We start from the raw sequence: 72,089 nt of genomic DNA, 5'->3' as shown, positions 1-72,089 counted from the left end.
TGTGATTTATACCTGTTTTCATGTCCGTCTCAATGCTGTGTGTGTGTGGGTTTGCATAGATCACATTTGAGGACCAAAATGTCCCCTAAGTGCAGTAAAACCTGAAACTTCCTTACTTTTGGGGACACTTCTTCAGGTCCCCATTTGGATAACCTCAATTTTATAAAAATCTGTGAATGCAATCGAAAAAGTAAAAGTGCCAAAAGTCTTGTATTTGGGTTGGTTACTTATGGTTAAGGTTAGGGATGGGTAGGGGTTAAGGGTGTCATGTGGGGATTAGAGTTTTCCCCATAGAAATGAATGGAGAGTCCCCACAAAGATATAATTACAAACCTGTGTGTGTGTGCATGTGTGTGTGTGTGTGTGTGTGTGTGTGACAATCGGCTCATCTCCAGGAAAAGCATTTTCCTGGTTCATACTGCATTCTGTCTGCAATATGTTTTTTTAAGTACCCACAAGCACACTAACAGCAGTGTGTCAAATTCGATATTATAATATATTTTAATAACAGCATAAACGGCACAATTTTTCTACCGGTTGAATCCAATATAGCGAAACTGTGTTAGTGGAAATATTTAAATCTCTTCTGCATAAACGTCTTATTGCATCTTCCTAAGAACTTCCCGATATTCAAATAAGCTGATGCCGATGTGTGACCATCCGTCCATCATCTAGCTGCTCAACCTGATACTGAAATATGGTGATGTCATAGCATGGGCAATTTTACCGGGTGTGCAGAGGATGAAATTGCACCCTTTACTGATTAGATGAAAATGATATTTGAACATATTAAGTTTCATTAACTGTAATTGTATTGTAAAGTGATATTTGAAAATGTGTCTTTTGTTAATCATTATTTTGCAATAATAATTTATTGTAAATACTTTTTTTTTTTTTTATCTGGATGATCTTGCCCACAAGTCGTGGTGCAGGATTGTGATGTGGGAGGAGGTGACAAATGCAGGGATCTGCCTCTGTGATCAGCTCTCTATGTGCACTTTTAAATAATAACACAAAAACTCTCACGGTCAAGGGCTTAAACTTCTTAAATAAATGTCATGGTACTGCTATGTAAATACACTTCTGGAAGAAATCCCACATGAAATATGGCAAATTGAACATTTTTCAGCTTTAACCAAATTCCATAATAAAGAATAATGGGGGCGAGTTTCAGATTTTGCTCGGTTTTATGGTCTTTAGTTGCCAAGAAGATGTTTTATATAAAAGTGCGATGCCTCCAGAAGGATTTCACCCCTTTTAGTCTGCAGTTGAGCCACCAGCAATCTTTCCTGTGTTTGTATAATCTCTTGAAGACATTGTTAACACCACAGAGGAAGTCGTTTGATGAAGATTCAAGGACAACAACCTTTACTTATTTGTGTTTACAGTGTGGCTATTCATGGGAGATATTAACGGCCATGATATGGTTTAATAAATATTGCTACTCACTGTGGATACATTATGCTGTTTGCACACTTCATGTATCTTAGCTGAATAATCATAGGAGACGAGGTTTAGCTAGAAAAATGTTGCATGATCTCTGCCCTAGAGACAGACAGCGGGCATTAATGCTTTGGATAAGTCGCGGGGATGGAAAAACATCGAAACACGTCAGAACTGTGGCCAGCCTTGTTCTGAACCTGTGACAGGGAGGCAAAAGATTACACTGGCAACTATATCAGCAGCTGACATGTCGGTCAAAGTGTGTACAGTCATAAATCACTGCAGAGCCGTTGCTACAACTATCAGATGAGTAAATTTATATATAACATAATTATGCTATATTCATCCATGCATAAGGAAGCACCAATATTGTGTGTATGCTCATAAGCGGAAACATGATAGTACTGAGGCATTTGTTTGTTCTAGCTGGGAAGACAAACAAGCAAGCAAACAAACAAACAAACAAGCAAGCAAACAAATATATTTCCAGGGCTGTGGCAGATAAACGCTCTGCTTCTGAGAATAGTTCGTATCTAAATTCCTGGTATTTAACTCAGTATTTAAAGTTGTGGGAATGGTTTTTGTGTGAATGCCTTTGAATTGTGTGTGTGTGTGTGTGTGTGTGTGTGTGTGTGTGTGTGTGCCTACACAGGGGGTTAAGGATTCCAGTTTTACCTCAGGAAATTCATAATTATGTAAGTTCCCGCATAAATTAAAACTAATATTATTTTGTTTCAGTTACCATGAGTTGAGGATGTTGCAGTTGCACTGATGCATGACTCATGCAGAGATTTGAGAATATTCTCCGTTTGATCAAAACTGCAAATGCGAAGCATGAAGCTGAATTACACATAATTAGACACAATTCATATTTTTATTAGAGACATACACTGTATATTTTATTCATTTTCACTGAATGCTGCTGAACTAGCTGAAATGTGTGCATATGTGCTGCTACCATTACAAACTGAAGTTGACTCACGTCTGAGGATTTTACCACCGTATGTACAGTAGTATGCATGATGTCTAAATGAAAACTGAACCATTCCTGAAGCCAGATTGTCAGCCATGTGTAAACATGTACTTCTGGATTTAGGAGATGCTGGGGGGGGAGGAGGGGTACCTTATGTCAATGCTCTGCTTGACCATGGACCGATGGAGTTTCAAGTCTTTAGAAATTGTTCCATAACACTTTCCTGTTCTATGAGTTTCAACTCTTCTAGTGCCATATCGCACCTAACCATAATTGTGTGTGTTTTATATAGGGCAGGGAAGTCAAACCACACTGGAACATATGACTCCAGTTACCTGCTATGTCATCATCCTGGGGCTTCACATATCTTCTCTATCAGTTATTTTCATTATCTAAATCAATAAAGGCATGGCTCTGTAAATTGTTGTGTAGGAGGGGCCTCACAGCTATTGCCAGAAACCGTTGTTCCTCAGCATGTCCAGGCGTTAAGGACCATGACGGACATGTTTATCCCGACATGCTCACAGACGGACATTCATAAATTCATCTATTTATTATGTTTTCTTTACTACCTGCGCTGCCATTTCTTCTGCCCATGCTTAGCACGGTGTCCATTCCCGTGTCCGTCATCCTGCCGGCTATGACACGCAAAGCCAGGGGTTCTCTCAGGGACCGGCGCTCCTGTGTGGTCACCATGGCAACGCAGCAAGTCCTCATTGTGCCCGGTGTGAATTGTTGATTGTACGCTCAAAGATGTCAAGGCACTAAATTACCTCCAACGCATGCAAGAGGTTGCTTTCCATTAGGATGGGGGCGATGCCCCAGACAGATTTTTTCTCATGGATGGTACGATAAACACCTTCAAACATGCCCGCACACCCATCTTCGAAATATACTTAAAAATGACTCATTGGCAGATTTTTTCCTAAATTAAATGTGTGAAAATATAGAGCTGTTTTATTCAGACATCTCAGTTTTCTCAGCTCCTTCCTTTCCTGTCAGGCTCAGCTGACGCGACAAGGATAATTATCAGTCAATTTGAAGAAACACTATTTCCAAACCCAAAAACTTTGCTATATAAATCAAATTAAATGCAAACGTGTTTCTTCTTGCAGACAAACTCATTTGAATTAAACTGAGCTAATGTTTACTTTCACATTGCCCCCAGGAATTCCATTTACCTCTGACCACGGGTCATATTTCAAATTTTTCAGCCAGTAAATTTGAAACATCTCTATTCCGAATGACATAATTGGAGGACGAAATTGGTAAATCAATAAAACACAGGGGTAGTTCCACACAAAACCAAAACTAAAGGCTTTAGCACTTAATCCTTGAGCTAGAGGTCTGTGGATTGCAGAATATACATAAAGAATACACACAGAAGGCAATATCGCATTATACTCAAGGTTACACGGTCAAGGCTGCTGTGTTTCTATACAACACCTCAAAATAACAATGTAATGCTTTGAGTGAAAGTGTCTTTAGCTACTGACCAAATAAGGCAGGAAGATCTCTATGGAATCCTCTCATCTCAACAGTTTCTCACTCTGAAAGCCATCACTGCTGCTCACTGATACCTTTTACTGCGAGGCAAGTGCCTATTTCTATAGTCTAACCTTCTGTAGCACTTTTAGCAATTGGGAATTTCTTCTAAATTCAGATGTACTGAAATGAGATCTCGATAAAATAACCCCTTTTGTTTGGCAGAAAAGCCACATAGCTGCAGTTTTATTAGGTTTTACGAAAGACAAGTGATCCGGGTAACCGGGAAGGTTTCAGATGCACCTCATGCTCAGCTGAAAATGCAATCGCATGCATCTCGAGTCTGAAGGCTGCAGATTTCCACACTTTCCTTAATATGCTTCAAATTTTAACAAATGGATCTGTCAGGGATTTTTTTCAGTTCAAAGGCTTGCAAAGAAAAGGGGGTTATGCAGAGGTTAGGGATAAATTCCACCCAGACTGTCTTTAACAGCTAATGGTTTTTTTTTTTTTTTTTAACCATGTGTTATGCTACCTATGAATTTTCTGTACATGAATGGTGAGAGACAGATCGGGGGAATAAAGGGATCTTCATTACGATGTTATTTCTGCACTTTGCATATTCGACTTGGTAAGTGGAGCCAACCATTATCAACTAATCTGGGGGGGGGGCGGACCTGCTGTCAAGAAATGTGATGGTATCTCGTGCGGAGGTACATTAAATTCTCTGCTTAGAAGTAAAAAGGAATAATTGGTTATAAATTATGTGCGAGAACTCTGAGTGTATTTTTTTTTTCCAGAACAATTTTTTCTGCTGTTGTTCTAAAATGGTTTTGGAGGCTTTGGAACGAACCACCACTTGGGTTTTCCTATTACATTCTGGCTTTCGAAGCTCGAGGAAGGTCAACAAAGCTATAAGCCCGGGGATGCTCAGACAGGTACGAGCTGTATCTGCGGGGATTGCAAATCCCCGTGGTCTGCACGTGCAGCAGTACTGTTATAAATCCCCCGTGGTCTGCACGCGCAGCAGCACTGATCTAAATGCCCCACACGTCCTATCCAAAGTAAATGTTAGCTTTGGAGGGGAAACACAATATGTTCCGTCGAACAACCACTCTATTCTTCTTAAAAAACAGAAACGTAACTAGAGCAGATAAGTCTACTAACAAGCGGTAATCAAGCAATTCCCAGAATGAGCTGTGGGTCTCAGGCTGTCATGGACCTGGATTTTAGATGGAAAAGACTCAGATGCAGCTACGATCGGCATAGACGCCCCCCACTCCTGTTATTTTGGGACGTGATGGTGTGACCTAAGGGGCCTAGTTTCACCCAAACCCCTTGACAGACTTCTCTTTCTGTTTCTGAGGGCAAAAGTGCTCATGTTCTGCTGCTCATACGTTTATTTTCTCACAGATTTTTTTTTGTCTCATACAGTATTTGGATGGTCTGTTATTAGTTATTAGTCAGTCTGATAATTAAGGTTCTCTCTAGCTATTTTTTGCAAAGAACATTTTTGTTTACTGGCTCATTTGCCCTCAGGCGTGTCTGTCCTTGGAAGCCAGCAGACCTGCGTTGCTCTGATCTCATCCGTGTTGCGAGTTCCTTGTACTCATTTATTGGCTCGACTTTTGAGTCAGTGCTAGTTTAGGTGACAAAGGCGACAGCCTAGGGCGACATCTTCTGAAGGACCCCAGCACAAGGATCATGTAGAGTGCGGGGCGCACCATTCAAGAATGAATTGAAAGAAATTGAGTGCTGGGTGGGGGGGGGCAGTGACGCATATCTAGCAGGTTTTCTATCCAACCTGATGAATTTCTATCTGCCTGAGATCAGGTGTGATGCATCAGAGACCAGGTAGGATGGAAAACCTGCTGGATACCAGCACTCCAGGAGCAGGGCTGCCTACCCCTGGCCATAGGCGTCACTCATGGGGGGGGGCAGGTGGGACACATCCCACCCAATATTCAAAACAGTGGTGCTTGTCCCACCCAGGATTTTCCAGGATTCTGTTTTCAAAAATGTGAAGTAACGTCAAGCCGAAAGTTTCAGTTGCATAAATGTCTATGGCAGCGTTTATCAGCGTGCACACTGCTACGTTTTTAGACTAAGATGATCTCTATCCACACAGGCGTTTTCACATCGCTTACGAAAGTCTTTCCATCCACACTGAAAGGAGCGGCAATGTGCATGACGTAGCTACTAGCGTACATTAGGTATGCGCACATAGACACAGAGACCGGCAGGGAAGTATTTAGAGATGAATGGATAGGGCTGAGTCACATTTATTTGGGGACATTCGGAAAACCTCAAACGTGCGTAATGAGGACATGGGACAGTGAAGTCTAAAGAAAGTGGTGGAGCCCTTATTTACCGCTAATCTAAACTGCTTTCCACCTCCAGAATCCATTAGATCCTTTAGTAGGATGCAGGACCATAACAGAGCACACAGACATACACTAAAGGCAGTAATGACCTCAATTTGCCCGACTTTGGTTTGAGAATCAGCATCTGCAGATTATGGAGAGAACATGCAGTAACGCTTTATATTAACTACACCTTCATAATGACTTTATAATGCAGCCATAGAACAGGGGAGTAGTTAGAGATGAATGGATAGGGGGGCTGAGTCACATTTTAGGGAGGCTAAAGCCCCCATAAAATAGGTCTGATGATGCCCCTGGTGACCAGTTAATATGCAGCAGTCACACTGTAACATGCTACTTAGCTGCATACATATGGGAGGTATTGTCTGCAAAAAATAAAATGAAAGTGATAAAAAGAAAATACAATCTCCACTTTGCCATTTAGTCTGTGCGGAAAAATCCTGCAAAAATTAAAATGAAATAGCACCACGCCGCTTAAGTTAGCTACTTATCTGCAACTTCCGATTCGTTTATCTTCTTATTTAAGCCGCGTGTGACTTTGCCATTAGTTTGGGCGACACCATGGCCAAGAAACACAGACAACGGAATCGGCGAACGCACTGAAAAAGCGCAGCTGTGGTCCGTAGCCCCGCCCACCGGCCCGCTCCGATTCACATATATTTGCATGTAGTGAACTTGAAGATGAAAAGGCAAATTGGAAAATGAAAAGACAAAAAGGTTTTTAATTTTATTTTTTAATTTTTCACATCTGACTCATACATGAGTGGAAAATTAAAATGCAAATGGTGCTATTTCATTTAAATTTTAATTTTTGCAGGACTTTTGCGCACAGACTTTGGAAACTAAATGGCAAAGTGGAGATTGTATTTTCTTTTTATCATTTTCATTTTCATTTTATTTTTTGCAGAAAATACCTCTGATACATACAGGTCAGCAACAGGGAAAGAGCCATTGAATGCAGCAGGAGCATATCCGTCATGTCGTGTGCTTCTGTGTCAGGTGACCAGGTGACCAATCAGACAATGAGAGGGTGTAACTAGCAGGATCAAATCAGGGAAGGATAATGTGACCAGTATTGACCAATTAGGGTGCTTTAAAGGCTGCCTTTTCAAAAGTCTATGTAAGTATACAGCTGTGAGAGCGTTTACAAAAGTCTCCAAGGCAGTGTGGACAAAAAGCAAAGATGGAGACTAATGTCTCTGTCTTAAATGAAAATATAGCAGTGTGGATGCAGTCACTTAATAGATCAGTCCCTGAACCCCATCCCCAGTTCTGAAAACACAGTGATGCCGATGCCTGGGGTGCCAGATGAGCTTCGATTGGTACTGCTTTGAATGAGGCAGAACCATATTTTAAACTCCAACCTTTCAGTGATGTCATCATACCCAGCATGCACTGAGTGACTCTGAGATGCCGCTGTTACTGGATGACCAACCTGATTTCAGCTTGCCGTGTTCTCCTCATGCTCTGGATGGTGCCCAGCAGCATTGCCTGCTCTCCAGGATGCTCTCCACCGGACCTGCAAGCTGTAAAGCTCAGCTCAAATCCGCTGCCTGCACTGCATCCCATTCCCCACCCTCCCTCCCCTGGCTACTGAAGGCGTCACTTTATTCCCGTGATAACCTAGCCTCTTAAATTATTGTTTGTTTTAATAATATCTTGTTGCCACAAAATAAAAAAAATATTTTTTGGGACTTTGGGATTTTTTGCAGGCTCCGTAGTATCGGTTGTTTTCACAGGTAAACATGTAGACAACACCAGGATCCAAAGCTCAGATGACTTACTGTTTATTTTTTGATAATTTAGACAAATGCCTGTGGGACTTAAGGGATGTACTAGGCAGGATATGTGATGTGATGTGGTTGTGTGATGTGACCTCCGATGCATGTTGCCAGACAATGCTACTGCTGAATGGCGGACAGGTCATGTGACTTTACAATGGCGGCGATTGTGGTTTGCGTGACCCATAGTTGCATTGCACAAATACTGCGCACATACAAAGGTCTGTAACCGGTTTGGCCAGTTCACTCAGTGTGAGGAATTGTCCCCATGTGCAGTTGATGACTGGTCTATGAGCAGCCCGTTTTCCCCTGGATGCCTGAGTTTCTGATCCCCTGGCCGTGACTGCGGTTCCGGGTCTGCCTTTCCCTGCACCCCCTGGACAAACCTTTCTGCTTTGTAACCCTGACTCATCTTACTGCATCACAATTCTTGCTCTTGATTGCTCTGTGCTTGAATCCCTCATCCTTGAGGTTCTCATATGCACTTACATTCTCCTCTGGATGTTCTTGCACAATCAGTTCTCTCCAGCTGAGTCTGGTGCTTCTAAAACAACCTCACATACAGTACAGTACGCCCACATCACTGTCCTCATAATTCGCCTCTGTCGGTCGCCCCAAGTATCTAAGATAATCAGAACAGCTCATACATGTTATAACATGTTAAATGTATGGTGTATGCAGACCATCATCTGCCTGCACATAGACGATGTTCCATGGGAAACCCCATTGCTTCAGACTTCCTGCTTCAAGTCCCACTCATTTCCCATGGAATGATGATGACCCCTCTGGGAATGAGCTCACACAAAGGGAGAGACACATTCGCAAGTTCAATGGTCACTCTTTCCTGTGTTATAGCTCCAGGCATTATATGACACAAGCTATTCTCTTGGCTTCTTTCTTTTGTGAAAAGCTAATTGAGCTGCCATATGGATATTGTACATAATATTATTTCTGAAAACCTCTAGCCTGCGTAATGAGGACATGAAGTCTAAAGAAACTGGACGAGCCCTTATTTTCTGTTCAGCTAAACTGCTTCCCATCTCCATCCCTTAGATTTCTAGACACAAGACTGGGGAACAGGATGCAGGACCATAACAGAGCACACAGACATACATACACTAAAGGCAATGTAATGACCTCAATTTGCCCGACTGTGTGATTTTAGAATCAGCATCTGTAGACTATGGAGAGAACATGCAGTAACGCTTTACAAGCTGCAGTTAATGTGATGTGTCACCCAACATGCAAACTCCACACACACACACACACACACACATACATGTAGGGTAAACATATCCTTATGGGGACCGCTCATTCATTTCAATGGGAAAAATGTTACTCTAACTATGACAACCTTAACCCCCACCCTGCCTTAACCATAACCATAAGTAACCTAACAAAATACAAGAGTTTTTGCATTTTTATTTTTTTCATAGCAGTCACCGATTTTTATAAAATAGAGTTTTCCCTTATGGGGACCAGGGAACCGGTCCCCATAAGGGGAAAAAAACAGATATTTATTACGTTATGGGGACATTATGTCCCCATAAGGATAGGTAAACCCGCTCACACGCATACACACACATACACACACACACAAAATTCAAACCCAAACACTGGAGGAGGATGGCAACAGAGGTTCCTGGTGAGATCCTCTACTGTTTCATCTACCACATTAAACATGAGTAATTCATGTTTGGAGAGTCAATTTGCCATTAGGAGTTGGAAGTTGCCTGAGAACAGTTACACAAAGAAGAAGGGAAAGGCTTTGCTGAGAAGGGGCTGGAAGTGGAATGTAACACTTATCCTGGCAAATGAGTCAGAGTTACAGGTGGGAGTGTTTTGCTTTTAGGGGGGAAGCTGGTGACAGCAGGCTCCTGGGGTTTAGCAGATCTGACACGGACGACAACATGCCTTCCTTCCTGCCCCCACAAGAGTGAGTTTTTCTAAGATTCATATACCGTCCCCCTCCCCACAAAGATCATGGCCAGTACCCAAGGACTCTCCCCAGGGAGCCTCCCGATTGGCTCCTGGAAGGAGTGCTGATGTATGACAGAGATGCTGGATGTGAATGAGATTTATCACTTTTCATTCCCCAATTTATCAAACATGCTGGGAAGAAATGTTGTGGTGTGGGCAGCAGCAGTGATGGATTCCACATCCAGGCTACTCAGCCTTTCTCTTCTGGGGGGTAAATGGGGGGGGGAGGGGGGCATTAACCAGGGAGCAGTCATTTGGCTATGCATGCAGGACTTTCTATTTTCAGATTAAATGATCCTTCAAAACGCATATTCCACAGGGAGTCCGATCTACATTTGTTTGTTTACTTGCTTGTTTGTTTGGGAGCTGCTTTTTTGTCTGGTATCATGTTTCACTGCATCTAAGTACAATAAACATCACATAGAACTGTACCTGCAGCATCTTTTTTATGTGATGAACTTAAACACAGCAGTGCCACACACCAAGGAAGTAAAATAGCATGCTGATCTAACTAAAACATACACTGTACTGAAGATTATATAGCGATTAATGCCCTTAATAGATAATGGTCATTTAAAAAATGTCAGGCACTTTCAAGCAATATGTGTATTTTCTTTGTTTAAATTTAGAAAAAAATAGACGCTCTTCTATTTACAAACCTTCAACTTACGCACTTTCAGAAATATGAACGAAGAGGACTGCAAGTCTAAATTACGTTCGTTAGGCTCCCATTTCCTGTCCGCAACATCAAAGTTTGTTCTGCGTGCCAATTCCGCCTAGTACGAATGTTGGCCACTACTCCAGCTGCGCAGCTGCGTAGTGTGCGTACTCCTAGCATTCCAGTTCTTTGTACTTGCGTATCGGTAAGAAAGTGCTCTCTTGAGATCAAAGTTTACTTCGTTTTCATTGCAAAATATTCTGTGCATCCATTATCCATTTTTGTTTTATGTATCATTAGTAATGTGTTTTAGGATAAGAAAACATGTATTGACTTTATATCATACTCGTCCAAGCTTCCCGTGTGCCACGCCCCCTCATTTACCTCGTGTGGAATCCCTGTGTTACCCGCTGTTTCAAATCATGTTGATTGTTGCTGTGCATTTAAGTCGGCATTAGAGTATGTTTCCCCAGTCCGGTCATTAATGTCTTGACATTGTTTTCATGTTCCTGAGTGTGTTCACCTGATTTCGCCGGCTCCTGTGCTGGTTCCCAGCACCGAATGTGTGACAGAATGATCGGACTTGGGGAAACCTACTCTCACACGGACTTAAATACACAAGTTAACACAACTAGAAAACAGCTGATGACACAGGGAATCCACACGAGGTCACAAGGTAGGGAGGGGGGCATGGCACACAGGAGGATCGGCACGAGCAGGGCATGACCCATACTTACTTATGCATGTAGATTTGAGTACCCTTAAAATGATGTTGAATAACGACTTACGAACATTTCAAGTTACGAACAGCCATTCGGAATGTATCTCGTTTGTAAGTAGAGGAGCGTCTATATATGGAGAGTAAAATAAAAATGGTCCAAAGTTCTGGAAATGTTTACCAAGGTAGGCTTTGTTTATGTGGTGGAATATTATATGACATGTTTGCATCTATCATAAAAAATAGGGAAAAAAGCAAAACATTGTGGTGCAAAAATTGTGTTCTATATCCCTTCAGTGAACTTTCAGGATCTTTCATTTCTGTGTTTCTTTTCTTACGGGGCAGGTGCAAGTGTAACGGGTGCATCTGGCTGAAGCTTTGAAGGCTCCCCCTGCTTTGGAACAAGAAGACAACGCGATAAAAAATTAAAACATCATGAAAAACTTATTCGTAATCTTTTGATCTTTTACCATCTTTGTTACAAAAGAGAAAAGTTATAAAATCCAACTCCATCCCAGGAATGTGAGCGTTTTGATAAATAGTGAGGACTGTCTTATGATTGAGGATGCTGACAAAGTGAAAATTCACTCTCATTTCTCAGGAAGTGCCCAAAATATTATGTCTCGTATAACATTTTACATTTATTCAATTTTGCGTTTCACCCCCAGGTTGAACGTAATATCTTTGCTTTCAGACTTTTCTTCCTAAATAATTACAAACTAATGACTCAGGCTTCTCATCTGTTAGGTTTTGGTTTTAATTCATAGTTATTCTTTTGCTTTTTTTTTTACTTGAATGAGTTGTTTACGGTAGTCTGATGGATGTTTTGCAGGAAGGAGGAGAGTGACCGCTGACAAAGTCAGCATCAGAACTAATCTGCAGCAGCGTGTCCGAAAGAGGCCAGCAGGTACCTCAGGTAACATGAAGCCGGCAGTGGATGGACTCATTTTTTCCACAGCCTTGCTTATCACCACCAAAAAGAGTGCACTCTGTGTAAACAATCAGGGTTATTTGACAGGTCCTGGCAATTCTGGAGGGGACTCGACTACGCATTATTCATGAGGGCCGAGGGCTTAGACAAGGAGGCCGAGGCTACGAGCGTAGCGTGGTTTCACCTTGTCGCTAGTCGAGTGCCATCGGCACTGTGACGTCAGGGATGACACACCAGTGCCGAGGTTCTCTCTGTGTTATGCATATAAATCATTTCTGCCCAGTGCTGGGGGAGGAGGCGCCTTGCAGTGGTGTGTATCAGTTTAAGGTGGACACCAGTGACTTGGGTCATCATCAGCACACACATATAACAGGCTTTCGGAATTTAACAGCAGCTTCTGGATTTTAATGCTCTGCTGTAGGACCCTATGTAGGCAATCTATGCCCTTTCCTCTACTGGCAGCCGGCAGCTAACCAGATGTAAGCATTCTGTAGCCTTTTGTCTGCACTGCTTTTATTTCCCAGTGTGGACCCATGGGTTTATATTGTTAGTGTGTATGTTCTGTTATAAACACAAGCTATCTGAACCATGGGGATCCTCCTAGGAAGGGAATCCTTGGAGACCGAAGCAGAGAGGGAATGGAAACACAGCTGTTCTTAGTGTCAGTGTTACATATAGACTATATAGAGCAAAAAAAAAAAAGTTTCATGTGCAGAGTTAAGAAAATTCAGCCTCAATGAATTTTAATAAAGTGTGAAATGAAAACTGCAGGGTTCCATGATGGCTCAGCGGGCAGGCTTACTGTCACAGCTGTGTGTGTATGTGTGTGTGTGTGTGTATGTGGGTCATGTATATATTACACTGTGACAAAGACCTGTTATTTTGACGTTGTGTGGCCACCTTTTTGGTCCCCATGAGAGGAAACTCAATGCAATCTATGACTGCAATAAAAAAACTCATAATAGCCAGGACTCTTGTATTTTGTTTGGTTCCTTATGGTTAATGTTAGGGCTGGGTAGGGGTTACGGTTGTCATTGTTGGGATTAGGTTTTTTCCCATAGAAATGCATAGATGGTCCCCACAAACTGCATGGGATAAACTCTAGGCTCACCCCACAAGGAGCAGCTCAAAGATGAATGGATGGATGTATGGATGTATTAGAAGACCTGTATGATCTAAAGGCTTGTGTTTCAGTAAAGGTTTCTTCCACATTGCCATTTTTACTTACATGAACATCAAGCTCCAACATGCATAAAACAGTAACTTTAAAGCTGAGAGCATAATTTACTCTTTTCCTCTAGGGCCATGGAGTATTTCAGAAATGCTCTCACACAAGGAACGACCCGGAATAAATTATTCATCCCCATGCTGGCACCTGGACAGCCTTTGCCAGGGATATTTCCATTAATGATAAATCCCAATAATGATGAAAAGGGCTTTTCTGCTCCTGACATGTGACAGGAATAATGCACCCAGCAGACAATGGCACGGAGCGGGTGGGAGTCTGACTGTGCGTTCAGGCAGCAGGTACATTCAGGCAATCCAGGTCCATCCTGCAGGTAGAGCAGTGCTTCAGGCTCTGATGAGCTTCAGGATGTGACAAGCGGACACATTTGTTAATGTAATCCTGACGTATTTGCTGGTTCGCTAGAGTAACCTTCTCACCCGCTAATGGTTGCTGATGGAGAATAATCCTCTGGGCTATGTGGTGATCCTGACGTGTTTATGTGGCACGGGGGAAGGATGATGTGCGGATGAAGTGCATGCAATCCACTTTGGGTGTGAAACAAACACCTGAGCCGTAGCAGCATGACTGCTACTAGTAAAATCTCATGTGCTGATTCTCACAGATATCTGCAAGTTGTGGAGTTGAGGGGAGTGGTGGTTGAAGGAAGAGAGGAGATTTAAATCCACTGGGTGACTGTTAGATCTTAGCTCTGGTGAAAAGGGAATTTCAATTGAAATACAATCAGTGTAGTCAACGCAGCTGACAAGCTGGTGTGAATTATTGATTCACTTCCAAGCAGTTCATTGCAAGTCTACTATAAAGTCTTGATCGATATGTACCAGCAGAGTGGACCTAATACAATCACATAGGGGGCTTTTAAAAGTGGAGTTAATAAAATCACATCTGATGGACTAAAGGTTGAGCGAATTTTGTCATTGCTGGTAGATGGAGAGAATGTTATTGCTAATGGTATCTTCCTTGTAATGTAATTAGATCATTTTTGCATACAAGGTAAAGGAAAGCAAGGCTGTTGTCACGTTCGGAGCAGGCAAAGGGAATCGTGGAGTCGGGTAAACACGGGATTTAGTAAGAGATCACACACACAGCGACGTCAAGACGTTAATGACTGGACTGGGGAAACATACTCTGATGCAGACTTAAATACACAGGACTAATTAGATATAACAAGAATAACAGGGGGATTCAACACGAGGTAGATAAGGGGGCGTGGCACACAAGAGGATCGGCACGATCGGGGCATGACAGCTGTTCAGATATGATAAGGTATTTAAGTTTTTGATATTTGCTTTCAAGAGAAAAAAATGCAGCAATTAATTATGCAATGATTTACTAGTAATATGAGGTTGTGTGCAACCTCATGGTATCTGTAAATGCAAATGTATGTTACTGTCAGTAGTATTAAAGATGTACTGTTTGTGACCTCATCACATACTGTATGTCAACATATGTTTGCATGTGCACATCTGTATGCATGTATTAACTTGTTAGAAATTGTCCATTTCTAAAACATTCAGCGTATTATCAACATTGATGCTCTCTAAGATGCCCCCGCCCGCAGCCGCCCGTAAGGGGGAGTCCCCGCAGAGCCAGTGTGTCTGTGCCTGTCGGTCGCTGAGGGGCAGACCTTCTCAGGCTGGTGCTGCGTGAGGAACGCTGCTGAGGTGGGACCCATATGCGGGAGGCGGAGCGTCCTGAGCAGGGCTGGTTGATGACAGGCCTTAGCAGCGGAGCTAATATTGTTGGAATCCTCTTTCATTTGGCTTCCTACCAGGGCTTCTCATCTCTCACTGAAATAATAAAACCAAAAATCACATGGGCCCAGGTTAACAGATGAGTGGATCTCATACTAAAAAATCTGCAAATGTTTCATTATTGGAATGTATAGTATTTATGAGAAATAGCCCCTTAGCCCACATTCGTATAAAGCACAGATCCCCGTAAAACTTCCCAGCTTATGTTTGAGTATTCTTAGCAAACCAGTAAAGTTTGGAAATGACATACGTAATGCCAGTACATACTCAGTGTTCTGGCTGGGAAATAGATCCACGGAACCAGGCTTCCATCTAGACTGCTCAGTTTGGGGGGGGGGGAAGCAATTAGAAATTTTGGGTGGGCAGCATTTCACACAATGAACTATACTGCTGCTTAAAGAGAAGAAGCATTAAAAGAAAATTACCAAACCATAAACAAGCTGACTTTGCAGACAAAGGTGAAAAGTGTCACATTTCTGCCACATGACGTGAAGGCACTGGTCCCACCACTTGGTTATTCAAGCTTAGAGTCGCTGTAACTGATTTGCTGCACTCTCAGGAAAAATGGTAAAAATTTGTACCTTTGCTTGTCACTGGGGCTTTATCCGTGTAATTGGTACAGAAATGGATTCTGTGGAACATCCCAGAGGTACAAACAGCATTGATGTACCATCAATGGTACAGAAATGTTCCTCAGAGTTCCAGAGTACCTACAGCTAAGGGTAGAATTGGTAGTCCCTCGAGGGTACAGGCCCACAATCAAAGGTACAAATTTTTACTCTTTTTTTCTGAGAGTGTGGTACAAGCTTTGATTTGGGAACCAAAAATTGCATGTTGTTTATGGTTCTGTATGACTAATTTAAGAGAATTATAGCACATAATCTATCTAAGCAGGTAACTGTACAGTATTTATACTGAATGCTGACAGGGCTGGCAACTCACACGTATCTGATGTGAAACTCATGCTTTTAGGTTCTCATGCAAGAAGTCTTATAGCATAATACTCATGCTTTTAGGTTCTCACGCAGGAAGTCTTATAGCATAATACTCATGCTTTTAGGTTCTCACGCAGGAAGTCTTATAGCAAATCTATATTATTCCAATATAAATCTAAAATTAGCTACATCAAAAGCTTTGGGGTAGTTTGCAAACCCTACAGACTGTTATATATTAAGGGAAAAAAAATGTTACATACATGTAAATACTTGTGCATGTGTTTGCAGACAAATTTAAAATCTCACTCCACCTGACCAAAGTTGGTAGCCCTATGCTGATATTAGTGTTAGCAACCTGTCATGTAGTGCACCCATATCCGCGGGGGATATGTACCAAGACCTACTGTGGAGATCCGAAACCTCATACATTATAAATTACATGTACTCACATACCTATGATAAAATTTAATTTATAAATTACACAGAGACTGTGGTTACCAAATCAGCGGATACAGGGGTTCCACTAGTGAGCTTCCATTCCATCTAATATTAGCTAGCTAACTAACTATCTAAGACTACTTAACTAAGTCACTACTACCAAAGATCCTCATTCAAAATAACATTACAACAATCTACAGCAACAAAAGATATATTTTAACAAAAAGGAGCTAATATTAATAAGGTAACATTCCTCCACTTTCACAGGTGACCACAAATACTTTGCAGAAGAATATCTGATGGGGCAAATGCAATAAACATGACTGGCAGATTCTGATGGTGCAGACTAAAGTTGCCAATTGGGTGGGCAGAGCATGAATTGGGTGGGCATTGCCCTGCTCTGCAAACTTCTAGATCTGGCCATGCACGGAACGCAGGGATCTGAGGAAGGAACTCAAACTAAGAAATGCATAGCAGTGAAACCTGGACCACTGCTCCCAGAAAGATGGACACAAATGTGTCAGGACTGATCCTTGTCTTGCCCCATTTTGTATGTCATTTCCCCATTTGGCCAACAGGTGTCACTGGCCATCCTGTTCATTCTATTCCCAGTGTGTTCCTCGGCTTCTTCCTGGGCCACGGTGTGGCTAAATGGGCTAAGCGGGTGGCTCTGACCCAAAGGCCTGCTGTTGCCGGTTTGAGGTTGGCTAGAGGCTAGTCTCACCTTTTTGGATGTTTCTGTTTGTGCCCTTAGATTCTGTTTTCCCTTGAGTTTTGTCCTTGAGTTCATGCATTTCAGTCTCAGTTTTTCTATAAACCTTTTCTGTCTAGTTTAGTTATTATATTCTATTTTACTTATGTTTTACTTATGTTACCAGTATCTCCTAGTGTTTGAATCTATTGTGTTGTTAAATACCCTCACCTGTGTCTTGTTACTCTAGTCTTCAGTGTTTGGTTAATTTGGTTATGGCCCACACTGGTCCCTCATCTCATGTGTAATTAAGTCTCTGCCCTTATCTCATTCCTCAGTTGGCCATCCTGTTTCTTCCTTTGTTTGCTCCCTGCTTGGTTCTTTTATGTCTTACTTGCCTCTATTTCCCCAACTCTGCTTGGTGTTGCTCTTCCCTCATGTTAATTCTTGTTTTCTACCTGTCTGTGTTTACAGCCCTTGTGGTTCTTTTTGTTTTTTGAGTTCCGCTTCAAGTCCCGTGTTTTTTGTAAATTGCTAGGTGGATCGTCACCACCTGCCATAGCACAAATGGGCATGAAATCTGGGGAATGGGGATGGATAGATAGATAGATAGATAAATAGATAGATAGATAGATAGATAGATAGATATAGAGGTCAGTGTCAATGATTGCTCATTCCTCCATGAGATGTGATTTGGTGTGTTTGACTTAATAAAGGACCAGATTATTTGACTTGTACTAAATATTCATCTGATAAACACTTTGAAAATCTTTGAATGCCCTTCACAGGCACGATGTACATAATGCAATGTGTCTGTGCATAGCTATGAGAATTTAGATATATTAAATATGCGATTAAAATCCATTTAAAAACAAATACAGAACAAAGCAGATGGGAAAGTAAAAGAATCAACACACTGTTATTAGTCATTGCAAATATTTAATATGCAAATATTATTATGTCTTATTACGGATACTGTTGTAAGCCAAGGATAGGAAAAATAAAAAAAGATTAATGTTTAGCAAAGAGATAAGCAATAAATATACCAGCTCAGAGTCTTTGGCTGCTCAGCTGGAACGTTCTAATTTCTCTTGAGGCGAGACCTTCCATAAAACAATCTGTCCTGTGCAGGGCAGAGAGCGCAGAGGCTGTCAGGCCGGGTGTGGTGGGAGGGTGTGATCATGGGCATGGTGAAAGGGAGAAAACATGGGCATGGTGGAAGGGAGTAAACATGGGCATGGTGGAAGGGAGAAAACATGGGCATGGTGGAAGGGAGTAAACATGGGCATGGTGGAAGGGAGAAAACATGGGCATGGTAGGAGGGAGTGAACATGGGCATGATGGAAGGGAGTAAACATGGGCATGATGGAAGGGAGAAAACATGGGCATGGTAGGAGGGAGTGAACATGAGCATGGTGGAAGGGAGTGAACATGGGCATGATGGAAGGGAGTAAACATGGGCATGATGGAAGGGAGTAAACATGGGCATGGTGAAAGGGAGTAAACATGGGCATGGTGGCAGGGAGTAAACATGGGCGTGGTGGAAGGGAGTAAACATGGGCGTGGTGGCAGGGAGTAAACATGGGCGTGGTGGGAGGGAGTAAACATGGGCGTGGTGGAAGGGAGTAAACATGGGCGTGGTGGCAGGGAGTAAACACGGGCGTGGTGGGAGGGAGTAAACACGGGCATGGTGGGAGGGAGTAAACATGGGCGTGGTGGGAGGGAGTAAACATGGGCGTGATGGAAGGGAGTAAACATGGGCATGGTGGAAGGGAGTAAACATGGGCATGATGAAAGGGAGAAAACATGGGCGTGGTGGCAGGGAGTAAACATGGGCGTGGTGGGAGGGAGTAAACATGGGCATGATGAAAGGGAGTAAACATGGGCATGATGAAAGGGAGTAAACATGGGCATGGTGGAAGGGAGTAAACATGGGCATGGTGGAAGGGAGTAAACATGGGCGTGATGGAAGGGAGTAAACATGGGCATGGTGGAAGGGAGTAAACATGGGCATGGTGGAAGGGAGTAAACATGGGCGTGATGGAAGGGAGTAAACATGGGCATGGTGGAAGGGAGTAAACATGGGCATGGTGGGAGGGAGTAAACATGGGCATGATGAAAGGGAGTAAACATGGGCGTGGTGGGAGGGAGTAAACATGGGCGTGGTGGCAGGGAGTAAACATGGGCATGATGAAAGGGAGAAAACATGGGCGTGGTGGCAGGGAGTAAACATGGGCATGGTGGGAGGGAGTGAACATGAGCGTGTTGGGAGGACATGTCTGGGTCTGCTGAGATGCTCTGTAGCATCGAGCGACTGATGGAGACTGCTGGCAAGACGTGGGCCACATTGTTCAGAGAGTAGAAAAGCTTTGAATTGAATTGAATTCATGAATTTGCCCCTCTCACCTGTAGGGGGCACCGGAAGTCACTGGGCACATGTGAGAGCTGGCGTTGGTAGATGGGAAGCAGGTCCAGTCTGTCTTCCTCTAGATGATAATTCGCCACACGGTGTCAGAGTGCTGTAATTAACCCGGAGACGCTGCTCTCGTTGTAGTGTCCTCTTCATTACACGCTTGTCACTGCCGCCGGAGTGACGCACCACATCCGACTCACTGAAGAGAGGGCTCGTCTTTATTAAGGTGGATCTACAGGCCTTGCCGCGCCTTCTGCCACTTCTAATTACTGCCCAGTCTTGCGAAGCGTGTGCAAGGGAAACGCTGATGGCAAGACCGTGCACAGCGGCACCTCCTCTTTAACTTACTCCCCCCACTGTCTGACAGATCTGCAGAGCAGCCGAGTGCTGATTTAGTGAGACTGCAAATAGCTTCTGCTTTTCCCCTTTTCCTGCTGCCAATAGCAATTAAACAAATAAATAAGCAATTGAGCAACTCTGTATTTTTATATAGGTGCAGCAGTCAGGTGTCGTTAGAGGTTTTGGGCCCCATGAAAACGTAACACTGGGCCCCCAACCCAGACCAATCCAACCCTGTGCAATTTCCTTAATCACGCACCCCCACCCCAAAACCTATATGACCCAATCAAAGCTTTAACTTTATTTTATTAACTTTATCTTTGTAGGCTGGTCACACTGCTGTATGCTTATCACTTCGGGGAGAAGGCAATATCGGGCTTGCTGAAGCATATGAGCTGACATACCTGGGCAGAACTGACTTTGATAGCGAGCGTGAATTTTGTTAGCTTTAAGCAAAATTTCAAATACAGCAGAAAATTGTATTTTTTTACATGAGGAGCAAATGATAAGTTAACCAGTGCATTTTTTGTATAACTATTTGGTGGACTAGCAAGCTAATTTTACTAGCATTAACATTAGCTACAGAAATAATTTGCATCATATGGAGACGAAGTATGAACAATCACTAAAGTAAATAAACATACCGTCATGCCCTGACCATGCTGATCCTCTTGTGTGCCACGTTCCCCCATTAACCCCGTGTAGAATCCCTGTGTTTTCAGTTGGTTCATTTCTGTTACTGTGATGTATTTAAGTCCGTGTCCGTGTGCATTCGTTAGGCCGGTCATTAACGTCATATGTTTGCAAGTCCTCTGTGTTCCTGATTGTGTTACCCCGAATACACCTGGTGTTCACCCAGTTTCCCTGGCTCCTTTGCTGCATCCCTGCTCCGTGCCCGTTTGCCGAGACACAGACCCTTTGCTGAGAAAACCTGAGCAAGAAATTGTTGCTCTCTGTTTTCTCTTTTAACTTTATGCAGCCTTAATTATCTTTTCTAATAACCAGATTTTACCTTCGACATTTTATGCACGCATCGGGAGTATTTCGAAGGCTATCCTGCCGATATTGGCTAACCAGTGTGTCATGAGAGCAAAGACAGGACTGAATCATTCCAGCTAAAACAGATGGGGAGTATAGAGGATGTTCGATTTGCTTCTTTTTGCCACAATAAAACAAGAAAACATATTAGAATATTTAACAAATATTTATTTTATTTGTACATATTAAACAACATTTCTGCAAATTGCAATTTCAATGACTGTCCTATGGTGGTGCAGTGGTTAGCACTCTCACCTCACAGCAAGAAGGTCCTGGGTTTGATTCCCGGGTCACCCAGGGTGCCTTTTCTGTGTGGAGTTTGCATGTTCTCCCCATGAATGTGTGGGTTTCCTCCCGCAGTTCAAAGACATGCAGATTAGTTAACTGACTACTCTAAATTGCCCATAGGTGTGGCTGTTTGACTGTGTTGGCCTGAGGTGAACTGGCTACCTGCCTTGGGCGTTCCCTCCCTCTTGCCCAAGGATGCTGGGATTGGCTCCACCTTCCCTGTGACCCAGATGGATTAAGTGTTATAGATGATGGATGGATGACTGTCCTATTATAAGTTTTTAGGGCCCCTGTCACTCAAGGGCCATTGGAATTGTCCTAACTTCCCCCTTTTAAGATACCCCTAGCTGCAGCCGTTGGAAGCATGTGATTACAGGAGATACTTCTCAGATAATCTTAAGTACTTTAGAGAGGCACTGAAGAGGCCTTATCTACATAAGCATAGGTGCCTCTGTGGTTTGGTGAGACCTTATTATAGATGTAAATACTATCTTTTTTCTGATGCTAAAAAGCAATAGAGTGTGATGGACTGGCATCCTGTCCAGGGTGAGCCCTGCTTAGTGTCTGGGGTCTCCTGGAACAGGCTTCAGGCTGATTGTCACCCAGTACTGGATACGCCGTTACTAAAGATAGATGGATGCTGGAACTTAAATTCAGCTCTCTAGATGGGCCTGTCAAAGCAATTCTCAAGGAAATGTAGTTCCCTGGTTCGTCTGATACAGACAAATTTAAAATGAACAACACATGATGAGCTTCTTGAAGTCATTAACAAGTGATTAACAATGTCCCAGCGATCTCATATTTGAGTATCTCCAGGCCCTACATACCCTTGGCTTCTCCATTCTGTTGTGTTTATGGCTCCACAGTAGACACCCCTTACTGAAGATTATCTGGTTCCTACTAGAATGGAAGATGTTTTGTATAATAACAGCTAAGTATGGGGACACATTGTGCTGACAGGTTTTTTTTTTTTCGGTGTTCAGCCAAATACGGATCAAAGCAGACAGTGTCGGCCTACATCTTAAGTAAAAGCTTCCGCCTCTTCTAGTGCAATGAAGATTGGGTCACATTTGGGTCACAGTGCCCCTTCCTGCTGGTGGCCTCTCTGATGGGCCCACGCTTTCCCCCGGTCCTTGCTGCTGTCTTTGTCTGCAAATTGGCTATAATAGTTGAATGAAACATCCATGCCTGAGCTTCTGCTTGGATCCCGCTGCACTTACAGTACTGTATATCCCTCGCAACGCCTCCTGTTTTCAGGAAACATCATTTCGCAGATGCAATGAGGCCACCTCACCCATTTGTTTACAAGAAAAGGGTTCACTGCTTCATATATACCTGGTCCATCTGAATCATAACTGAGCATCTCCCTCCCGAGGACCTGAGAATGCCTGCTTCTAGCACCTAATTAAAAAAAAAAAAAAAAAACCTCGGCACACAGGTCAGGTCGGGTTGGGTTTAGGAGCATGTGCTGATGCACCCACCACACAGCGGAAAAAATGGCTTCCTCACAAGTAAGCGAGGTGTTCAAATGTGCCGAGATGGCCATTAACTGTACAGAACCCGGTGCCTGATAGCTTGTTTGATATAAGCTGTATGCTTGATATAAGCTGTATGCTTGATATAAGCTGTATGTTTGATATAAGCTGTATGTTTGATATAAGCTGTATGCTTGATATAAGCTGTATGTTTGATATAAGCTGTATGCTTGATATAAGCTGTATGCTTGATATAAGCTGTATGTTTGATATAAGCTGTATGCTTGATATAAGCTGTATGTTTGATATAAGCTGTATGCTTGATATAAGCTGTATGCTTGATATAAGCTGTATGCTTGATATAAGCTGTATGTTTGATATAAGCTGTATGCTTGATATAAGCTGTATGCTTGATATAAGCTGCAGCGAGTCGAAAGAGGTTGTGTATGAACGCAGGCTGGTGCTTTAGCTCTTGTGACTAATTTCATGTTTTGGGTGCTATGTGGAGGGGGTGGGGGGGGCACTGGAGTTTAAACAGTTTTGTTAGATAAGAGGCTTTTGACTATAACTGTGACGAGAAAAAAAAAATTGACGTTTTTTCCCATCAACGATACTTGTGGGATTCATTTTTCACTGGGGTCTCATTTACCTGTCAGCCAGCGAGATTAGATGCCTGACAAGCACTGGTGAAGGAGGGGGCGCGTTTGAATAGGATGGCTGAGAAGTGATGGGGGCGAGGGAGGCATGGTGACAACATACAGGTATGGGTAGAGACCTGCCATTAAGAGGGGGTGTGTCTGAAATGGCAGTGACCCCCAACCTCTCTTCTGGATGGGTGCCTAGTGCCTTTGTCATTTGTTTGGCCGAACTTTTCATGTCTGAAGGAGGGAGATTATGGGCCCAAGTAAACTCCACTCTGAACACTTAGTGTCATTTACAGATGATGCCTTTTGTCCACAAGTCTGAGGCCAAAAGCAAAGCTGGGCACCCTCAGGTGGAGGCAGGACGTGGGCTGGTGACGTGGATCAGGGACACATGCGTGCTCTTACTGCGACAGACCGTAAAAGGTCTTAGCATTGCTGGTGGGAGGGGCAGCATTGCTTGGAAGCAGAGAAAATAGGATCAGATCCATTAGAGTTATGAAAAGCTTGTGGCTCCCCAAAGAGAGGATCTACTGTAGCATCACTGATGAAATGCTATATTTTATTGATCTGACCCTTCCATTCATCTGTCTATCTCTGCTTAATCAGGGTTGTTGTATAGTAATATAAATTTGGCTAGTTAGATTGGTGCAGTGACCTACGGTGAAGCATTGTTAAGGAAAAATGTGTAGCAACTGTCAAACAGAACATTACTGTGGCACTAAAAGGAAATTAAGAGCACATTGCTTGACAAAAAGGCGTAAATGCATTAGCCCAGACACATTTCCCTGGGGAGACTTTCCAAAGCCAATTTGCAAAAACTGACATTCTCACACGCAGAAGTCAGTTAGAGCAGCCCGTCCTTTCAGCACAGACATTAATAGCTTTGCATGGAAACACACAATGTATCCACTCTGTACGGCCAACAAAGGACAGTCAGCCATTTGTCCTCCTAGGGAAATGACCCTGTGTAGGTTAAAGTCATTAGAGAGGGACAATCAGTGAGATCAAGACCCTCTTCTGTGATGCAATCCATCCCCAGTGTCCTCACTGTGCAGTAATTCATGTCTGGGCTCTCAAATTCAGGCAAGAGACAAGCACCTGTCTTCACTCAAGTCAAAAGGCAGACAGATAGATTTGGCTTTTTACTGTGTGTTCAAACCTACTAAATAAGCAGAGGTGAAGTAAAATTACAATCTTATCTACAGAGGTGGATAATTCAAGTCCAGAAAGTTAAAATCAGATAGGGCTGTCAACTTTGGTCAGCTGGCTGGCGTCAGATTTTCAATTCATGACTGGCCTGCACACTCATTTACATGCATGTAACAGATTTATTAACTCATAAATAGTCTGTAGGGTTTGCAAACTACTCAAACCCTTTTGATGTAGCTTATTTTAGGTTTGTAATGGAATAATATACAGCTTGGGAAAAAATTAAGAGACCACGCTATATTTTTTAAACAAATCTGCATTTTTAAATCATGGTTTAATTGTGGTTCTGCCGGCAGAAGGCTACGCTGAGCAGCAAGATGCTTTTTGGTTCAAAATTTCTAAGACAGCAGTACACAAAAATAAGGTGAAGCAGGAGATACTGGGAACGACCAGAAACCAGCCAGGTAAAAGGCGGAAGCGACATTCTAATGCCAGAGATGACCGTTGACTTATCCGACAGTTTCTCATGAATCGAAGGATGACATCAAGTGAACTTCAAAAGGAACGGGAAACAAGTGCAGGTGTGAGGTGCACTGATAGGACAGTTTGTATCAGGCTCCGAGTAGATTGGCTGTAAAATTTCTTGCATAAGTGTTAGAGTCTGAAAGTGTGAGTGTCACCCCAGATGCATGAGAGTTGGCAACCCTGAATCATATCAACATTTTGTTTCAACCAAGCAGTTCTGCTTGTGACTCTTTAATCTCACCTGTCTTTGTCTGGATTTTTACTTTCTGGACCTGCATTATCCACCTCTGTAAATAAGACTGTAATCTTTGAAGAAAATATGAAATGGTCAAAATCCAATCATCTCAATCAACTTTTTATCTAGTATAGAATCACACAGAACCTGGAGCCCTAGCGCATGAGAGCGGACATCCTGAATCAGATGCCAGTCCATCTCAGGGCATACATACAATTATACAATAGTCATCTGGTTTTGGCTTGTAGCCAATTACCCACACAACAGAGGGAAAACGTATGGACTCCACACACTCACAGTGAATAGCCAACCCGTGATGCTAAACGCTAACCACTGAGCCATCAGAATCAATGACGTTAGTTAAAAAAATAGACAAGAATTCTCATGTTCAGGCACTCAACCTATAACACATAAGGATTCTCGCATTGGTCTACTGGAACAGAGAAATCACATTCAAAATAATGTGGGTGATTTTCTTCAGTTTTGCCCATCACGTCATTGGAAAAATCATGCAATTTGTCAGTGCCTGATTCGCATTTATCTTTCGAGATGAGAGAATGTTTTGCTCGGTTGGGACTTCTTGTCTATTGACGTTGTCATGTTCCTTGCGCGCGAATGTACCGCTGGTTCACGAAAACTAGGCAGGTGCTGGAAGAATCACGACTTTTTAATGAACAACCTTTAAGACACCACGTTATCGAGCCTACTCTTACATTCCACTGCGCATGCGCCAACTTCGTCCAATCATACATCTCCATATGTCATATCACCATCATACCTTCCTTTCCTTAAAAGAAAGATTCCAAGTTTTGTATATAAGACCTTTGATCTTAAAATGAACACAAGTAGGCCTTCTAAGCAGTTTACACACTAATGTGTTTCATACATTTTCACAGGTCATATCACCACAGACATTCGGCCTATACTCTGCCTCTGCCCTCTGGCTGCCATACTGTAACGCCTTCAAGGATAACAAGCTTCACACAAGCACAGGTGCTAAACCTGCTGCTAACAGATTAGCGAGCACACAAAGGCTAGGATTATCCAGCTCTCAGGGGTCATAGCGTCTGCTATTTTTGCTCTTAGCTTTAAATAAGCATCTTGCTAAAGAGGGGAATGATATCAGAAACCAGGAAATCTCCCTGATTTAGTCAAATACGAATAATCCACCACCTAGTACCACCTATCTACTATAGCACTATGGTTAACATAAAACTAATCACGGGAAACGTGCAGCATGCTAAACATAAAGATTTTTTTTTACCTAAAAATGTTTTTTTTTTACCTTTTTATCTAACAGTGTGCTCATTTGAGGGAGGAAGCGTAGAAAAACCCCTCACTCCCAACGGCAATGTTTTGACCCCTGACTTTCCACCCACTAATGTGTGTCTGAATTTATGCTAACAGTTTAACTGAGACCCCATTGCAAATTAGTGCTTTAATACAAGTTACTAGATGTGGAAGGTCTCAATGCAGAGTGAGCCCCATAGATTATAAAACATGTTCATATTTTAGACCATTAAAATGCAATAGAGTGCAATAGTTTGTCGCTGTCTGCCCTGTGTTCCCCTAATAAAACCCCGAATCCTGTATCCTTGCCTTCCTGCCTGTTCGCCGACCAACAGCAATAATGAACTCATTTTTCCAGTGAAAAAGTTAAATGTTATAGATGTAATTGAATATTGAATGTTGAATTAACCCCTGATACTGTACATATTAAATACATTTGACTACTGGTGAAGCAAACCCTAATTCATTTGTTGGTAATGGAAAGTATTTTGTAATTATTAAGTCGGGGCCTGATCACCCCCGGCTGGGTCGCCTGGACGAGGTTTTCTGATGTTGTGAGACCCGAAACACCTGTTGACCCCAGGATACATCACTGATGATGCGTACCAGGGCATCCAGGAGATGTTTCTTGCACAGTAATATGTCAGCTGTTTTTTGTGCCTTTACTGTAACAGTGTCAGATGTTTTGAGAGAAGAGCTCATGAATAATGCAATTAGATGCAGTTTGTGGTGGGGTGAAGAGACATGGTATTTTCACCCCCGTCTCTTACACTTTATTTAGAAGTACCTCAAAAACTCTTTGACAAACGGAAATTTAACACATATTGGCAGAATTTTTTTGTACACAAGCTAACGAGCTCCAGTGGCTAACGAGCTCCAGTGGCTATATAGGCTGCATCCCAAAACCCTTATTTGCACCTCTTTCACTCGCCACTTTTCCTTTGCCCTGGAAGTATTTCCAAATTCCAGATGTTGAAGTGCTGTCCCAGTACTTGAACAAGTAATTGAGGGACGATTGCCTCTCAATCACCTTTTTGCCAGAGGTGTGTGGAAGTCTAGTCAAGAGTAGCCTGTGTGGAAGAGAAATTCACCTTTGGTGACAGCCACGCATGAGGTGGCACAAAAGCTTCTACATCAGTGATCACTTTCTTACACACGAGCGCAGCATGGTAAGTCATCGAGGACGCAAGTGTGTCCTGATAACGCTTTTTGCTCGAGCTACCTTCCTTGCTCATTCACTTTAGACAGTGAATCAAGGCAGGGAGCAAGGGAGCTGTCAAAATGGGATGTAGCCATAGACAACCAGATGCTGATGCTTGGTGTGATTTTGCTTCATGCTTAATTGTGTGCTTAAGGGGCTTGGCTTGGCTATTAGATGAGTCACAACTCTGTCAGGCCCTTGGGCACCACCCTCAGCCCCCCACAATGCTCCTGACGTCCTGGATATAAAGCTTGACTGTATGCTTGGACCCTAAGCTTTGCCCTTAGTTGTGTTTCTGTGTGTGTGTCTATGTGTGTGTGTGTGTGTGTGTGTGTGTCTCAAAGGAGAGCCGGATGATATATGGGAAAAGAAGCATTCCAGTGTACCCGCACTTATACTTGTGTAAATGGCAAATAAAGCATCATTTCATTTTCATTCAAAGGTAAGGACAGGAACGCCAAATGTGGCTGAAGTCCCCACAAAAACCAAAGGGCCCTGCTAAGAGCCACACCCCGGACTGCCGGGTGACACGAGGGGTCCGAGCACACTCTGCTAATGATTCTCTCTGACATCTCTGCTGTCTTAGAAAACAGTTAGTGGGGAGATAGACGCAGTGGTCAAAGACACTGAGAATGTATTACTTCCAGTTTGCAGCAAGGTCACATGGACCTTTCCGAATCCTGCATTCAAAGCGGTGGCACAGGTCTATCGGTAGGTCTGCCCCTGATTTACACTGTCCTGGATGTGAATTACCATACAGCTACCAAGGTCAACATGACAAATTGACCATGTCAGTTTGCATGTCGGTATTTACTGAGAGGGAGCTGCCTCTCCCATGTCAGCATTCTTCCCCACTGTGAGTTGGGGGTTGTGTTGGGGGGAGGGGTTATGAATATTTATATATCCCCCAGCTGAATGTGAAAATGTGATGATCAAATCCCTTATCTAGCATAAAATCAGACAGAACGTAAATCCTTTCATAAGTGGGACCCTGGAAGCACAGATCTCCTTTGTCTGAGTGGAAGAAGATTTCCGCTTCTTTGTCACCAGATCAGTGCTTGCAGTTCCCTTCTTTATTAATGCAAGACGCGTGTTTCCAAAGTTGAATTTGACTCCTCCCCTTCATTCCCTATGAATAAATATGACTTGTGGGAATCTTTGTACCTGTCTAAGGATATATGCATATATTGCGAAACTGTGATACTATGTTACTCGCGTTGGCATTTCAGTATCACATATTCGCACCTGGGTTCCGGGGACCCGCTGGCGTTCATGGTTTTGGCAAGAAGGGCTTCAGTGCAGTATATCTGTCTGGCCTTAATTGGGCTTTCGGGTGCACTTAAGATCTTGTTTTGTTGCAGGCTGCAATTGGAAGTGCTGGGAAAATTGCAATTCTAATTACAGTGATGTGCTTGTCTGTGTTAAAGTCCACTGAAAGGAACCACTTGATAAAAATTCTTGTATCAGCATAAAATGCTATAGGGCCATTTTCTAAGGAATTAAATAAGTAACAAGACTAATGTTAGGGATGCCTGCTATTTCCTTGAATGTAATTATCTCTAATTGATTTCACCTGTTAAATCCACTTCAGTTGTGAATCCACGAGGATGGTGTTGTTTTGGGAGGGTGAGCTGGGGGAAGATTTAAGTGCCTTTAAATGGGGTGTAATGGTAAGTGCCAGGTGTGCAGCGTTGAGTGTGTCGTGAAATGCAGCGCTGCTGTGTGTATCTGGAACCGTCCACCACCCAAAGGGCATCTGGTCGTCTCAAGGAAGCTGTGGGAAGTATTATTATCAGCATAATCCTTTGGAACATTTCAGAGACCTTTTTCAGTGATGAAGAACTGGGGCTGTTCTGAGGAGAAGTAGGTGTGCAAATCAATATTAGGATTATTATAAAGGCATCCATAATGCTTGGAACACTTTTGGATCAATACCGTGAACAATATATTTATTAATGTGTACAGTATATACATTTATGAGGCCAAAGGTACATGTGGAGGCCTATTGATTAGAGGAATTGGCTAATTCCCACCTATTGCTGATACAGATATATAATTAAGCACAGGCACTGGTAGCAGAAAAGGTCGTTGGACAATGGGGTTTCAACTTGACACCATCATAGAATACATTCATTCTGACAAGTCAGTTTGGCAAATTTCTTACACCGCCATTATTTATAGGACCGCCTCATTGGTGAATGAAGCATACTGTATGTACTTGACTCGTGCTCGACGAGTCGCTAGGATCCCAAGACCTCCAGCTCTGTCAGGTGACTGTGTGTGTATCTCAGAAACCAGAGGCACCCTCTGACAGAAATTTCAGAATGTGCACAGCTTGTACTGGAAGTATGTAGCCCACAGAACTGGTTTGTGTGGATTCTGTGCTTCCGCACACAAATTTCAATCTTTCCAAAGAACCTTCGGCTTGTTTCAATGTCGTATAAACGCATCACGTTTCATCGCACTTATGTAAGGTGCACTTTTTGTGTAACCGTGGTTTGATATGATTTCCACCGCTCTCTTGCAGAGACTGCTGTGCTTAGCACATTTCCCTCCATGTGTGTACTTTCCATTTTAAAGTATGAGAGAGCTTTTGGAGAAATTTGCCTCAGCAATGCAAATCAAATGTGCTCCCTTTATCTTTTAAGTTTCCCACAGAGCCAGTGGGGAATTAAACGTCTCGTCCTGCTTCACAGAAATAAGGGGACAACTGCACTTCCTGTGAAGTCTACGCATGCGGCCTGAAGTACACCCAGGGGAATTAGTGTCATAGATTAACAACAGTGTACCTTTGGTGTGGCCACAGGACTTTGGAGCACTTATCCAAACTGCCGTTAAATGTCTCCAAAGGAACCTTCTGATAAAGACTTTATGTCGTAAACCCTCCGCACCCTCAATAGTACAAGAAGCACATAAATTCATAATCATTCCTTGTGTGGGATGCTACTATTTTTTGTAGAGTTAGCATAGCATGTTTTCTATATATCATACAGGTGTCATGCCCACGTTCCAGTATGTTTCCCCAGTCCGGTCATTAACGTCATTTTTTTTTGTTGCCTGTTCCGTTGCCCTGCTTGTCTCTACCTTTTGACCTAACCCTAACCCTAACCCTAACCCTGTGTTCCCCGATTCCTGAAGTCCTGCCTCCTCTTACCCGGTCCGTGCCCCGCACATGTTGTAACAATGGGCAAGTTACAGGCCAGGAGAATATTCACTGGTGTTTGCTGGCTCTCTCATTTCAGAGGGCTGTTTAATACTGGTCAGAATTACTGAATTGCATTCACTTAATCTCAACATCCTTAGATTGAAAACATGCAGTAAAAATTTTTCAAATAGAATAATTAATACATTGTGACCCAGTGTTATATAAGCAGTTCCGGAAGATGGATAGATGTGTAAATGGATAAATGAGTGCATCAACAAAATAAACCTAAAAATAATATTTGAGGCATTGATTGAGGTCTAGATCATTACTCCAAGGCTTTTTGTGCTTTTCAGGCCACTGTACCTGGACATGCAGGATGTTTTATAACTGCACAAGTTTTATACTGCAGATTGACTAATGGTTTAATTTTTTAATTCATCTGAAAGTTACCAGAATATGCTAATATAAAACATAGACGAGTCCATACAGAATGATATTTGTCGTGTTAGCTTAATTTCATACAACGTCGCCCATTTCATGATGAAACTTCCCCTTAAAGAGCAAAGAAATTGGTTAATTTGTAACATTCCAACTAACGTTGGTCTTGCTGTATTAAAAACCTGCTCCCATCCCTTCAGCCTGAGAAAGGGTCTTTAATTTTCTTTTCAGTCCGGGACTTACCTTGACTAGAGGTGAAGTGCCTCCCTGAAGTAAATGCTCTTAATTTTCAGGATAGTCAAAACTCTTACCTTATCTATGCGTTCTCAGTGCTCAAGAAGGCCAGACTCTTACAGTCTGTTAGCATTGATTCCAGCTGGGCACCTTTCCTGAGACCCAAGTGAATGAATTTCGACTATGTCAAAATGTCTTTTTCCAGCAATATCTGCCATGATCTTCAGAGTGCGTATGTGTATCATTAGTGTGATGTGTAAAAGCTGAAAAATACAAATTTCACTCTGAATGATTATATATAATCAGGAACATTTCTCTCTCAGAATCAATGTAATGGATGATCCACACTGGATGTAGGAAACCTCTGGTAACAGTCCGTGAAAAATACCGAGACCACAACTGGTGTTCCTTTAAAGACTGCAAAGTATACGTCTTTGCCCAAATTATGGACTTCAGAGTGGCTGTCAGTTAATCTTCATGTCGTACAGACATAAATTCACGCTGTGTGAGTAATGGAGTTACAGTGTACACAGAAATGCGCGTGTGCAGGAATAAAGTTTAAATAGCCGTGAATTTAGATTGCCTGGACTTGTTCTTCAGTTATCTTTTCTGCTCCCCCACTGTGAGCTGTAATGAATACTACAGTTACAGTGTGCATCAGTGCAGTTTATCGGTGTGCTGAACCCCCCCCCCACCCCCATGATGAGGATTTAGAGGGCTGGCACCTCTATGTCCCTCCGTGCCATGCGGCGGCCTGCAGGCGGTGCAGGCCATCTTGAGGTGATTCTCCTCCACCTCCCAGCTTGCCACCTGGACCTCTCATTACAGCATAAATCCGCGTACCTTAATTACCGTGCAAATGATCTGACCCTTTCATATTACCTGCTCAGTTGTGATTTTCCTGCTGCTCATTATAAAAAAAGCTACACTACAATAGGGCTTTTAGATTGACATGACATCTAATACAGACCATTTCTGCATAACTCCAGGATCGTTTTATGTGTGATAAAATGAAACGCTTAATTTGTCTTTTTTATTGGTTTTCTTCACATGGCAGCGTCTTTACAAGACAAAAGAACAGATTACCAACACCGGTCTCTACAGATCACCTTTAGGTCTAAACAGTGCGTCAGACAATAGCTTAGAATAACAACAGCCAACCCTAGTTAGAGAGAATAAGAATAAACTTTGAGATTTTTTTCTCCCAAGATGTTAATAGACATCTTTCTGACGTGGATACTGTGAGATGCACCATGCAAACGATCCTGTGGGCAAGGATGATTGGAGATGACAATTTTAGTTTTAAGATGATGGCATAGGTCAGACAGGGTGTAATTACTTCTACCGCAATAGGAGGACGGGAATATTGCCTTCCCTGAGTCTGCTATTTGATGATCCTTTCAGAGAACAGAATGTCTTTATTGCCATTGTACAGGTAGCAAGTACAACCAAATTCAGTTTCTGCATATCCTACCTTGTACTCCTATGAGACACACATACAGGGGGTGTCACAAGACGCGTTTTTACAAAACCAGTTTAAAAAATCATTACCGGCCTTTGTAACTTAATTACTTGGAACTTAGTGCAGTTCAATGTCTGGCTTCCTCTCCAAGGGTAGTGAGTGCTCATCCATCTCAGAAACTCACGGACCAACCAGAAAGCTGACATCTTGTCAACGGTGTAATTATTCATCACTCACACAATCTGGAAATCGGAGAAACTCATGGCTGCCTCTCAACAAGTTTCCGTTTCTGTCGGTGTGAAAAACGGAGTGGACGACGGCTGAACGAATAATGGTAAATCAAATGTCCCCTTGGGCTTTTCCACACGGATGTCTGACAGATGGTGTGTTGAGGTTCGTGCCACATTAGCTTGGTAGTGGGAAGTTGAACAATGTTATTTTTGGGGGCGTTGGTGGGAGTAAATCAGCCTCATGATCGTTTGTGCAACTTTAACAAATAGTGCTAGGATAATTCATTATATTTTAGAATGGTCAATCAGTTTAGTTAATCTTGCAAAGGTTACACATGGATACTCAAAGATTTATTGAAAAACAATAATGAATAATGTATTATTCATTTCAGGGTGCAACATGGAAGATGCTGATACTATATTCCATGTAGATCAGGGGTGACTAACCTTCCTTACAATGAGAGCTACTTGGTTGACCACCAATGAAATAAACCAATATATATTAATCATCTCGCAATCAACCTGGTAAGATACCTGTTTGATCATGATCGACGGTGTTGAGCACCTCTGATTTACATTATTCCTGGAAATAATCTGGTTGAGTGCAACTACAAATGCTATGGAATTCAATTTTTCTAAAAATCAAGATGAAATCTTCACATTTTTTAATTTAAGTAAATTGTTCAAGTAGTAGCACATACAAGTGTAATTCATCAAAGGCTCAGGAAAATGTAATTCCAGCATCCACAAGAAGTTTCCATAATACAGAATGCTAAACCTAATATCATTGACAGTTACATTTTCACAGTCAGAAGAAGAGTACGGGATTATATTACACATCGTATACAGGTATCCCCTGCTTTATGAACTTTTACCTTATGCCTGGTCACTTTTACAAAAGATCTACATTTGCACCAGAGAATTTTCCGCCGTCCGAATTCCTTCCCCCTGTGCCGTATTGTTCAGTTGCTAGGCCGATGATGCAATCACGATGGTGCAGTTTCAAGGCACCCTGTAAGTTTCAATTAGGTTAATAACTTAAGTATTAAGTTCACCCTTACCGCTGCAGCGAGTTTGTATCAATAAAACACATGTAATGTTTTTGTAAAAAAGTGTTTTTGTTAATTATTATTAAGAACTTTACCTCGATAGTACAATCGACATCTTTTATTAGATTATTATTGTATATTTAGCTCGACGGCGATAAGTTTTATCGATTACAACCGCATATTACTGGATAAGAATTCTCACTGACATGTTTTATTACATTTTTAAAGCATATTTAGCTCGATAGCGACATATTTTATTGGTTATTATTTGTATGAAATACGTTTACGAATGTAAGGTCTGATCTAATTAATCATCATTAAGAAATTGTGTACATTTAACTTTATTGTACAACCGATGTTGTCTTGGATTATTAATATATATTTAGCTAGATAGCAATATGCTTGATTGTCCGGTACCGCCGCAACAAGTTAGAGTTTAAGTAGTGTTTTTTCATTTATATTTATTAAGAAATCGTTTTGAAAGTTTTATTAAACCATTGACTGTTGGAAAACATGTTGCACTATCGGTTCCACTATAAAGCTACACGCAAACAGTCTCTTTTTAATGATTAATTAAAACACTTAAAAAATAGTTGTAATCGTATTTTATTGCTGTGAACGGGCAACTTGAAAGTAACAGGGTGCGATTGCATCATCGGCCTAACAGGTGAGCGATACGTCACCCGGGGAAGGAATTCGGGCGGACGGCGGAAAAAATTGGCATGACAGTACATAATATTACAGTATAATTGAGCTGGATTTTTTTATGGAGCTGAAAAATTCCTATTGCCTAGGACGTCGTAGTCATTATACATTCTGTCAATGCATTACTCACGTGTTTGTGGTGAGGCTGGCCCTAAACAGTCCTACGTACTGCTCTGCCAGTTACGTTAAAGTATAGAACATACAATTATGTATTGTACACTATACTTGATAAACAGCTGTTACTGATTTATGTATGTACTACTGTAATACTGTAATTTTAGTCGTTTATTAGGTTATACCATATATAGCTTAAGTGTGTAGTAGGATATCATCTAGGTTTGTGCATGTACACTGATGTTCGCATAACAAAATAGCTTAACGAAGAATTTCTTGGAACGTGACTTGATTCTAGTAAGTGAAACTACACTAATAAATTATTTCTACTTGGCTGTCTTTTTCATATCATTCTTGCGTTCACTATATGTTAATTTTATTTTATGTTTTGTGTGTTATTTGCTATGATTTGGTATTCCTTGGGTCAGGGAACGCTCATATAATTTTCATATACACTCACCTAAAGGATTATTAGGAACACCATACTAGTACGGTGTTTGACCCCCTTTCGCCTTCAGAACTGCCTTAATTCTACGTGGCATTGATTCAACAAGGTGCTGAAAGCATTCTTTAGAAATGTTGGCCCATATTGATAGGATAGCATCTTGCAGTTGATGGAGATTTGTGGGATGCACATCCAGGGCACGAAGCTCCCGTTCCACCACATCCCAAAGATGCTCTATTGGGTTGAGATCTGGTGACTGTGGGGGCCATTGTAGTACAGTGAACTCATTGTCATGTTCAAGAAACCAATTTGAAATGATTCGAACTTTGTGACATGGTGCATTATCCTGCTGGAAGTAGCCATCAGAGGATGGGTACATGGTGGTCATAAAGGGATGGACATGGTCAGAAACAATGCTCAGATAGGCCGTGGCATTTAAACGATGCCCAATTGGCACTAAGGGGCCTAAAGTGTGCCAAGAAAACATCCCCCACACCATTACACCACCACCAGCAGCCTGCACAGTGGTAACAAGGCATGATGGATCCATGTTCTCATTCTGTTTACGCCAAATTCTGACTCTACCATTTGAATGTCTCAACAGAAATCGAGACTCATTAGACCAGGCAACATTTTTCCAGTCTTCAACTGTCCAATTTTGGTGAGCTTGTGCAAATTGTAGCCTCTTTTTTCTATTTGTAGTGGAGATGAGTGGTACCCGGTGGGGTCTTCTGCCGTTGTAGCCCATCCGCCTCAAGGTTGTGCGTGTTGTGGCTTCACAAATGCTTTACTGCATACCTCGGTTGTAACGTGTGGTTATTTCAGTCAAAGTTGCTCTTCTATCAGCTTGAATCAGTCAGCCCATTCTCCTCTGACCTCTAGCATCAACAAGGCATTTTCGCCCACAGGACTGCCGCATACTGGATGTTTTTCCCTTTGCACACCATTCTTTGTAAACCCTAGAAATGGTTGTGCGTGAAAATCCCAGTAACTGAGCAGATTGTGAAGTACCTAGTAGGATCAACTACCTGATAATCTACAGTATCAAAAGACAAGTGACGAATTACTGTAACACAGCAGGCAGGTTAATGACCAGTCAGTGATAGATATTCTGCAAGCTAATACTCCGTGTTAAGCTTTAAGTAATGATGACTTTTACTACTGAATTTTATTATTAACTGACATTTATGACGTAGGATTTCAGTATGGCTGTGACACTGACCAGGATGCACATTTTTTGGCTTGCTTGCCCTGTCATTTTGTATTAAATATGCTAGCGTTGGTGAGTGGTTAATTAGTATGGTGAATATTTGTGTTTTTCAGCGAGCTAGATAAGAGGATGGGACAGTGAAAGGACATGCAGAAAACATGGGTAGGTGTTGTTTCTCATATCTCCCTTGTGAAATCATAAGAATTGTGAGTTGCTGCTAATCAGACATCCTTGAGGGTAATAGAATTGACCCTCCACATGACAGCCATCATCCAATGATAATGAAGTGATACATCTTTTCCTAATAGGTACCAAAGGACTATCTTCCGTACCTCTTACGCCAGGGGATTTTCAGCTCACGCCCCATGAAATTAATGCCATAGATATTGAAATGTATCTTAAGACCAACAGAAGTCAGAAGTCAGTGGTCTTTCAAAGAAATCTCACATCTAGCAGAGATAATTTGCATCAATGGTGGTGTGCCTCTAGATCCACCACACACTCGCATCAAGGTGTCCACAAACCACCATTTTGGACTGGTTTCCATACAGACAACCTACACAGAGGTGTCTTGGCGTCACAGGTACATGAATCGCATCCGTTATTAAAAATGAAGATGAGTCACGCGGTTGTTTGCACAGTGGTAATTATCTTCATTTCGAACAATGAGGAAGAGCTGGGGCATTGCTGGACAGAAACACAGCTGTGCATGGAAACAATGGTCTGTCAATCACCGTGACACTGCGACAGTTCCCTTCACAAGGCTGCGTTGTGGGCGTTCACGTACCAGTGGACCAATAACCATGCTGGCGTGCTAGGTGATCCCAGATCTCATAAGTTCTGGCAAAGAAAGGGACACATTAATCACAAATGCAAAGCCAGAGACCTTTCTAGGCTTTACAGTCTTCCCTGTGCCTCCAAACTGCAGTTTCCCAGATGTTGTTTAGTTTATAAAGAGGAACCACAAGCTACTTCTAAGCTAACCTGCTCTTGTCATTAGACTCGTTTACGCTCAGCCATTACAAGGAAGACTGAGTGATGAAAAGCTGATGAACTCCCCGCTTACCGAGCAACATCAGCCTCGCAGCGTAACTCAGAGCACTCAATTTCCTGACAAACAGCGTGCCGCTGAATCCACTTTCTTCTCATAATGTGTCTCATTACGTTCCAGTGGCATCTCCTGTGCTCCGAGTGGGGAGCACTTGTAGAATTAGATTTTAAATCCTTCCTCTCCTTTTTGTGATTACTCTCATCACGCTGTGTTTTTTTCTCTCTAAACAATCTATTCTCCTCATTAGTTTCCCAGTTCCACAGAAGGCAGAGAGATTTCTTAAATTTTTCGAGAAAATCCTCCACAGCAGAATATGAATATTCATAGGACAGTAAATTTTACTGTGTAGGGTTGAAATCTCTTCCATGTCACAAATTGTACGTAAGAAAAAATGAACAAACTATTCAGTAACCTGATTTTTCTATAGTTTTCCTATATCATAAGTTTACTCATTCTTAACTATATTTAAAAAGATGACACTACACTTTGGGAGGCGTTTTTAAGTTTAAGCGTTTTTAAAAAAGTTATATTTTCTCTGACTGATTGCTATACAGCCGTACTGCTCAGGCTGTGTCCATTCTCGTCTGATGTCGGAATCTAGGCAGAGTTTGTCCATAACGAACACCGTGTTCATTAGTGCGCCTGGGACCAGAGCACCTTAGGTCACAATTCGATGATCGATTTTGTAATGGAAGAGACATACAATTGTATCCCTTGGGGTGTCCTGTGTGGGAGTATGGGGTCCGGGGCCCGTTGTTGTGGGCTATCCGGTCCCTGTATAAACGAAGGCTGGGTTCGCATTGCCATCAGTAAGTCAGACTTGTTCCCGGTGGGTGTTGGACTCCACCAGTGCTGCCCTTTGTCACTGATTCTGTTCATAATTTTTATGGCCAGAATTTCTAGGAGTAGCCAAGGGGCGGAGGGGGTCCAGTTTGGGGGCCTCAGGATTTGCTTTTTGCAGTGCTTTTTGCAGTGCATGCTGCAGGCTGTTTCTTGCAGCATGCACTGGGGCAGTTTGCAGCTGAGTGTGAAGTGATCGAGATGAGGATCAGCACCTCCAAGTCTGAGGCCATGGTTCCCGACCGGAAAATGGTTACCGCCTCAAGTGGAGTAGTTGAAGTATCTCAGGAGAGATCGAAAGGTGGATCGGTGCATCATCTGCAGTAATGCGGATTCTGTGCCATTCTACTGTGGTAAAGACAGAGCTGAGTTGGAAGGCAAAGCTATTGATTTACCGGTTGATCTACATTCCTCCCCAAATGGTCACAAGCTTTGGGTAGTGACTGAAAGAATGAGATTGCGGGTGAAAGCGGGAGAAGTTTCCTTTGCAGGGTGTCTGGGCTTAGCCTTAGAGATAGGGTGAGGAGCTCGGACTTCAGGGAGGGACTCAAAGTAGAGCCGCTGCTCCTCCGCATCGAATGGAGCCAGTTGAGGTGGTTCGGACAGCTATCTAGGTTGCCTCCTGAACGGCTACCTGGGGAGGTTTTTCAGGCATGTCCAGCCAGGAAGAGACCTCAGGGCAGACCCAGGACACGCTGGAGAGATTATGTCTCTTGGCTGGCCTTGGATCGCCCTGGTATCCCCCCGGAGGAGCTGAAGGAGGTGGCTGAGGAGAGGGAGGTCTGGGCATCCCTGCTTAGACTGCTGCCCCCGCGACCCGACCCCAGAAAAGCAGCAGAAAATGGATGGATGGATGGACACTATACCTTTGGTAGTAGATACTTCTCTATAAGTAGCACGTCTGAGTCAAAATTAAATCCATTCATCCATTTTCAATAAGCATCTCTCCAGCTTGGGCTGCACTGATCAGGAGCCAGTTCCAGAATAGCATAAGGACCAAGGCAAATAGGAGACAGACTGAAATGTTGTTCATAATCATCTGATTCAAAGTGCTGAGATTACTGGTCCTTCAGTTACCAAATCAGACATCATAGTGACTCAGCGATTAATGCTACCAATTCGGCAATTATTTTCAATTAGGTGAACAATAATGAATCTACTTGTTTAGCTACAATATAGATTTTCATAAAGCTGCATTGTTATGGTTAAGCACTGGGTTTGAATTTCCCACTTAGATTCAGCTCAAGCATATGCTTGGAGGGGATCTTGGGAAATGTGACAAGTCTTCAAAATAAACATTGCTCATTGCTAGTTGTGATGACTCTGTGTTGCACACAGTGGGCTAACTGGTCCGCCAGGGCTTTGAAATCCTCCTTAGTTGGTATCCATTTATTTTAATCATTTTATTTGTTTATGTGTCATGCTACAAAGAGGATTCAAACTAATTCCCACTAAATGTGGTGTTGTGCCTTCCAGCTGCAGGGTCAGGAAAAAAAAAACCCTGTTCCCCCTCATTTTATTTATGATTTCCTTCTGACCTTGTGCTTGCTGGGTCTCCACTGCCGTCTCTGAAAGCCAAGCTGCAGGTAATTTGCAGGCCTTTCTTAAAAAGACCACCTTTTTAACAATCTGAGGTATAGAAGATGTGGCATTTTCCAAAAAATGTGTATAAATGAGTCCGAAAGAAATGCATTTCCCTCGGCAGGTAACCTAGCAATGCCGACCGCGTAGGCATCGTGTACGAACCAAATCGTCTTCACCGAAACCTTCTCTCCGTGAGGAGGTTTATTAACCAGCAGGAATCGGAAAGGCGCCCTAAGGATGTGGCTGTCAGCCTTGTGACTTGGCTTTCTCTCCTGAGGTGTACATGCGCACACGCTTGCGTGTCACCCTGCATGTGTGACAGGATCACTGTCCAAATATGGGCTGTGTGTATATGTGTGTATTGAATTGACATTTTCATTCATTCATCTGGGGGTGGCAGTGATTAGCACTGATGCCTCGCACCTCTGGGACCAGGGTTTGAGTCTCATACTGTAGAGCTCTCAAATTGCCTGAAGGTGTGCATGTGTGAGTGATTGGTGTGTCGATGTGCCCTATGAGGGGTTGGTCCCCCATTCTGGGTGGTCCCTGCCTTGCACCCATACCTTCTGAGAGAGGTTCCAGACCCCCCACGACCCTAAAGAAGACAAGCAGTTACAAAAGATGGATGGACGGATGGATCCATTTGGATTGGCTACATTTAGATGTGTTCCTGGAAAAAGTCTGAGGAGTTGTTTTTAATTTCTGTGTGTAATGTCTGTTTTATATTCAAGTGAACAATTTGAAACAAACATGACTGCAATGAAATATAAAATTATTCCACATGGGGAGAAGTGAGAGCACAGCATTACCTCACTGTCCCGCTCCACCGATTTTATCAATTACCGATTCGCCGATTTAAATTCTCATAATTATCCTGTCTCGCAAAATCTAGGGAATCATTTTAAATTTCACAGATGATGTTCTTTCAAAGAACAAATAATTTTATACATAATACTACTTACTACATCAAATAAAATATAGTGATTTTCCATAAAAGGAAAAGTTTCAATATCACCCTCAGAATATGATTCATATTTTAATAAATGGATCTTTTATCACAACCACAATATCTAACAAATAAATCAGACACGTGTAGGAACAAAGGCAACTTTCTTTTTTGTTACATATGACTTCATTTTCCGTATGAATAGAATAAAAACATGAAATAAAACATTTGTTATTAATCTAACTGCAAATGTCAAAACAGCAGAATATAAAATACTGTTAGATTGTCTAACATTTATTGGAATAATTCTTTATTTTAATATATTCATCCTAAATAAAACATGTCTTTATCAGTGTTCTTTCTTTTTATGAATAAGAAATGCATGAGTATTAGCAGTACTGCCCATTACCTTCCAGTTTTATATTAAAAATAAGTTCTACATTTAGCAAAGAGCAAGTTGAGGGAGGCGTAAAAAAGAACTTCCCCACGGGGACAAAAAAGGATCGATTATTATTATTATTAGATAAAGTATATTGGTGGCACAGTGCAGGGTAGTACATCATAGCCTCCCACCTCCAAGACTGTGGCTGTCATTCCTACCTCCAGCTGTGTGCGTGTGTGGATTTGGTTTATATTACATTGTGGGGACCTGTTATTTTGACATTGTGGGGACCATTTTTCAGGTCTGCACAAAGATCTGTGAATGCAATCGAAAAACTAAAAATGCCAAAAGTCTTGTATTTTGTTTGGTTACTTATGGCTTTGAGCTGGGTAGGGCTTAAGGTCATCATGTTGGGATTAGAGTTTTCCCACAGAAATTAAGGGACCGTCCACACAAATATATGAATACAAACCTGTGTGTGTGTGTGTGTGTGTGTGTGTGTCTGCATACTCCTGGTGTTTGCACAGGTACTCTTTGGGTACTCCTCTCTCCCTTTGCAGTCCAGGAACATGCAGTTAGTTGAAGTGGCTACTCACAGTGTGTGAGTAAAAGTACTGGTGCCCACCCACTTCACAATGTCCTGTGAAATAAATTGAAACTGATTAAAGTAACTGGCATCCACCATTCAGTAGTCCACGTTTCATAGAGCACACACTTTGCTTTTGATTTACAACTTATTTTGTTTAATGTTCAATAATAAAACTAATTAAATGGTTTGGTCAAAATTGTTGGGACCCCTGTGAATTGTACAATTTGAATTGTAATGATGTCTCAAGGACATTATTTACTTTAATCAATATCACAGGTGTCTTCAATCTTGCAGTCACTCGCCCATTTCAATAGAGAAAAGTATTCAGCTGTTTTGTATCATTGTCTGCATCAAGCAGTACCGCCAAGAGAGACCAGTTACAGCGCGGTTCCAGCTCGCTGAGGTTTTCCACTGCAGAAGGGCTGGCTCAGTAAAGGTGTTGTCAGGTTTGGAGAGTGACCGTGACGTAAAACCGAAGAGACAGATATATATTGTCCAAAAGATGTACATCATGATTTACTATGTGCAAATTTTTTTATTTAGTTTTTTACTGTGTGTTAATTTCCACTAACATGCATGTGAAAATCGTTGGGTTATGTTAGCATCAAATGCTAGTGGAATTAGCATTAGTTTGTGTAAATTTGCATTACGAATCCGTTCCATTCAGCTGTTCTATAGTACTTTTTAAAGTAGGAGGTTGGAAATTTCCGTGTTCTGAGTTATCGGGAATCATTGGCGGAGCGGGGGGGGTGGCTTACTGGGCTTAAGCCCGGGTTGTTGTTTCAGAAGCCCAGGGTCTTTTGGAGTGTAATTTATTTCATAGTTAGATGCCTGACTGACAACTGTATAAAACAAAAACTACACACAATATTCGAAGCACATAGCGCACAGTCGTAAATTCCCCATAATTTTGGTATGATCCGAGCTCAGGCACTAGGCGACTGAGCACAGCACTTACGCATGTGAGCGAGGGGGGAGAAGCTGCTGCCTGCGAATTTGCTGTAGGAGAAGTGCAGACAGGCAGACAGAGGAGAGCTTAAGTTTGACCAGGTACCAAAGCAAATCATTCGTACTGTACAAATAGCTAATGTAAATATGACGCTGACAAAAGATTGATATCAAACTGATCACTTGACCCATATTACGTTACTTGCTCTTCGAGTGAATCAAGAAATGGCGAAATGAAAAGCCGAACAACAATGCTGTTTTTTTTTAGAGAGTCTTAGGTTACATGTGTGTTTATTTCATATTTTCAGTTGTTACCCTCCACAGCTAAATAAAGCACTCTAAATCGGTTTCAGTTATGTACTGGTGTACACAACAATGGACATAAGGGGCTTCTTTCACAGAAAAAAACTCAGGTAAATGTTATTTTATATATTATGCTTTGTATGTTGTTCAATATATTTCTATGCAAAAAAAGGAATTTCAATACACAGCAGTATATTCACAGTTGAAACCAAATATTTACATACACTTTAAGGAAAAAACATAAAAACATTTTTTTTTACTGTTAAACATCAATTTAGAGTAAACTTTTTTGTTTTATATAAATAAATATTGAAATATCTTTTGAATTAGTTAAATGTCAGAATAAAGAGAGAGAGAGAGAGATGTCTATTTTTTATCACTTTCATCAAATTTAGGAGTATATATACACTAAGTTTATTGTGTCTTTAATTAATAAGAAAACTCCAGACGATTCCATTCTGAGCTTAAGAAGCTTCTGATAGGTTAGTAGAGTCACAGCCTAATAAATCTTCAACTTCACAGCATGTTTTTCAGTCATTTCTAACCCCGACCCCCCCCCCACCAATCCCACATGCATACTACCCTTTGGGGCTAAGCCCCGGGTGTATAAAATGTCTGACTCCGCCTCTGTCGGGAATGCATTAATACATCGCGATATGCTGAACTACCACTAATAATATATCCTCCTGAGACCCAAGGAAAAAAGTGTCCTTCAATTTTAGGTTATTTGTCTTTGGAGGAAATAAGACATCTTACAATTTAGATTTTTTCAAATTTATTTTTAATTTCACAGCATGTCCTCTTTAGTGCACAACAGGAATAAATACGTTTCCTAACATCAGTGAAAAAATAGATGCAAAAATAAAATGTCCACTGCAATGGACATAAATGAATGGGTGGGGACTCAGGAGGATATAGAATGTGCTGTTTTTTCTTCAGATAATCCCTGCTTATTGATTCCGATCACTGTAATCTCCGTTCTTTCAACCAATCAGATGGTGGTGATGCAACCAGCTTGCGGGTAGGGCTTGGATACGGCTTTGCGAACTTTGCAATGGAAAACTGTCAGTCCACAGTGCAGGTCAGGTACGGTTCAGTTCCTGGTGGCAGTGGAAAAGCACCATAAGTTTTTTGTGCCCCCTCAAGTAAAGTGTTACCATGATACTTTCAAAGAAAAGAACCCCACCCCTATTGTGAGATATGGAGGAGGCTCAGTGATGTGCTGCCTGTGGCACTGGGCGCCTTGAATCTTTGCAGAAGTCAGTGAGACCAGAAGATTATCAAGCCATTTTGAAGGTACTGCTCAGTGTTAAAAAGATCTGCCTCAATCACAGGTCATGGGTCCTCCAGCAGGATAATGACGCAAAACATATATCTCTGAGCAGCCAAAAATGGGTGAGAAGAAAACGTGAGACTGTTCTGCGGCAGCCTGATCTCAATTAAACTGAACATCAATGGAAGGAGCTGAAACTTGCGGCTGGGAGAAGGAATTCATCAAACCTATGAGAACTGGGGCAATTTGTTCAAGAAGAGTGGACCAGATTGCCAGTTGCCAGCTACAGAAAGTACTTCATTGCAGTTATTTCTGTCTCTGTGCTCTGTAAAAGTCTGGTATTCCCTTCCTTGTGGCCTGTATTACCTGGGTGAGGTTCCAGGCTCACCCGGACTGTATTGGTTAAGCACTTGTGGATTATGGATATTAAATATATGAAAATGGTATGTTATTGGTCCTCCAGCCATTTCACAAGCCAATGACTTATCAGCTGGTTCTTCCTGCAGCTTCTGATTTTGTATTCATTTATAGTCTATTAGGTAGGGGTGAGCAATCTTGTCCAGAAAGTGCTGTTGTATGTGTGGGTTTTCACTGCAACTAATTAGATTAATTAGATTACTAGATTACTAATTAGAGCACTGATTCGCTCATGAGTCCTCACACTTGGGTTTGAACCGCTAACCTACAGGTTATCCCAAAAACCTGCATACAGACCGGCCCTTTGTGGATAAGACTGCCCACCTCTAATACAAGGGAAGTGCATTAAGTCCCGGAGTTGGGGGCCCCATAGAAATGCGTGGTTTGAGTGGTGGCAAACACCCCCACTAGAAGGAAACCAGAGAGAGACATGAACAGAACATGAAGACGTTACAAACACAGACTCAGGGGTGGGAACCAAACCCACTGCCGACCGATTCAACCATCTCAGCTGGAAAACTACTAGTTGTGTTGTGCTGCTTGGCATTTTTTGATCAAGAGGTGACTCTGTAGTGAATTTACTTGACATTCCCTGACACGTGTGAGTGAATATGCTTGCACTTGCATGTGTACATGTACCTTGATGCTTCGCACCTGAGGTGCGTGTCTGAGCTCCAGGCCACCACCCTCCTGGCCTGAAAAGGCATGAATAAACTGGCAGCAACAAACCACCCATGTATCACTGTGAAGGTCAAATCAATACACTTCCAGCTCAGAAGCTCTGTGCATCCTGGGAAGGTTTCAACACACCAATCTGTTTGTATAAATGTAGTTATTATATATGACTGCATATTTGTGCGTTATTTAAACAGAGCTATATATTTAAAAGCACACATAGCATGTGAAGGACAAAAATGCTTTTGTTCAATCTCGGAAAAAGATACGCATTCCACATCTATCTATCTATCTATCTGTCTATCTATCTATCTATCTATCTGTCTATCTTGTTCTGCAGGGAGTTGTCTAGTTTTGGAGATATCGGCTGTACAAATGTTGGGCTTCTCTCGAATGTAATGAGACTGAATGGCATTCTTTCTGTGGTGATTAAAGTTCCAGAAAAATACATTTGAAAAATTCAACAATGTCTCTTTCCTGAAATCATGACCCGGTTATTGTAGATAATCTACAGACTTTGTAGGGAGCAGTTTAATGTACAGACTATTTTCTTCTATCGAATTCCACACACCAATCATATCACTGTGCAGAAGATGCAAGCACAAGCACCCCAGTGACAGAGACCACCCCAGTGACAGAGACCACCCCAGTGACAGAGACCACCCCAGGGACAGAGACCACCCCAGTGACAGAGACCACCCAGAGAGGAACGGAGGTTTAAATGTTCAAATAGAAGTCGCTGGTAATTACCTGCCCTGTTTGTATCTAGCCCGGGAAATGTAATCGTGTTGCACAAATACTATGACTTTATAACGGAATTCTTCTGAAAATTCTTCAAAACCCACTTAGAATGCATTGAAGCTGACTTTATGCACAATACCAAAAAACATATTTCATTCAGGGTGTACCACAGCGCTGGTACCCTTTGCTGCCTAGCATTAGGGTTAGGGTTAGGATCCAGGCCTCTCTGCTCTGTGAAACGTGGACTACTGAATGGTGGATGCCAGTTACTTTAATCAGTTTCAATTTATTTCACAGGACATTGTGAAGTGGGTGGGCACCAGTACTTTTACTCACACACTATGAGTAGCCACTTCAACTAACTGCATGTTCCTGGACTGCAAAGGGAGAGAGGAGTACCCAAAGAGTACCTGTGCAAACACCAGGAGTATGCAGACACACACACACACACAGACACACACACACACTCACACACAGTACCAGTACAAGTGGTCAGAAGGTGGATGGATGGATTTTGCATGGTTTGCTTGTTTTAGTAAGAAATGGAAATAGTTTTTATATTTAAGGTAACACTTTACTATTAGTTCATGATTTGTTCCTGAGTGGTAAATGAATTAATACGTAATTTTTGCCCCTCAAGTGAAGTCTTACCATTATTAATTAATTAGTTAACTGTTAACTAATTTAGTGCCCGAATGGAATACCTGAACTATCGTGACTGATTAAGGATGAACAAGAATGGGATCCATATGTAACTCAAACTTAGTTACTGGTTAATTAATGTCCCCTCAAGTATAGTGTGACCATATTTTGTAAGGAATTTAATTTATATGGGATGTTTTTATAGAAATTTGACCTAAGAAACCAGAGACTCATAACTGTAACTCTTCTTGATACTTATGCTGAGTGGGAATGAGAGCCGAGGAATGGATTGAGGATGAGTTTTCGTGAAATTTCCAACTGCCACGGCAATTGATAACCTTCCTGATGCCACCACATGCCGGAATTAATGAAGCGCAGTTTGCCCTGACTGAACTGATTACCCTGCTGTAGATGCGCTGGACCAGCTGGGAAGAAGACTGATCCCAACCCATAAATAGCACATTTCATTGTTGGCTGGATTTGGACCTTCTGCTTGACAAGCTGTCAGGTGTCATTGTATGTAACAGTTTATTCCAGAAGGGCGCAAGTCGTAGTGGACGTTCTGGCTGATATAGCAGGGTGAGTCAAATTCAGATTTCCGTTCAGCTCAGCTGCATTTCCAATTGAATAAGAATAGGTTCTTGTTTCTCTCAGAGGAAGAGTGACCAATACCTGATGCCTGATCCTGTATCCCAACGTGGCAGTTATCACACCCTGACACCTATATTGTTTCTCTCTAAATTATCCCCTTGAGCTGATGCCGAAACTCCCCACTAATTTTGATCAACTCAACTGTAACCCCACACTCAAATAAAGGACCTATTCTTCCTTCATCGCCATGATCACATGGTTCTGGCCACAGGTCCACCCAGAGCAAATACTACACACATACAGAAATCTGATTCCACTCAGATTTCTACATCAGTTAGCAGTGTATGGCATTCAGCTATAGAACCATTCCAGGAAGGAGATTGTGTTGCCACGGTGACTGAGGACTGGAATGGTTCAACAGAACTGTTAAATGAGAAAATCAAGAATATAATCGATACGTGGAAATATATAGCACGTACGTCTAATTCAGTGGTTCCCAACCTTTTTTGGCCTGTGACCCCATTTTGACATCACAAATTTCTGGTGACCCTATAGACATTTTTTTTTCTAGAATTAGTTTTTGATCATGTTTGTTATGCCGTGTTGCAAATACAGGGTAGCCAGATTAGTGCACGAAGTCACATTTTATTTTCCCTAATCACATGTACAGTTAGGCGAGCTTGTCTTTACAAGGCTGAAGGTGATCGCGATCATTTTATTTGAACTCATTTATATTTATTAGTGATGGGTCGATCCACATTTTCAGTTCCAATCCGATTCCGATACACAACTACTGATACCGATACAGATTCCAGTACAAGAGCACTTTTTACTGCTATACTTCATATATTAATTTTCTAAGCTAGTAAATACAGATGGAAAAAATGTATGACAAAAAAATATTTACTTAGGCTACTACAAACATACTTAACGTACTGTTCCACCTCGTCTGTACGTCTTGTTTTAAGTGTTTTTGAGGCATTTGCAGTTCAACATGAATATCTTCAAAGCAAGTATACACAAGTGGCGAATGATCAAAATTTTAACACAATTTTTCTCCCCTTGGCGTCAGCTCAGTTACTCTTTGTTGCGATGGCAGCCCCTCTTGTATCACAAGCTGTAGCGAGTTCACAGGACAGTCAAGGTTAGCGACTCCCAAATCATCCATTGCTTTTTTTTGTCTCGCAGTTGCGTGCGCTTTGTTAAGTGGGATTGTCCATTAAACGCTATTCAATGCAAGCATTGGAACTGGACCTTGGAGCAATGGAAGAAGGCCACCTGGTCTGATGAATCCCCTTTTCTGTTGTATCATATGGACAAGCAAGTATGCATCAATTAGCACACGTAACTCATGTGATCATCATCAGAATTATTAAATATGTATAGAAGCATACTTACTTAACGAAGTAATTCCCGTAGAATATTGGGTTTCCACCCATGGCGTAAAGCATGTGGTTCCATCCAGTGAGTGATAAGGCTTCCACCCGTGTTCAGGCCACTGAGATGGTGGAGATGCAGGATACTGACTGAACAAAGTAACAGCAATAACTGACTGACAGGGTAAATCCCACCTGACCCTAGACATACAGGACACAAATTGCAGCAGTCATGTGCTGCGATATGATACCATGTTTTTGGATCCCTGCTAGAAGAGTCATGTGACTTCGGTCACAGGATCACAGTCCTGTGCTCATCCTCGCTTTCTGAAGCGCAATTTTTACATTAATTCAACTACATATAACTAGTATAAACAACATAAAATTTCAAGTAGAGTTACCTGATTATAAGTGAACTTTGGTGAACGTGACCACATGTCACATGAGTTAAGCATGGTCAAGTGCTTTAGCTGGGAATTCCCTTTACAGAAAATATATTGACCTGAACATCGCCTGGAGAAAATACCATTTATGGCCCATTTGTTAGCTTGTCAGTGTGGGGTGTATACTATAGAGGAACATGGGCTTTCAATGTCTATTCAAACAAGAGTTCAGAAATGGGAACATAGAGAAATTTAAGTGAAACTTCAAGATGTGGTTGAGGCATAAATATGATGTAAGTTCAGGAAAAATGCATATCAAAATGCCCAGTGTGCCTCTAAAATTATGAACAGATGCAAGTTAGAATGTAGTTCGGGATTCTGATAATTATTTTAATCAGTGGTTTTTAGCAAGGAGGTACAATCTGTCAGTTCGGAACATGTCATGAAGTGCTGTAAGGCAATCTAGTATCAGGAAAAATATTAAAAGTTCAGGAATTATATTAGTCAGCAAGAAAAAAGAAACTGCTTGAACATCAGACTAAATTAAAGCCGATAAGGTCTTGAAATATGGCAGTAAATGGAGCAGCTTATCTGAGATGTCATTAGAAGTCTGAAAATACCTTTTCAGAGCTGTCTGCTCAGGGTAATGTGTTTTTTAATTAGCTTCATTCCTGTTAGCGGGGTCTAACTGGTTGAGTGATAGTGTGGTATTACACGACTTGGCCACCTGACCTAAACCCAGTAGAGATGGTTTTGGAGGAGTTTGGAGGAAAAGCTCAGTGAGTGTTCAGTATATGTGGGACATCCTTCAGGACAGCTGGCAGAGCATCCCAGGAGGCCACCTCATGGAACTGGGGTAAAGGAGACAGTAGGGTCAGCCAGTTCCTGGTATAATTGGGGTTAAGGGCCTTGCTCAAGGGCCCAATGGTGGGATCACTCTGCCCACCCAGGGGTTTGCATGCCCAACCCACAGAGCAGCCCCTCCCCACCCAGCAAATACATTTTAATGAATACTTTTCTGGTTAGTGCATAATTCCATCTATGTTATTTTATAGTTTTTATGTGTTTGTAATTATTCTAAAATGTAGAGAAGAGAACAACTAAACCTTTTGACTGGTACTGTAAGTCTGAGAATGAAGGCCAACATGTGAGCAACGGCTTGAGATGTTTTCTTCTTCTCAATTTTGAATCCTGGCTTAACATATACAGCATTCATCCTTGTGGTTTATTCTTCAGTACGTGAGAGCACACACTAAATAAAAATAAAACAAATGGGCTTTAAATATTCATATTTATTCATGCATATTTTATATGTTCTTTTACATATGCAATGTTTAATGTATACATTTTCTGTATTTGTGTTTATAGAATTTCTGTTATATTTAATGTATGTGTGTGTCATTTCAATTTAATTAAAAAAAAAATTGATTTTGAAGAAATGTGGCTCACCTTCCAGAGCTCAGACATGTTTTTTGTTCATTTTATTTTTAAATTCCTTTTGAGATACAGCGCCTTTTGTACACTGTGAGCAGCAGAAAAAAAAGATAATTCTGAGTGATTTCTTATGAGCTGTAACTTTTTTACTGTTACAGCCAAGGAATCCAGGTCTCTGTTGTGTTAGATGTGTCACGTCTGGAGAGACGCAGGACTAGTAGGCCGGCATCGAAGTAAACAGAGGGTTTATTTGAACTTAAAAGAACAGGGCATGGAAGAAACTTGACCACTAGGGATCAAAATGGGTGGACTGGGGATTAGGAAGGACACAGGCAACAGGAGCAGGGTACGCCATCAACAGGACTGGGGAACATAGGACTGGGAAGCACTTTTACACAAGACTGACGAGAGAGTGAACGATAGGCAGCTGGAGTGATTAGCATAAGGGCAGGAATGAGAGGTAAGATGAATGGGTGCCGGATGTGGCTTGTTAGGGCCACTCTAGGGAGGAGACAGGAGGGGCAGGTAGACGTGGTGAGCAGGACGTGACAAGATGCTGCGTTTGTAGTTGATTAATTTTACATGCATGTCCGGAGGAGGATGAGGAGCAGAAGAGGATATAATGGCTTTCAGAAGCCTGTCAGCATTACCTTTTCTGTGTTTAACATCAGCTCAATTGCTGACAATGTAATAAAGTTGAAGTTAAATTAAAAATGACACAGGTGCCAGTTATCATACGTAATTAAGGTAATCAGCCTTGTACCCAAAGTGCTATATTTGCAACTGAATTGAACACAATCTTATTACATATGTTCATTGTTAAATGACTCGTTTTAAAAGATAGTTGCATCTTCAATAGCCAGTTAATCGTAATCACACCTGTCATGGTCTATAAGTAGAATATGTGACTCAGCAATGTTAAAAGTAAGGGAGTTGTGGAGTCAGGTATTCGTGGTAGACCACAGACCAACTTTTAGCCTAAGTTCTGGAACATGGAAATACCTTGTTTTCCAAATTTATGTTTTTAATCAGTGATTCAGTACCAAGCACTTTTCCCTTGACCCTCAAAGGAACTGGATTTTATGGAATTAATTTCTGTAATTTTTCACTCTTGCTGAACAGATCATGTTGCTGTTCAATGTGATGTTATAGCACAGAGACTAAAACTCATTAAATGAACGCAAGCATGCGAAACACCTTTGGGATGCCGTGTTCATACTTTTCTGTACCGCAAAAACTAAGAAATTTTGTAGAATTTGCCCTGTTCTGATAACTGGTAACATTGAAAGCTATATGGTACAACTATGACAAACTTAAACAGCTGGATACTGGAAGTTGTTTTTCACCTTTTCTCTTTCATTTATCCCACCGTTTCGCTTCAGACAGCCAGCTTCTCCTCTCTTCCTGCTAGCTGGAGTCCTCAGAGTTGGGGAATGTTCAGGCTACTGTTTCATTGCTCAGAACCATTTCCAAGCGTCCAGGTGCATGACGTTGCATCTTGAGAGCCACGAAGAAGACCGCACATGCACCCAGACCCCTTTGGAGCACCTAAAATGTTTGGAAATAAATCATTTTTAATGTTGATGCCAACGCTTTTAATTCTGCAGTCCATGCTGTGTGAGGAAGGGAAAGACTGGCATGCAAGAGTGGGAGAAAAAGTAATTTAGCAAATAATTTGCTGTTACTCAAGCTGAACTGTTTATTATTTGGAAGCATTTTGGAAGACTGTCCACACTGAAGCCTTGTGATTCTGGGCCGTCCACGGAGATCCATTGTTTGGCCACTACCATTGCATTCCTCGTGTATCTTGACCCGCTGACCACTCTGTTTGCTAACATCATAACATCAAAGGATTGCTAGCGTCACGATCTAATGCTCGTGTTGGTGAGACAGCCAGCTCCACACTCACGGCAGTGGAGGATAGGTGTGAAATCTCTGCATTTCTGTCCTCTCTTCTTTCGCCTCCTTTTTTGGTTATGCAATGCGATTGGAGGAAGAGCCAAGAGACCGCTGTGACTCATGTCTATTTTGGTTAATGGCATGAATCTATTTCTCTGTCTTCCATGGCTAATTGGCAGGGCCTGTTTACCAAATCCTTGCTTGCATATGGCCGGTAGACTTTTGTTGGCTTAATTATAAGTGTAATATGAAGCCTCTGTGCCATATTAGTCCAGAGATGATGAATTTTTTTAAGCCTTAAGCAAACTGATCCAGCTCCCCTTTATAGTCTAGACCAGGGCTGTCAAACTCCAGTCCTGGGGGGCCGGAACCCTGTGTAGCTTAGTTCTTTCCCTGTTCCACCCCAAATTATTCAGCTCAAGAACTATGTGGTAATTAGCACAAGGAGGTGCAAGGACCTGAATCAGGTGTGTTAAATGAGGGAAATCCCAAAAATGTGCAGGTCTCTGGCCCTTCAGGACTGGAGTTTGACATCTGTGGTCTAGAAGATTACTCATAAGCCTGCAGGGTCCAAGACACAGGTCATGGGATGGGAAAAAGTGGCCCTGAACTATCCATCCACAAACCTACATTTCCTGCAACAACTTTTAAGCATCTACCAGGCTGCTATTTTGCTGTTTCTCTAAGCAGGATTACCACATGCATCTACAGGGTCTTTCACTGGTTATGATCTCGAGAACCATTCTCTACGTATCTCACAGCCAGGGTCTGGTCTGGGTCTGCCATCATGGGAGAACCGGGTGGGAAGTAACAGTCAATGGTCTCATTTCCTTCAGGGCTTTACACTTTTGTTTACGGTCCACCAGTGGGGAGCAGAGTGAGAAGGGCAACAGGAAGGCGACATTCCTGAGAAGGTATCCAACTGCATTCCTCAAAGAAGCGAGGCCCTGGGCTGTATCTGCCTTCTGACTGTGAGAATGAGGGGCAGTGGGAATGACACATGCTAACGAGCTTATTTGTGTTGTACATGGCCCAGGGAACAGTGGAATCAGGACGCTAATTGCATGCATTAGATTCCTGTTCTGCTACAGCGGAGCATTTGATTAGAAAGGTAATTGAACTGGGAGGGAAGGTATAATATGGGACTTGGGTTTCCTGCTTTCCCATAATGAGGAACAGTGGTATGCCTTTTGTGCAAAAGTATGCAAGAATGCTTTTTGAAGTGTCATTTTTTAACAATGGGAAAGTGCCTCTAAGGAGCAGTGTGCTCGTGTCTACTGACACTATGCCTGGTGACTTCCTGGGCAAATGAAGCAGGTGATAATATCATTGATCTATGGAAGGATAATCTCTGTTATTTACGTACCTTCATTTGTTACAAGCATTTACTTTGACTTTGTCTAATATTAGATACAGTATGACACATAAATGACACTGAAAGGGATTGAGAGCTTCTAGAAAGTCAGACCGGCAGCAATACATTGAAATTAAATATGTTATTTTACCACGAATTGCTGGTGTATTCTAGAAAATCCTAGCTGTATGGGAAGAGCGACACTCAGAGCTGCTGAGAGCTGGAGGCAGTTACATAAATAGAGTGATTAGTGTTCCGAGGACCTTCGTGCTAGCAGGGGGGCTCTGGCTCATGTGATTAATGCGAAACAAAACGTCGAACTACGATGCACATGACGAAGTCGTCTGGCCTCCACAGCTGTCATGCCGTCCCCTTCACCAGCTGAACAATCCAGCACTTCCCTCAGGGAACAGAGCGATTAGTGTGACTGGCGTCGTAGCACTTTAACCCTGTCATTGCGAGAGCGTGACCCGCGGTCTTTTACAATTAAAATTTGCAGCAAAACACCAAAAAACATCTGGCCATCTTCTGAAACTGATTGTCCTGTTTTGGGAGTTTGGAAGTTCTTGGCACAAGGCAGGGAACAACCCAAAATGGGGCACCAACCCATCGCAAGGTTCATTCACACGCTTGCTGCTTCAGCAGGCTATGGATCACAAAAGGGGAACATGCCAACTCCACCCGCACAAAGCTGTGGCAGAGACATGAATCCAGGTCCCAGAGGTGTGAGATTAACCACTACGCTACTGTGTCCTTCTTGTTGCTCACCATTAAAGGTACAAATGGGGACAGGGCAGCATCCAAGCCCATGGGCTGTGGTTGGTACATCATGAACCTGAGATTTTCACTTGGTAGAAGTTAGCTTAGTGTTGGATCTTCACACCATTATGGGATTGATTCTGGTCCCCGGCTTTGCACTTGGCCTCTGTTCTGGGTAAACTCCATATTGTCCAAAGATTTGTACTCGGGTTAAAATGGGTAAAACCCAGGAATAATTCCTCATATGCTTGACATACCTGGCTAATGACATTTTTCTGGGTCTGAGTCTGAAATGATGAACTTTACAGACCCTGCAATGGAGCAACATAATTGCACCTTGAGCCTTGAACTTACTGGTGAATCCTTTTAAAAAACCTCTAATTTAAACTGGCTGAGCGGATCAGTGGAATAACCACTAAAAATACCGTCCTTTACATGTACTGTTCCAGGTATTTGCTGATTTCCAGGTTGATATGTCGCAAAGACACTCGATCAGGAGCTGTGGCCTCGCGTGCGAGATAACAAACCCAAAAAGCAGCCGATATTGCAAGAAAATCCTATAATCACCCCTGAATGTCCTGTACTAAAAACCTTTTGGCTGCACCTTTCTTTCCATAATTATCATAGTATATATCTTGGTGAAGGAGGTGATCTTTTGTTTCTCGGCTCCCCCCAGATCCTTACTGTGGTGTCAGGTTCGGCAAGTAGCTCAAGATTGATTGAGGCCGTGGGCATTATTTGGCTGGTGGGTGTAGTGCAGCTCTTTGACACTCCAAGGGACAGACCCTGCATAAGAATCTCATTAGGAGCCTAATGACTGCGCCCTTCACCACATATAGCTCCATATTTAAATTTAATTATTAAAAAGTTCCAACTGGAGAATGTGGGATTATGTTCAAGGCTATGCTCTACATAATACCGCAGTGGTTTAGGAGAAGTGCACGTCCTTGAGTGGTCAAGCCTAAGTTCTGCCATGAATCTTGTGAATCTGTAGAAATTTCCAGAACTGTTATATAAAGGTGGAGTGAAGGTTTGGCTGAAACAAAACTGTAACTGCTACCAAAGGTGCTTCAACCACTGAGTTTAGAATATATATATTTTTTTTTTCTCCTAAGGTGCATCAAATGCCAATATAACAGTGGGTTATGCTGTTGTAAACCTTCAGTCTGAGCTTTCGGGTTTTGGAAAAAACATCACATGAAAAATGCATGTGCGTCATTTCGTAATTTCTGGGAATGAGGCAAGACAAAAAAGGTCAGAATATTTTTTGAGGGGCACTAAACAGAAATAACTGGAAATGCACTGCTGATGGGATAAACTTGGGGGAAAAAAAGTCTGAAGAAATGAAATAATAACAGTGTTGTGGAGAATCCAGGGCAGGAAAATTGTCATAGTGACAATATGTGTTTCCCTGAATTGGTAACCTGTTTCCATCATCGGAAAGTAAAAATAATGCAGCTGACTGAACATCCTTTCTGTCCATCCATTCATTTTCTGACTGCACATCCTGGTTGGGGTGGTGGGCCTGGTGGCGTGTTGTGGAGGGGGGTCTGCAGCCTATTCCAGGCAGCACAGGGCACAAGACAAGTGGATATGACAGGATACCATCATTTCATGTGTTATATATTGATTTCTGCCCTATTTATTCATGTTTTTATGCTTTATTAAGTTCATTCTTAAGCGGAATGGGCCAGTAAAGGTTGACAGCTAGTGCTGTAGACCATCTAATGATAGGTGTATGTTTATCATCATGTGAATATGTGATATTTCTGAAAAATCTAAATCAGGGCATTTGACACTGAGCCAGACTACCTTGGCCCCCACTGCCAAACCCCTCAGTTGCCTAACCCCCTACAGTATTGTAGTTTTTAAAAATTACAAATATGAGGATTAATCAGTGATTTGCTCAGACCAGCACTTCCACATCCCAGCAACACTTTGTTTATATTTTATGCTTGCTAATTTTTTAAAAATATCATTATTATTCATTTATTTTTATTCTTTTTATTATTTTTATTTTATTATTTGTAATTCCATTCCTTTAAGTCTACATCTTTGTACTGCGCATCAGTACATGAGGAAGCACATTCCATTGCACAGTGTATTGATGCATAGGAATGACAATAAAACCTTTGAATCATATGCTTTGGAAATTTCTTAATGGCCAGACTAGCATTGTAACTGTTATTATGGTTTTGTGTGCATGGAGGGTCATTTCAGCCATTTCTGCTGCTCTCTTGTGCTCCCTATCCTTTCTGTACCACATTGAGTCTGGCAAAAATTTTGACTGAGTGGAGTCTAAGTCAGAAAAAGAATCAACCAGGTCGCATACATGCAGGACCTGAGCAGCTGGACACCCGGTGATCACCAAGGCTTTCGCTTTCCTGAGTGCTTAAAGCTTCAGAGATGTTAATGTGATTGAGTGTTTTGTATCACAGGATGGGGAGTTTACACGATATGACTTGTAGCCTCTCAGCAAACTAGATGATGCTTTACATTACATGCTATTTATGAATGTTCTATGAATGCATTATTCACTGAGTGTTTTATAAATGCATTATAAAGACATTATGAAGGTGCAGTTTAACATCCTTATATACCTTAACAGTTTTAATATACAGTGGTACCTCAGACCCACTGATTTACTGTCTAAATATATGTATTCAGCTAGTGTAAACATGCACTATGATATCACAACGAATGCCAGGCTGAGAGTGAAGTGTTACCTTTTGTTTCCTCTGAGAGACATGCTGTGTGCGTACAAGTTATCTTAGATCGGCGTTCACGGTTCGACTTCTGAGATTCAGATTGAGCTCTAGGTTTAAGAAATTCGAGTTATAATGAGTTTGAGAACTAAGGTACCACTGTACATTAATAAGAGACATTATATGATTGTATGATACAGCAATAATGTCTCGTTCATTAAAAATATTATGTATAGAATTCTTCAAGATGTGTTAGGTTATACTTACATGCATTAAGAAGGTGCAGTTAATGTAAAGCATTACCATAAACTGTAAAACTTTTTGGAATTCTTGGGGGGAATCACCTTTGTCAAGTTCCAAAAAACATATATGTTATGCCCTGCTCGCCCGATCCTCCTGTGTGCCACGCCCCCCTCGCTACCTCGTGTGGAATCCCCATTATACCAGCTGTGTCTAGTCTTCTTCAATGTAGTTTGGTGTGTTTAAGTGCTTCCCTGTTCTTCTTCCCCCAGTCCTGTCATTGACGTTGCTACCTGTTTTACCCCGTGTGCCTTGCCGTTTGCCCAATAAATCCCTCGTTACCCTGACTCCCTGGTCTCTTGCTCCTCTTTCCCCGCTCTGTGCCCATTCGCCACGTAACACATAAACTTGCTCCTCATCTAAGCAGCTGATGGACCCAATCAGTGAGATGTGCGTTAAGGAATACAAATGCAGAAGGTGCACAGCCAGGGGTCCAGTCGGTATTCTCAAGGTCCCAAAGGGCAACAGCATGAAAGAATTTATTCATGAGAAAAAAATAAAACTGCCCTTGGCTGACTGCTAAGGTCTGCCGCTCTTGGGTATAGGTTGTGCAGTCTTGCTTGAGAATTCTGATAAAAGTAAAAAGGATATCACAGGAAGATGAATGAGTTTAATGCATATTAACTTTTCTTACATGATACTTCAATGTTCACAAAACAGCAATGTCATTATTTCGGAACAATTTATTAATATTTCAAGCAAACTAAAATTCGCCAGTGCAGATGATGCTTTGACTTAACGTTAGCGTTAACACTAACGTTCTGCAGTGTTTACCCACCCCAGAATGAAGCAGGTGTAGCAAAGTTTAAAGGCTATGGCTAAAAGTGGTGCTATGGCAGTGGTGGCTTGATGGTTAGGGTAGCGCACTTGTAATTGAAAGATTGCAGGTTTGAATCCCCCCCCAGCAAGTCACCACTGAGGTACCCTGAGCAAGGTACCGTCCCCAATGACCACTGATCACTAAATTCTAACTAAATTCTAAAAATACAAATTATTCAAGGGGTAGGATGGTGAATGAATCGCTTAAGATGAGGACTCAGGATATGTAGTAGGACACAAATGCAGAAGTCATCATCAAGGCTATGGGGTGAAGTTACGAAACATTTTTGTACTTGCCACTTTTTCAACATTTAGTGCAATTTTCTGACATTTAGCTAGAAGTCAATGGTGTTGTGGATCATCATATTTTTTGCTGTGTAGATTATTTGCACAATTGTTCATCATATGTAAATATAAATGGTATGTTAAATGTAAATGTCAAATATAAATGCTAAATGTAAACGTAAATATAAAAGTTAAATATAAATATAAATGTTAAATATAAATGTTAAATGTTAACATATCTAAATGTTAAGTGTAAAAGTTAAATGTAAATATAAATCTAAATGTTAAATGTAAAAGTTAAATATAAATATAAATATAAATGTTAAATATAAATGTTAACATATCTAAATGTAAATGTAAATGTTAAATGTAAATGTTAAATGTTAAATGTTAAATATAAATGTTAAATGTAGACTCTAAATGTTGAGAACGTATGCAAATTCGCCACGCCCATCTGCATAGAAATGGGCGGTAACGACGAAATTAGCCCGCTAAGTGGTTGCAGGTTAGGGGCGATTGAGGACAATATGGCGAATTCGGCTCACTTAGATGCTGTAGAACGCTGCATTACATGGCGTTGCTTCACAGCCGGGAGCAACATCGATAAATTATGAATGTTTAATGGGCCGAGAAGGGGATCAGTAGTATCGTATAAATTGGCCTTAAATATTTCCCGCCATGCTTTAGCTGATGGCGGCAGTTCGTAAGATGCTGCTGCTGAACATTTTGTTCGGAAATGGCAAGAAATCGCTTGCAAAACGGCAGGTCCAATCGCGAGGACCGTAATCCATTGAGATTATCGTCACTGCTACGCGTCGCTCGTTCGCATGTCGGTAAATACTGATTTGGGCTGGTTTGGCACATTCTGCTGAGCTGCTCAGTGATTTTTAGCTCTTGCTAGCTGAGTTCTGATTATATGCTGAAGACCTTGCAAGTGTTGCCTGTGATGATACACTGTGGGTTCATACAGACCATAAGAAATGTGTGAAAGACGTGTTACCCCATCTGGCCTGTTGTATGTGTAACCATGACCCCCTTCCTCTCTGAGCTGGACAAGAGTTCAAATTCATTTGTGAGGGTCAGATTTCTTTTAAGTATGATCCCTCATTTAGGGTGTCCAGCTGCATACCTGTCTGGACACCATATGTAATGAAGAAGCACCCTCTACCCTGGAAAAGTCATTCGAGCGGGGGACACACCTTACAGTTTCACTTTCCTTAAAAGTGAAAACACATCACATGAAACATATCGCGCGTCAGTATTTACCGACATGCGAACGAGCGACGCGTAGCAGTGACGATTTTCTCAATGGATTACGGTCCTCGCGATTGGACCTGCCGTTTTGCAAGCGAACCACTTAGCGGGCTAATTTCGTCGTTACCGCCCATTTCTATGCAGATGGGCGTGGCGAATTTGCATACGTTCTCAACATTTAGAGTCTACATTTAACATTTATATTTAACATTTACATTTAACATTTAGATTTACATTTAACATTTAGATATAAGTTAACAGTTATATTTAACATTTATATTTATATTTAACATTTACATTTAACATTTATATTTGCATTTAACTTTTACATTTAACATTTAGATTTATATTTACATTTAACTTTTACATTTAACATTTAGATATAAGTTAACATTTAACATTTATATTTAACATTTATATTTATGTTTAACTTTTATATTTACGTTTACATTTAACATTTATATTTGACATTTACATTTAACATTTATATATAGACATACCATTTATATTTACATATGAACAATTGTGCAAATAATCTACACAGCAAAAAATATGATGATCCACAACACCATTGATTTCTAGCTAAATGTCAGAAAATTGCACTAAATGTTGAAAAAGTGGCAAGTACAAAAATGTTTCGTAGCTTCACAAACGGCGCGCCATACGAGGCTGTATAAAAGTAGAGTGAGTGCAGGCATCGCACCCGTTTAATTTTAGTCCAAGCATGTTCCCTAACAAGCTAAAAGGGAACACTAATCTACAGGAAGTCACCACCATTTCATATAAGCACACATACATTTTAGGAAAGGAACTATGAAACAGACATTGGACTCTTACAGCAAATTTCAGCACAGGTGGCTCTCAAATCTGTGTTTTTGCTCAAATTGAGCGAATTCAGGGAGATATTTCTGAGCAAAATCACTCTTTATGAATAGGACACAGTGTTTGCTTAACAGGTGTACCACAAAATTCTGTCCGCAGGCCTGTTTTCTTTTTCTGTTGTTTTGTCATTATCATATACCAGTACTTTTATACAGCCTCGATGATGACTTCTGCATTTGTCTCCTACTACATTATGGGATGTATTTTCTGCAAAAAATTATAAAAAGAAAATCCAATCATCACTTTGTCATTTAGTTTCCAAAAATCCTGCAAAAATTAAAGTTGAAAGGAAAAATTAAAAATTAAAATGTGCATTTTAATTTTGCACTTATGTGTGAGTCAGATGTGAAAAATTCAAAAATAAAATTAAAAATCCTTTTTGTCTTTTTATTTTCCAATTTCATTTTTCATTGTCCAATTTGACTTTTCATTTTCAAGTTCACTACATGCAAATATATGTGAATCGGAGCGGCCGGTGGGCGGGGCTACGGACTACAGCTGCGCTTTTTCAGTGCGTTCGCCGATTCCGTTGTCTGTGTTTCTTGGCCATGGTGTCGCCCAAACTAATGGCAAAGTCACACGCGGCTTAAGTTAGCTACTTATCTGCAGCTTCCGATTCGTTTAGCTTCTTATTCGTTTTATTTTTTGCAGAAAATACCTCCCATACTCATTCTACATATATCTGGCATATTGTTTTACCTTCTTGGAAGTGTTTTCCCCATGTGAAATGCGAACAAAATGTACTGTCCATTTCACTGTTTATGTTGCAGTAATTTATTGTTACTAAGCCTGTAGTCCCTAAACTACTTCGAGAACTTTCTATATGTGTGGAAGGCTGTTCCATCGCACACGTAAGAATGATAGGAATTGTTGATGGGGAGATATGTCTCAGGCAGTCAGTAAATGGCAATAGGTCCAAAGGATTTTAGGATGGAGGGGACCGGATTCTGACCGGTCCCCGTAACATGCTGCGAGAGAGCAGAAGACACAAGGAGTGGGCAAGCTTGTCAGTGAACTGCAGCACAAAGGGCTCCGAGGCTGGACGTGAAAGGAACATTGCATGTCAGCAACTTTCTCCCTGGAAGGAGACCGATGGCTCATTTACACTGAACTTTGCAGTGGGGGTCGGAGTATGGGATAAGCAAGGGGAGGAAGGTGCAGAGGTTCTGTTGCTGCTTTCTGGGCTCAGCAGGCATTATGCACCATTGGTTGATGAGTTAAGCAGTTATTTGTCCACAGATGGCTATCGGGAGGATGATTAGATATTTAATGAGCACAATAAAAGATTTGGTTTCATCCAGAAGACACCATCCTCTGCAGAACTGTGTTGCCACTGCTGCATTATGACATTGCTATTTTTACTTGCCTAGTACTGGAGAAACAACATCTACCCAAGTGGTAACAGGCTTTTCCCTTTAGAATGACTCTTTAGAATGACTCTTTAGAATGACTCTTTAGAATAATGTCATCATTAGCTGCAGTGTCTGCCATGTTGTTTCAAAGCATTGAGCTCAGCTTGAACACACACGCAGCTTAGTTAGACAGCTAATTACCAAACTAGTCCACTAAAAATAACTGATCTGGAAAATTAGACAGACGATCAAACTAAGAACTCAATGATGATGACTTTATTTACAGTATCTACAAATGGCAATGGCTAAAGATGACAGACAAAACAAAGTCTCGCTCTGGGTTTCAACAACATGCTCTTGCGTGCCTGCATGCGACCTGCGTGCCTGCATGCGACCTGCGTGCCTGCATGAGACCTGCGTGCCTGCATGCGACCTGCGTGCCTGCATGAGACCTGCGTGCCTGCATGAGACCTGCGTGCCTGCATGCGACCTGCGTGCCTGCATGAGACCTGCGTGCCTGCATGAGACCTGCGTGCCATCTACGCGCCAACACCGCAGACACCATGTGACAGTTGTGAGCATTAATGTTATTGGTAGTTAATCTTGTCTTTTGCAGAGATGCCAGACTTCCAGTGGCCTGTACTACGAAGCGGGGTTACTAGCTTATCGGGGTAACTTGTCGGATTTAAGGTAGTCTGGGCAAAATGTAGGTGAACGAATATGAAGTCCATTTAAACTGTAGTACCTTACAGTAAATCCGACCAGTTACCCCGATAAGCCAGTAACCCCGCTTCGTAGTACAGGCCACTGGTCTAAAACATCTCCAATGTCCAACAGCCATAAGCAAAAACTATATTTGAAGCTGTCATAGACTCCCAGTGAAGCACGGTGGGCTCCGAAAACACGTCATCAGAGCATTTTCACCAATAAACTTCTGTATATTCTCCATTTAGACAAAGTGTACAAGAATCTTCCATAGACTTCCACTGAAGTGTGGCATCAGAAGGCATCTATGGGCTGTATTTATCCTGCCTTCATAGGGAAAATTAGCATATATTGTCAAAAGCAACTTAATTGAAATGACCAGCACTGTAATTCAATTTGTAAGATAGATTATACTTTTAATCACAATTAAAAATAATTTACATTGATACATTGAGTAATTCAATTCTTTTGGCAGTTTTACGGGGAAGCTGTGCTTCCTGTGTTGTCTTAGAGCAACCGCTTGTGATGATAAAGCAGCGCATCCCTCCTCATCACCCCTATCTGCTCCATTTTGTGACGCCACATGACATTTGCATTTCCCAACATGATGCATCATACCAACTTATAGGGTGACAGTGAGCCTTGGGCTTGTCCAAGAGGCACAGGGCATGAGGCAGGGGGTGCCCTGGATGGGATACCTATCTCAGGACACACACACACGTGTCAGTTAAACATATCTTTATGGGGACCGCTCATTCATTTCTGTCATGACCTGCTCGTTCGATCCTCCTGTGTGCCACGCCCCCCTCATTACCTCGTGTTAATTCCCGATTGTGATCACCTGTTGCCTGTTATTTTCTGCTTGTGTTGTGTATTTTAGTCTGTGTCTGAGTTAGTTTCCCCAGATCGGTCATTAATGTTTGTCACTGTCTGCCTTGCTCGTGCCAATGCTAACGCTAACTATCACAACCTTAACCCCTAACCATAACCATAAGTAACCAAGCAAAATATGAGTTTTTGCATTATTAGTTTTTTCATTGCAGTCACAGATTTTTTATTAGATTGCGTTTTCCCATAAGGGACAAAAAATGGTAGCCTATTCATCATGTTGTGGGGATATTGTATCCCCATAAGGTAAGGTATACCCGCTCACACACACACACACACACACACACACAGATACACTATCATACGCTGTCAGTAATATAGAGAAAAATTAAAGAACTCCTTGAATGAGATATTAAGCACCTAATATTATAACATAAAAAGCTTTTGATTTGTGATAACATTGCTACATTAAATAAAGATTACGTAGTTGAAAAAAGTCAAGTTGAGGTTATCATAAACTTTAAATTAAAAGCCTCAAATCTTTGCTGTCAAAGCCAACTATTTAGCTATTAAAAAAAAAAAAACAATTTTCCCTGGGCAGAAGCTGCTTTTTTGCTTCCAGATCCTGTAGATTCTTCCACTGGCTTTCGAGCCGGCAGATTCCTGATAGGGCCTCGACTAAAACTCTCCTGTCAGTCAGAGCCGGCAGATTCCTGATAGGGCCTCGACTAAAACTCTCCTGTCAGTCAGAGCTCCGACGTTCTATTAAATTTAACGCCATCCCTTGGAGCCGCTGTTATTGACAAGCTCGTGCAGCAAGGCCATCTGTCACCATTGTCGAGCTTTCGGTCTGAATACTGAACAGTATTTTTTCATGGCGCCCTCTAATTACCTACCACCGAGAGGACGCTGCCTCCTGGTGGTGCCCAAGGAGCTGACGGTAAACCCGCTCGTGGTGCACATGGCACACCAATTAAGCAGGATCGATGGGCTTGTCTTCACTTTGTTTTTGTCCTGATTAACATCAGCCGGTGAGGGTCTGCCGGTACGTTTGAGCTCTTCATCCCGTCTGCCTGAGGCTTTACCTGTGAGGGATCTGTTATCCCTCTGGACAGTAGGAAGGATGTGGGGGGCAGGATTAAGGGTGGATGTTTGTAATCCTGCTAAAGTGTGCAGAATAAAAGAGCTCCACTCCCTTTGTTTCCTGTAGTATCGACTTCCTTTTCCTTGCTGTCAAATCTGTCTTTTACTTTCAGTGATCGATCCAATTCATCCGTCTATCTTCTAGTCGCTATTTCTGCAATTCAGAATTCATCTTGTATTATCTGCAGTTTTACTATTTTCTGTATGCTTATCTATATTGGTGTGAATATAAATATGAATGTTGATCCCTTTTAAGTGTAATTGAATATCCTGCCTTTATTTATATTAGCATAATTAGCTAATGGTAGCACAGAATAATTCCTGAGGGAAACGGGATTTACAACAGCGTCCCCTTGAGGTCAACTTTACAGCGAAACTAGGCTGGGATGTTTACAGAGCCCTGTCATTCCTTATTCTCTTTCCCCTTCTGACGCATAACTGAGACAGATTGCAAGGGGGAGGGATTATTACTTGGGGTGGAATGTTTGAGTCTTTTGGATCCAAGAACATTTATGCTCGCCGGTCATTTTGCCCCCTAATCAAAGACCGTTCTCTTGGAACGTGAGTGCGGCTGTTTAACTTCTCTGTAGGAGCACGCCTGTCAAACATCTCAGTCCATGAAATAAAAACAAACCAGCTGCAAACAGTAGAGAAAAGGTCCAGGTCTGACCCAGCCGGCCGGGACTCGATTAAGAATGATAACCCTTGATCAGATAGTCGATAATCATTTCCGAATCAGGATGCAAGAAAAATCTAGGGTCCTTTAACTTTGCTCCCGAGTTCTAAATCTGACATTGATTGATGACATGAAGTAAAAGAACAGAGAGGAAAAAGAAAATCATTAACATAACCAGGAATTCATTTTTATGGCTACTCAAAGACACAGTGACAAGTTTCAGTATGAAACATTCATCCTGCATTTCAGGTATGTAGTCTGGACAGAAATATTACAATACTTCTCGTAGTTACATAATAAATAAAATAGACATTTTAAATGTGAACAGGTGAAATGTGGTATTTGATTTAGTTACATCATCTCATGTTGAAACTTTCTTTACGTAGATTACATTTCTTTGCATTATTCAGGAACAGTGAATATTGCACCAATATATTCTTCTCAGGATTTGTGGCAGACCTCCCTACCGGCACTGCTGCCTTGGAAATCCGAAGGTCTCGGTTTTCTCATGCGCTCGGACCCTGTGGACCTCCAGAGCCATTTCTTGGGCAGGGGGCCAAATCTGGTTATGAGGGGTGGAGCTTTGGAGACATTCCACCAGCACTAAAAATAGCATAATGACGTATTGCCCCTTTTACCCCAGGGCATCAGCTTCCCAGCTACCCCGCATGGACTGATTAGTGCAACTGCCTTGGTTTAACAGGTACAACAAAGGCAATGAGCTGATCTCTCAGACCCCCCCACGCATCCACGCTCCCACACACAGTCTGCTGGAACAGTCCACTACGAATTTTGACTATGACATGCACTGGGAGCTGCTCTTGATTTATTTGCTGTGATGACTGTTAATATATTCCAGGCAAAACAAACATCCTCAGCTGGGTTTAAATGCAACATGAATGATGTATGATACAACCTACTTGTAGCATACTGCTATGCTGCATCAGATACCATGGCAGTGTGCACAAGTCATTGCATGAGGATGCTTTACCCGATCATATTGTTTTACAAGCGAAATCTAATCCTGGGGTTTCTTTGAAGACAAGAAAGCTATGGTCTCAGTTCTGAGTCAATTCATGGTTCCCATTGTGGAATTACTCAAGAACTGCCTCTGGATGGTGTCAATGAGATTGATAAGAGTTTGAACTTAAAAACTTTCTTTTACCTTCTTTGGAAATAGACACAATATTCTGCCAACTGACGTTTTTATTCAAAAGCTGTAACATCTGGAACGCACCAGATACCGAGTTGGCAGATGTGTCTCTTCACACTTGATGTTACGTAGCTTTTTAGTTTCTTCTCTGTAGAGAAGCTTTCCTACACTGCTGGCCAAAACTGGCTGCTTAGCTACATTTTGCTATGCATTTCGTATCTGGGCACATCCACTATCTAGTCCCATGTCCACTCAAGCACTCTATTGGATAATAACATACCCTTGTGCCTTTTTGCTAAGCCAGAGAGGAGAGCATCTATTTCCAGTTTATTAGTAGGCTATAAGCCTACAGGCAGTGCGTCCGGCTCCAGTGATAGATGTTACGTCTCTTTAAAAAAAAATGTTCACCGGGTAACGTTTAGTAAATTAGGTGACTTGCTCTACCCTGTAACTGAAAGTACGTGGAGATCTGAGTTCCACCAGCACGGTATCACAACGGATGGATTGGATCTATCTTGGACGGGTTGGGGGATTTTTGCACCAAGAGCTATTGCTTGTTGGGGCACATGTTTCAAGCTGGAACATCGTGTAGGTGCTGATTTTGTAAACGCCCTCGCTAAACATGTTTTTCCTCTGGAAAAACGTCACCCCGTTGTTTGTTTCCAGCTCCATCCATAATAATTTAACCACGCAGTCTTCGGCTTACGAGGCTTCACTGTGCCGTGAAAAAAGCTTTACTTAGTGGAAGCTACAAAGTAAATTACAGCATAAATTCCAAAATACATTCCGTACCATTACACGACGTAGCAAGAAGCCGTTTGCCCTGTTCAATAAACGAAAAACGCAAACTACATAAAATTGTGAATATCGATGCTCGATCAATAGTAAATGAAAAATAAATTAATAAAGATTTTAAAATACGGATTTTTGATTAGTAGTGACAGCGTGAGAGATTAATAAAAGCTGTCCGTTCTCGAATTTGAAAAAACAGTGACGCCCAGCGTAAATTTGTTGTAATTCACCTTGACTGCATTGGCACTTTTACTCACGAAGCGCTTTGAGAGTCAGTAAAGACCAGCTCTATTTTCTAGCTGCAGTGTCTTTTTTATATAATTATTTTATTATATTATTATAGGCATTGCAACATTTGGCAACCGTTCTTTGAAAGGAAAACATTTTAATATTTTATGATGCCACTAGTGTTATCGGTCTGACTGGGAAAAGAAAAACGTAATCTTCAGTATTTTGACCCCATATGTCGCCATTTTCTTATACTAGGCTAATTAAAGGAAGTTGAACAAATTGCTGCCCTTTCACGACCTAAAAATTTCACCTGTATTTTATGAATTTATTGTTGCATAATAATGACCGGCAATTATAAAAGTCGGTATTCCGAATAAGCAACATAATAAATAGGCTTTAATCAATACCCAGCTGAAACTGAATCAGTAAACTTGCGTCGAGAGATTTTAAAAGTCACGGTATTAATTGAGGCATAATAATCCATAAATTAGCGTTATACATTTTATGACTGAGACACATTATGCATAATAATATAAGCGTTATACTTGCATGTATACAGGACATAGTTTTCAAATCTTTGATAACACCGCTGTAATTGTCTGGTAAGTTGCTGCCTGAACTTATTAAACACCCGATTTTAATTTAAAAAAGTTTACAAGTTGAAGAAAGTCGTACTTATTTTTTTGGGATTCTTTATTCCCCGACTAAGTGGAGTATAAAAATATATTTCCCATGTGGCGTTTCCAAACACTCCCAGTAGGTTTCGTGGCACAACTGCCAATAGTACCAAGGTATGAAGACACTTGCTGTTGACAGCCTAGGATCACGCCATGTACAGTATTGTGCTACCTATGGACGGTAAATAACGCTTTGTGTAGGCTTTTGGCAGCGGTGTGCTGAATTGCACTAGCCGCTGTTGTAAAATTAAACCACGACTGTCGATCATTCCAAAATATCAGTACGTAATATTCATAGAATTAATGTAAGCTGAACAGCCAATAAACTCTGCATACATCTATGAAATAACGTGAGACAAAATAGTTTATCGTATATTTCTGGACAAAAAAAAACCTTCATTTCTCAGTAAACTGGCTGCATCTTACAATAATACCCAAATATGCCGTCCCATTATCTTATGTACCAGTTTGTAAACATTTTCATAGTAAATTAGTTGATTTTGCGCAATTTACAATGACAACATTCTCAAAGTCAAAATTATATCCCGATTACTTAATTGCGTTTGACACTAGCATATTTAAGCACGGCGAGATGTGCATTTATTATTAGCGTTTTGATCAAGTCACAGGTATATACTGAGAAGTTAAACAGGCACAAATAATAAACGTAGAATATGCAGCTGACCACAATCCGGCATAGCGCGGCGAATTACGGAGTGAGCGCTCTTTCACGTGCGTTTCGCAGTCCTGCATACAATTTTCTTGAACGCCTTTCGGAAATCCCTATTAAAAATTGTATAAATAATGGGATTAACCGAGCTATTACAGTAACCGATCCAGAAGAAAAGATTAAAAAGAGCATCGGGGATAGTGCAACTGTCCCTGCATATAGCGTGCAAACTGTAGGTGAAGAAGAAGGGGAACCAGCAGAGTACGAAGACTCCCATCACCACCGCCAGCACGAAGGTGAAGCGCTTCTCGCGCATCTGCGCCACTTTGCTTTTGGAGATGGAATGCTGCCTGGCCTTCTGCTCCTGGAAGAGCTCCGAGGCGCGGTTAGAAGCCCACGACATGCGGCAGTTCTGCTTGGGGCAGCACTCCGATCCCTCCACTTTCCTCCGCTTGGAGAACCGAGAGTTCCTGGGTTTCTCCGAAGCGCAGCTCTCCTCCAGATCGATATCGTCCAGCTCCTCTTGCCGCTGGTTGCTCCCCGAGCTCTGGCTGCTCGGGCTCTCCATCTCAAACTTGTCATTGCGCATGAAGCAAGTTTCAGACTGTGAGGGCTGCCTTTCCAGTCCGTTTTTGGCCACAAACACCGTCGATGTGCGCTGTTTCGCCACCCTGTATATTTTACAGTACACTAGAATCATGATCACTCCCGGGGCGAAGAATGACACCACGCAGGAAGACAGTATATACCATGTCTCATTGTTCAGCAGACACTCCTGCTCGTCGTGTTTGGTCATGATGAGCGGAGGAAAAGATATAACCGCCGATATGACCCACACCACTGCGATCATGGACTTAATTCTCTTTGGGGTCCTTTTCATATTGTAGCTAACCGCTTTGGTTACGGACCAGTACCGATCCAGGCTAATCGCACAAAGGTGGACGATGGACGACGTGCAGAAGAGGACATCTAGGGCCAAGTAGAAGGCGCACCATTTGCTACCAAAATACCAGTATCCCATGACCTCGTTGGCCAGGGAGAAAGGGATGACCAGCGTGGCCACAAGGATATCTGCGGACGCCAGAGAAACCAGAAAAAGGTTCTGGGGCGCACGGAGAGCTCGACTGGTAAAGACGGCGACGACGACCAGCACGTTGCCTACGATTGTCACTAGAATAATAACGGTGACAACCAAAATGATGAAGGCGGCCGCCACCTGAGAGTGAGGTGGGGGCCGAAGGGCGCCCGAGCTGCTGGCATTTTCCGAAGAGTTGGTCACGGTGAGAATAATCTCTGTCACATCCATTGTGGACACATCATTCTGTTCATGCGTGATGTTCTTCCATGGCTTTCTTCTCCTTTTAAAAACCAGCGGAGTGTATGGGAAATGCCTTTTTCCCCCACCAGTGTGCTCCGTGATTAAAATATAATTTCGTTTGATTCTTGATGAAGTACTAAGATCGTACGTGAGATAGGAGGAGTTACATCTTAATATATATAGAAAAATAAAGAAGCATCACTACCGTGGACTGGTGCGTAAAAAAAGATCGCGCGCGCATTCTGCCCCCCGGCATGTGTGCTCTGTGCTCTTAGGTTCCCCTAAAGACTCCCCATTACGCACGGCGTACAGCGTCTCTAATTTTAAAAGTACAATTGTTCTCTACTGTTTGATGTTATTCCCTATTCCTGGAGCCGGATGGCAATTTCTCTTTATCTCGGTCCCTTCCTTTCCTTCATCTCCCCCGATCCGGCTTGTTTTGTTTTGTTCTTCTTTTTATTTCATTGTTGTGTCACACATATGTCCTGTTGTTGCACATGGTGTAGGTCCTACTTACACTTTTCGTACTGTGTCAGTCCGTGGGAGTGGAGTGAGTGACATCATTCTTGAGTCCAGCCTATTGCTTAACTGAGATTCCGAGAGAGAGAAAAAAAGAAGGATTGGGGGGCTGGTGAGAGAGAGAGAGAGAGAGAGAGAGAGAGAGAGAGAGAGAGAGAGCTGTGAATTCAAAGTAAGCCTACAACTTTCTGCTTAAGGCTTCAGCTTCTCTCACTGTTTCCTGGTTCTCCGCTTTCAAATTCCTGGCTTCATATAATTGAAGCTTTATAACCATTTTCTGCAAGAGTGAGACTGAAAAGTTGAGTCTTTGGGGGAGTATTAAGGAAGGGGAGTATTAAATGACACATTGAATTAGTCAAAAAGAAGTGAAATTAAGAACTGCAAGTACATTACAAAGGACTATTGCCCAGAGCAGGTGTTTCCGTGTCTATAGCGCTCGAGGGGGTAGGCCTAGCATGTATGGATAAGTGTTTATTGAAAATAGATAGATGGATGGAGGATAGGAATGGTGGATAGATTAATGCCAAGTGCTGTAATTACTTTTAAA

At 41.9% G+C, this 72,089-nt stretch overlaps 1 protein-coding gene and 1 long non-coding RNA gene across 2 annotated transcripts; one reads left to right on the top strand and one right to left on the bottom strand.

Moving 5' to 3' along the window:
- Positions 1-43,195: 43,195 nt before the first annotated feature.
- Positions 43,196-46,430, top strand: LOC111855466 (uncharacterized). The gene is made up of 3 exons (XR_011993427.1): positions 43,196-43,488; positions 43,740-43,799; positions 44,685-46,430. It is a non-coding gene; the product is annotated as an uncharacterized lncRNA (long non-coding RNA).
- Positions 46,431-69,381: 22,951 nt separating this feature from the next.
- Positions 69,382-71,588, bottom strand: adra2db (adrenergic, alpha-2D-, receptor b). The gene has a single exon (XM_023834486.1). The coding sequence runs from the start codon at positions 71,009-71,011 to the stop codon at positions 69,764-69,766; it is 1,248 nt and encodes a 415-aa protein (XP_023690254.1). The 5' UTR covers positions 71,012-71,588; the 3' UTR covers positions 69,382-69,763.
- Between the last annotated feature and the right edge of the window lie 501 nt (positions 71,589-72,089).

Source organism: Paramormyrops kingsleyae, chromosome 10, assembly GCF_048594095.1.
Source record: "Paramormyrops kingsleyae isolate MSU_618 chromosome 10, PKINGS_0.4, whole genome shotgun sequence".
Lineage (NCBI taxonomy): Eukaryota > Metazoa > Chordata > Actinopteri > Osteoglossiformes > Mormyridae > Paramormyrops > Paramormyrops kingsleyae.
The sequence above is the reverse complement of the archived record's forward strand: the minus strand, read 5'-3'. Positions and strand labels throughout refer to the sequence as shown.

Excerpts from the sequence above, each read along its gene's own strand:
- adra2db (XM_023834486.1), bottom strand. The coding sequence starts at position 71,011 with ATGGATGTGACAGAGATTATTCTCACCGTGACCAACTCTTCGGAAAAT.